This window comes from Nelumbo nucifera, chromosome 1 (genome assembly GCF_055504915.1).
Source record: "Nelumbo nucifera cultivar China Antique chromosome 1, China Antique-T2T, whole genome shotgun sequence".
Taxonomy (NCBI): domain Eukaryota; kingdom Viridiplantae; phylum Streptophyta; class Magnoliopsida; order Proteales; family Nelumbonaceae; genus Nelumbo; species Nelumbo nucifera.
This window is the reverse complement of record NC_142649.1, coordinates 204746289-204807236: the sequence shown is the minus strand read 5'-3', so window position 1 is coordinate 204807236 and position 60948 is coordinate 204746289. Positions and strand designations below refer to the sequence as shown.

At 37.1% G+C, this 60948-nt stretch overlaps 3 protein-coding genes across 9 annotated transcripts; 2 read left to right on the top strand and 1 right to left on the bottom strand.

Annotated features, from left to right (window-relative positions):
• The first annotated feature begins 2087 nt into the window (after window positions 1-2087).
• On the top strand, window positions 2088-4512 carry LOC104609858 (putative 6-phosphogluconolactonase 4, chloroplastic). 3 transcript variants are annotated; one of them, XM_010276259.3, is made up of 5 exons: window positions 2088-2205; window positions 2344-2634; window positions 3230-3608; window positions 3726-3861; window positions 4041-4512. In XM_010276259.3, the coding sequence occupies exons 3-5, from the start codon at window positions 3244-3246 to the stop codon at window positions 4503-4505; spliced, it is 966 nt and encodes a 321-aa protein (XP_010274561.1). In that variant the 5' UTR covers window positions 2088-2205; window positions 2344-2634; window positions 3230-3243; the 3' UTR covers window positions 4506-4512. The 3 variants fall into 3 exon arrangements, with proteins under 3 accessions (XP_010274561.1, XP_088752041.1, XP_010274562.1); XM_088895915.1 differs by having other exon boundaries at window positions 2091-2205; window positions 3334-3608; XM_010276260.2 differs by having other exon boundaries at window positions 2104-2634; window positions 3334-3608.
• A 6065-nt stretch (window positions 4513-10577) lies between these two features.
• LOC104609857 (ATPase, F1 complex, delta/epsilon subunit) lies at window positions 10578-15728 on the top strand. 2 transcript variants are annotated; one of them, XM_010276257.3, is made up of 3 exons: window positions 10578-11003; window positions 11499-11552; window positions 15184-15728. In XM_010276257.3, the coding sequence occupies exons 1-3, from the start codon at window positions 10746-10748 to the stop codon at window positions 15526-15528; spliced, it is 657 nt and encodes a 218-aa protein (XP_010274559.1). In that variant the 5' UTR covers window positions 10578-10745; the 3' UTR covers window positions 15529-15728. The 2 variants fall into 2 exon arrangements, with proteins under 2 accessions (XP_010274559.1, XP_010274560.1); XM_010276258.3 differs by lacking the exon at window positions 11499-11552 and having other exon boundaries at window positions 10587-11003.
• A 5557-nt stretch (window positions 15729-21285) lies between these two features.
• On the bottom strand, window positions 21286-49315 carry LON2 (lon protease 2). Of its 4 annotated transcripts, none has more exons than XR_737335.3 (18): window positions 49055-49315; window positions 48379-48491; window positions 48121-48229; window positions 47841-48010; window positions 45037-45128; window positions 42816-42995; window positions 42643-42726; window positions 42286-42413; window positions 38831-39032; window positions 38523-38729; window positions 37396-37526; window positions 36925-37138; window positions 33869-34171; window positions 33242-33436; window positions 23051-23296; window positions 22445-22546; window positions 21937-22246; window positions 21286-21797 (listed from the first exon to the last, which is right to left on the bottom strand). XR_737335.3 is itself a non-coding variant. In XM_010276256.3 (17 exons), exons 1-17 carry the CDS (start codon window positions 49159-49161, stop codon window positions 22163-22165), a joined length of 2667 nt encoding a protein of 888 aa, XP_010274558.2. In that variant the 5' UTR covers window positions 49162-49315; the 3' UTR covers window positions 21809-22162. The 4 variants fall into 4 exon arrangements, 2 of the variants coding, with proteins under 2 accessions (XP_010274558.2, XP_088752040.1); XR_016080967.1 differs by having other exon boundaries at window positions 48379-48508; window positions 49055-49252; XM_010276256.3 differs by lacking the exon at window positions 21286-21797 and having other exon boundaries at window positions 21809-22246.
• Between the last annotated feature and the right edge of the window lie 11633 nt (window positions 49316-60948).

Here is a 60948-nt window from a genome sequence, read left to right as displayed (position 1 = left end):
CACCTATAGTCCAAGAACTCCCCAGTAGAGTCTCCAATCTGTGAGCGTTGGAAAACCGGTTCACTTGCCACTTGGGCTGTAAATGGAGTTGCCACCCATCAGTTTAAGAAATGGAGTTGATGGGATCTCCGAAAAAGATTTTTAAAATGATTTATTTTAATAGTGACTCCAAAACCTACGACACCGGTCCAACCTGTTCAAGTAAAACTCAGATGGGATAGGAAAGGGATTAGGCACCCCTCTTCTGAATCCAACAGGTAGGGTTACAGACAAGCAAAACACAAAACACTTAATTGAAAGACATTAATCATAAAGAAATTAAACTGTGAAAAAGGTGAGCCGAAGGGAGAATCTTCTCTACTCCTGTTTATTCATTTAATTTTTTTTTCAATCTTATTTTTAGTTATTTTCTCATGACACACTATTCGTGAATTTATTCATTAATTACTCATTAACATCTTCCCGACCTCTTCTCATTTCCTAACTCCTAATCTAACCAATCGGACTTAACAACCATTATTTAAAACTGCACTACTCACAATCCTAGGAAATCGAACCGAAGCACTCTTCCTAACTCTGACCATCCTACTCGGCTAAGCGAAAACAATAAGGAAGCACCATAATGAAACAAGCTGATAGCTAGCAAGAAAAATAACAAACTTCACATATAGAAACATGACTTAATAAGCTTCAGGTTTAACATATCCAATGATTAAAAAAAGAGCAAATTCTTGTCTAATTTTAAAGCAGTAAATGCAATAGAAGTGGATGAACAAGCTATTCAACAATCAACTCGAACCTCTAAACATGGAACATTGATTTAAATGAGAATAAACGATAATAATGTAAATAAACACGCGCAACAACTCTTCTCAATGTTCTCACCACCACATTCATCATCAATATGGGATTTTACAGAGGGTGGCTCTACTAGATTTCATTGTCGCCCGTCAGTACCCGATTTTTACTTGGTTCCTCGCTTAAACCTCCAATTTACCCCAAACACCCGATCAGACCCATCTAACCTCTCCGAAACACCTAAAAACCCAAAGAACATAACTTTCAGCCCCAAAACCTTAAGATCCACCATTAAACCTGCCTGATGCCCATCCGATGGCCCCGATCGACCTCACTTACACCTCAACCATTAGATCAAACACAACCACCAGACCTAGGACACACCAAAACACCTGCCTATAAAATATCAATCCAAAATTCCCCTATTTACCCCTTCATTGAGCAAAGATTCCATTCTGATACCTCTCGATAACCTAAACACCCGCAACTTAGATCCCCTTGATATTGTCGCATCCAAACCAACTAGACCACACCATTAAACTTCGAATACATCAAAATACCTGCTCATAAAGTTTCAATCACAGATTCCCCCATTCGCCCTTTCATCAAACCAAAACTCCATTCTGGATCATCCCATTGACCCAAATTCCTACAACCTTGACCCCCAAGACTAATCAGACCTCACCATCATATCATGGACACCTCCAAATACCCACCTGTAAAATTCCATTCCAAAACACCTTTGCTTACCCTTCCATCGCACCAAGATTCTATTTCGAGGTCTCAGATTGACTGAATTCTAAGTCTGCCCAATTCGGGCCCAGTTGGCTCAATGTAACCTCTACTACCCAAAAACCCTACTTTATGAATTTTCATCCAAAACATACATTGTTTGTCCATCGATCACATAGATTTCATTTTAAGGCTCCAGATTAACCGAATCAAACTCTTTCCATATCTGCCTAATCCAGGCTCAGTTGGGACAATCTAACTGCACCAATCAACCCAGAATGTCCGAAAACCCCACCTTACCAAATTTTAGCCAAACATATCCTCATTTACCCTTTCATCTAAAAAGATTCTATCTCGGCAAATCTCGCTGGTCCGCACTTGGAAACCCCCTCTGTGGTCATCTTAACCCTCCATTTTTTACCCAAAATCTCACCCCTCTTCCAGAACCCCGGTTTGACCACCATTTGATCCGATTTGACTAAACTTTTTCGAAATTATAAAAATGTCCCCTCGAATTCCCCAAAAGTACGAAATTATCCCTGCCTCACATATAAATTCGCCCTAATCGGGAGAATCGGAAGTAACGCACTATTCACCCTCTTCCTAGCTCGAAGGCAGAACCAGAGCAGTAGCGGCCGATCTTCCTCTTTCTTTACTCTTATCTCCGTTGCAGCGGTACGCTGTATCGCAATCCCTCTTTCAGAACTCTTTTCCCCCGCTTTCTTCCTTCTACATCTCTCTTTCTCATTCCCCTTCTTCTCAGTTTTTTCTTCTTCGGTCACTGATTCATCTCTTCAATCTTGACGAGAACAGAAAGACGAAAGTGCCTCTTTTCTTCTTTGCAGAGGATCATCACCGATTAGGAGCAAACCGCAGCCATCACCGGAGGAAAAAGGTTCAGGCGTGAGATTTTTCGGATCTTCTCTGGTTACGGCATACAATCACAGGTCGAACTCATCCAAGAAATTTTCACCGGGGAAAATATCCCCCCTCTCATCAGTTTCCCGGGTCCTTCCTCAAGCAACGACTCTTTCCAAAACAAACCAGTCGAAAGAAGAAGCTATCCCCTGTTAATCTATCGTCTCAGGCCGACATATAGTTCAGGTAAATCTCGTCATTCCCCTTCGATAGTAGTTTGAGTGAGGTTGCGGAGCTGGTAATCGGCTCCGTTGAAACTGTGGTATATTACAGTGGATCGATCAGGCTATCTGCGTGGGGCAGGGAGTACTCTCCTCGTCCCTGCACCGTCCCTGATAACAGGGATGAAACTTTCCTATCTCCATCAAAATGATCCTATCTTCGCCACATTTAATGCAAATCCCGAAAGAAATCGAGGAAATGAAGAAAATTATCATCACTAAGTTTGATAAATAATTTTATCTAAAATTAATTATTAAAAAATTATTATAAATAATATATAAAATATAAATAATTTATAATTATTATATAAAATAATTATATTATCGTTAAAAAATCCCGTGTACAAGCCCCTTTCAACGCTTTTATATATATATATATATATATATATATTTCATCTTTCTTTTGAAATGTTCCCTGACCAATAACAAACCCTCGACCCTCGATAGTAGGATTCGATCCCAAGCCTCTGCTACAACACATATTGCCAAATGGCTTTTCGACCGGTGACCAAAGTATGAAAAAGACTAAAAAGATTTTCGGTTACTGATTGCCATTTAAGGGTGTGGAATACGAATGGGTTCTTTCTCAATTTCTGTTTCTTCGCGTGCATCATCTGTTGGACTCACACCCGTGCATCGTTCTTCCTACATTCCGGTCGTCCAGTCGCTGGTTCTCGCCAAAAGGCCCAAAACCCCTATTTGCTGGCTAAGAACGAAAGCAGTTTCCTCATCAGCCAGAGATCCGATCAGATTCAGGTCTGCCATGGCAGGAACGGCGGCCTCCGAGAAAGGGAAAGGGGACTTACAGGTGTTTGAAAGTGAGGAAGATTTGTCAGTTTCGCTAGCTAAATATACCGCTGATTTATCAGAAAAGTTCATCCAAGAAAGAGGGGCTTTTACTGTGGTTTTATCCGGAGGTTCCTTGATTCATTCTCTCAGGTGAATGCGCATATACGTCTTCCGTCTGTTTGGTGTCTCTTGCTTGGTAAAGCCTGATTATTGTACTTTTTCTTTTCCTTTTTCTAATGCTGTAATTACATGAAATTGAAACATTAGGAAATTGCTGGAATCCCCTTATCTTGAGTCTGTCGATTGGACGAAGTGGCATGTTTCTTGGGTGGATGAGAGGGTCGTGCCGAAGAATCATGAAGACAGTAACTATAAGCTCGCCTATGACGGTTTTATCTCAAAGGTAAATAAAAAAAGGAAAAAGAGAATGCAAGAGTTTCTGCTTTGCACTGCATTAATCTTCAAGTTGTAGTCATTTATTGTATATTTTGTGCAAGAGTTAAGTTCTTCATTCATTTATGCAATTTTGTGCACCTAGTTGTAATTATTAGAAATTACATTTTTTGTACTTCTATATCGTAGGTCCCCATTCCTCCCGGTAATATCTATGCTATCAATGATGCACTCACTGCTGAGGGTGCTGCCGATGATTATGAGGCCTGTCTTAAGCAGCTAGTCAATAACAAGGTAGTTGATCTGTCAGCAGCTAGTGGCTTTCCTAAATTTGATCTCATGCTTTTGGGCATGGGTCCGGATGGTCATGTGGCGTCTCTATTCCCCGGGCATCCTCTCGTCAATGAGAATAAACGATGGGTAACCTTCATCAAGGACTCTCCAAAGCCACCTCCAGAGAGAATAACTTATACTTTTCCGGTAATCAATTCGTCTGCAAGCATCGCCCTTGTTATATGTGGATCTGGTAAAGCTGATGCTGTGCATAGAGCGCTTGGGAATCAGGAAAATTCTGATTTGTTGCCTGTCCAAATTGTTTCACCTGAAGGGAAGCTAACCTGGTTCCTGGACAAGCCTGCAGCTTCTAAACTGTAGGAACATCCATGCTAATAGTAGTGCGGGTTTGGTAAGATATTCAATAAATTATCTCTCATATGCCATATCCATCTTCCACTGGATGGATTTGTATAGAGAATATGTTGTAATATGTTGTTAAAAGAATATGAAATGGATTCAGTTTTTTTCACCAAAAAAAAATGTTGTAATAAGATGTTTTCTTTGTAACTTATGAATATTAAGGCCTTAATTTAGCCATGATTGTAGTGAAGAAGGTTTTGGTTTACTTGATTCGTTATGTGCATAGGGTGTAGCTAACTAACTGTTCATTTTTAATGTTAATTTTTTATTATTTGAATAACATTTAGATTGAATAATTCAGAGAATCATAATTTATCTTAAATAAAGAAAATTTAAGGCTAGGTCGGGCCATGAACCGGGCTAACCCATATTTTTTAAAAATAAAAAAAAAATTAATATAAAGTATAAAAATAGACAAAAAATAAATAAAAAGAACTTAAAATAAAATAAAATAAAATACAAAAACCAGCCCTAAACTTTTTAACAATCATAAAAACCTCGCCTATAATTTCACTTTAGCAAAAACCTCCCTTCTATTTTTAAAAAATTTGACGAAAACCTTTCTTCCATCAATGATCATGACAGACAATGTCAAACAAATGAACAAATCTTTCCAAATACTTATTTTACCTTTTGCAAATTAATTTACATTTGTTTTTACGAAAATACACCTGTCAACATATTGTCATCTTTCCCTTTCCCATCGTACCGAAGCACACAGTGCAAAGGGCTGTCACGAACTAGAGTATCTCTGCTCCGTCCAGTTACCTGGCGTGCGCCAAACCCAGTGGCTTTATGTACCAATCCACTAGAGACACCATATTGGGCTTTGGTCAAATGGACTGACTGGGATATATGGAATATGTGGATTATCTTCTTGGACTAAGAGTTCACCTGAGGATCCAGGGGTTAACAATGAAGCAGGACATAAGACGGTATGGAACATATTCCACATGGTTGCCACCTTCGTGGACCATGGTTTCAGAACCATCATTCCCAGTAGCTGATACTGGAGCATAGGATGGAGAGTAAGGAGAATGTTCAGTAAGTTCATTCATGTCCTGCTCTACAGGTTCCGGGCGCGCTTCCACAGTCGGAATGACAGAATCATAAGATGGGGAGTAAGGACTATACTCAGGATACCAGCGGTTCAACAATCAACATCAGATTGCGTCGCTTGTGGAACAGACGGATAAGAAGGGAGAGACGAGTAGTCGGGACAGGCAAAGGAGGAATTTTCATGAGAATCTAGAGGTTCCACAGCTTGCGGATTTGGGGAGAATGAAGCGTGAGATAAGGAATAGGGAGCATGAGAATCTGAGCCCTCTGCATAATGAGATATCTCTGTACATCCACGAATTTCTGCCTCGTCTGATGCGGATAGGGAGCCAAGAGAAAGATCAGACCCAAGATCCAATTCCCTACGACGTGCTAAATGAGGAAGATCGAGATACAAATAGATCCACTCTCCTATTTTGACCTTCATTTCCCTCATCTGCCATCCCCAAACCAACCCCAAAAACTTTCTGGTGGTTTCAATCAGGAAAAAGAAAAGCCTAAAAAATCATATATCAAAAATCCGTAAAATTTTTAGAATTCAAGAACATAAAGTCTATGATTTCCAAGAAAAGAGCAAAAAAGAAACAAAAAGCCCTAAATAAACCGCAAAAACTATGAAGATATTCGGCCTCAAGAAAAACTAAACAAATCCCTAATTGTCCCTCGATGAAGACACCCGAACGCACACCACCTCTCTTTAAAATTTCGAACTCCGTACAAAGAATTGATCTGAAGTTGTCGGGTTGAATAAGAAAAGACGGTAAAGAGGTCGATGGGAAAGGGAAAGATGACAATATGTCGACAGGCGTATTTGGAAAGATTTGATCATCGGATTGACGGAAGGGAAGTTTTTGTCAAAATTTTTAAAAATAACAGGAAGGTTTTTGCTAAAGTGAAACTATAAGGCAGTTTTTTATGATTGTTAGAAATTTCAGGAGATTCTTGTATTTTATCTAATTTTATTTTTTATGAATTTTGATGTATATAATTATTAATATATGTAATAATAAAATTGAAATAAATTTATATATATTAATACTATATATGGGTCGTGTTGGGCTATGCCAACACACGGGCTGCGAGCAACATGACCTGCTCAATTGTATCGTGTTGTGCTAGCCCATGGACTTGAAACCCGAGGCCCGACATAACCCGCAGTCCGTCGTACTGGACTATAGGTGTTACCCGATTTACACCTCTACCCATGACCCAAAGGCAAAAACAGTTTGGCATACGGTTCGGTTTTTAAAACATTGGCTTGGACCAGTTCCAATAAAGTTGGACTTGGTGTTTTGGGCCCAAGTCTAAGCCCGATGGCCTAAATTCTTATCCAAGCCCAACCAACAAAGAGTCGGGTAGCCTGATCTTTGGAACTAGAATGTGTAGACAATGGTCGAGTATGTGAGGGGGAGGGGTCCAAGCTGCCTTGTCACGGGTTGCACACTAAATATGTATGCAAACTTCAAGTTTTTAATATTTTTTATTAATAAAATTTTAAAACTGAACTAAATAAATATTTAGGATTGCCAATAGGTCGGGTTTGGTACAATTGGTTAAACCACTTGAACCATCACTTGGTCAAGATTTCAGGTACAGTTTGAGTAAAACCTAGGGAGAGGTTAAAAATTGTTGACTTGGTCAAAAACCATTTGATCCGGACAATTGGAGCGTTGCCTCATTCGACCCAATGACAAGTGCAAACTTTGGGAGGCCATAACGTTGCACTTCGATATCTGATTGTGGTGTTTTTTTATTTTGGGTAACTATTTTTGCCAAAACCCCTTTTTTGCCCTTAAATTGTAATTTTTCATATTTTGAAATAGAAGAGGTTAGGATTTGGGATTGTTCAGTTTTTTTTTAACATTTGGATGCTTGATAAAGAGAATTAGATGGCATTTTTGACTTTTCAAATGTCACTTAATGACTGATTAACAGACTGATTAACGACAGGTAGTAAATTGTCATATTTTGAAAATTCAAATACTGGATTATCGCATTTTAAAATTCATGGACCAAATTATCTCTCAAACCAAAGTACAAGGTACTAATCAGAATTTTCCTAAAATATATGATGCCCATGGTATTTGTATGGGCCCGTGTATTTTTATTTCTAGCTTAGAGGGTTATCATTAGCTTGATTTGATAGCCCGCCGAAACAGCTATTGTGTTCGATTAATCCTTAATCTTCAATCAGTTATAATGTATTTATGCACCAGGAAAGCTTTTATAACCAGTAAAGCATCTCCCTCAACAATGATTGACACACCCAATTCTAATAGGAATACCTATGCTTTTAAGAGAGTCGTAATGGATTGATAATGAATTGCTTTTTGGCTTGAAAAAAAAGGATAAATTACAAAGACCACCTTACATTATGGGGTAAGTGACAAATACTCCTTAAACTTTCATTTGCGACCAAGATTTCGTTGGCTGGTAAGTCAATTAATGGAATGGATTAAATTATTAAAATACCCACTTGAATAATTTAACCTTTTTTTATTTTTTTTCCTTTCCCATTTATCTTAAGCTTAGGGATGGTAATTTTCCCCATCCTCAAAGGGACGGGGATTAATGAATCCTCGGTCGGGGTCAGGGGATGGGGATTAATGAATCCCCCTTTTAACTAGTGATACACATTTTCATTCTTCTTAATATAAAAGATTTTATTAAAAAATAAAGAAAAATGAGATCCTCTTTCATCTTCTCCCTCCTTCTTCCTCTTCATTCTTAAGTAGGCTTACGCTTCTTACGTTCTGAATTACGCCTCATGCCTTTAAGTAGTGGAACACCTCACATCACGCCTCCGCGTTTTAAAATATAACTTGATATATTTTATGTTATGTTTTATCAATTTATAAGCTTTAATTAATTTTGTTATTAAGCTTTGAGGCTTATTCTTTACAGTGCCTTGAGTCTTACACCTTTAGCCTTTTATTCTAATTTTATTGTAATTTGTTTTCAATTTCATTCTACCATTTCATATATAAACAATTGTATACATCAAAATCCATATAGAATAAAATTTCAAGATTTTTTTTTTCAATTTCTTATCTATCTAATTATCTCGTTGTGGGAAAATTCCCGATTAATACCCTGTACTTTGGGCCTAGTGGCACTTTGGTCCCCAAACTTTAAAATGTGACAATTCAGTACCCAAACTTTCAAAATGTGTCAATCTAGTACCTATCATTAAACAACCGTTAAGTGACATTTGAAAAGACAAATACCCTTTGAGTTTCATCTAATTTTCTTTATCAACCATCCATATGTTGATAAAAAATGAACAATCTCAAATCCTTGCTTCTTCTATTCAAGAAAGTCGGGGTTCCTCTCAATGGGCATTCCGGTGACTCAAATTTTATTGAACACTGTTTATTTTTTATTAATGTTTGGATGGTTGATAAAGAGAATTAGATGACACTTGGACGGTATGTGTCTTTTCAAATGGCACTTAATAGATGGCTAATGGGCTGGTTAATGGTAGATACTAAATTGGCATGTTTTGAAAGCTTGAGTACTAAATTATAGTATTTTAAAGTTCAAGGTCCAAAGTGGCACTTAACCGAAAGTACAGGGTACTAATATGAAAATTTTCCTCAATTATTTTGACCTTTTTCATTAATTATTTTTTTCAAAGTTTCTAAAAAAAAATCATGTTACCCTAACCCATCCAGTCTGAACCCGCTTAGACTCATGCCGTGGGCGGTGACGTTAACGGACCTTTACCGTTAGCTTAAGGCATCCGGTTGAACCGGACACAAAAGGACAAAAATCAAAAGTTTTCTCTAAGTCATTTGAACTCTCCCCATTTCTTGTCATCCTCTCCTCTGAGCCCAAACCCAAGCATCTCGCCGGCCACTTACCACAGACCGGTCTCAGTGACTGGAACGGCGGCTAGAACTCCAGCATTCCGGCAGGAACTCTCCAATCTCTCCAAAGATTCCATTATCCCTTATTCTTCTTCTTCATGTTATTTTTGCTCTTCTCTTCTCAAACAGATCGAAGATCCTTAGTAGCTCACACCGGCAGTCAGTAGTCACAGGATCTTCAACCTTAGCAACTCATATTACCCTGTTTTGGGTTTCATTTTGTTGAGCTGTAAGCTGTAATGCTTACCTGAATGTAAGCATTTGATTTGTTTACCCTGAAATTGTGGGCTTAAGGCTTCCGAGTCCAAAACCTCCTAGTTCGACTGGTTTCTATTTGATTTGAGCCATGTGATTATCGAATCTACTTTCGACTTCGGCGGCAAAATCAACCTCTTCTCCACCTCTTGGTCCACTTGACAGTTTCGGGTTTCGCTTTCTAACGTCTATTGCCCGTACGCCGCATAGATTTGGACGTTCTTTGTTCTCCGTCGCTGTCATCATCTTTGTAATCGTTTCTGTGAGAAGACAAACGGAGGTATCAGATGTTTCTCCAAGACAGTTACTCTAACGGAAGTTACAGTATTTCCTTCCCTTCGTCTCATAGATGTGAATTACAAGTTAGATTGGCAGAACTGCCAAGTTACTCTAACGGAAGTTACAGTATTTCACTATTTCTCGATTATCTGCCCAGTTCTTGGCAGACCTGCAAACCCAGATGAACGGGCAATTCAGCTTGGAAGATACAACTATCTCTTCTATAAACAAAGATCTAAGAAATCAAGGTCCCTCAGCTTTCTAAGATCAAGTAACCTACGCTTCAGTGTCCAAAACAACACTCCACACACACCTGCAGCAATAAACACGAAGAAGAAGAAGAAGCCGACGTGGTCACCTCTGATTGGCGGGTTCACGAGTCCAGTGCACCCATGGGTGCACAGAACGCGGACTCAAAAAGGAACTCAAAACATAACCCGTGCAAGGATTTGATCGGTTTAATATGTATGGGTATTTACACGTGTAAGAGGATACTTGTCACATACTGATTGGAAGTTCACGACAATTGCAGCGCAAAAAAGTGCAGCTAATTCGATCCCAAATTCCTAAAGCCAAAGGTTTCGTCAAGGCTTTCCCTTTTCGCTTAATCGCTTTCCTTTATTTTTGAGTCATTTTGAAGACAAGGAACGAAGGAGAAACACAGAGGAGTGAGTGACAACACCCTTCTCTCTCTCTCTCGTCAGCGAGTCCGACCGAGCGACCAAACTGCCCGACCATGTTTCGACAAGCGCCTCGTCTGTTGGCCAGAGCCACCTCCATCATGAGGGCTAGGTCCTTCTCCACCGATCTTCCCGCGGCTCCCACTTCCGATTCGTCGTTCGTGGAGGCTTGGAAGAAAGTGATCCCCAACATCGACGCACCCAAGACTCCCCTCTCTTTCATGCAGCCTCGACCGCCGACGCCTCCTTCGATTCCCGGGAAGCTCACTGTCAACTTCGTTCTTCCTTATCAATCTGAGCTCGCAGCCAAGGAGGTGAGTGTCAGTTGGTAGCGTCTTTCTTTATTTCGATTTTTGGAATTTTAGCACTTCTTTTCATGAGGGTTTGTTTCATTTAGGTTCGTTGTTATTGGTTGTAGTGATGATGATAACGAGGTTGGGTTTATTTCTGTGGGTACTTATTTTTCAAAACTTACTTAAATGCCAAATCTTCTTGTTTTGCTATGCGATAATTGATGTAGGAAGTTGGTTTTTTCTTCCTTTTTTTTTTCGATTCTGAATATTTGGGGGAGTATGAATTCGGTGAGGTTTTGTTTCTAGGGTTTTAAATTTCTCGAAAGAGCCTTGTTTACGTGTTTTGATTATTAATTTTATGGAATAGTCGTTTAGTTTGTTTCTCTTTTGACATTTGGTCAATGCAGAATGTTTTGGTGAATTGATTTTCCAATGAAGTAACTCCACCTTTACGTGTGGTGATTATTTTTCTGGACTTTGTCCTCTTGCCCTTTAATTTCAAGGTTTATGATGCAGGGACGGCTGGTTCAAATTCTAGGATTACCTAATTGGAGAAGTTTGGTTCATTGGGTAATGGTGACACCAGTTAATGCTGTTTGAAGTTTGAACAATTAATTGCATATCCTATGAGTGTGCCTTCCTGACATTTCTTGCGTAACCCTTGGTTTCTCCCGAACTTCCTGATTGGATGTTTCGTTTAAGTGGATGGTTTTGCATCAACTCCCGCTTACGAGAGGGCTTTATCGTTTCATACTTAAAAGAACTGGTTTTCTCTAAACCGGTTTGATACTTTCTTGGTAGACTTCAAGTATTTTTGCTTCATTGATTGGAATCTCCGATTAACTTCCATTGGAAATGCTTGGCTAGTTTGTGCTGGATGTTGTATTTTAAACTATTGGATGTGAGATGTGATGCTGCACTATTCAAGAACTTGGGCACCTATGGATGCAACTTCGATTAGTTTGAGTTGGGGAATTTGTTATTTTCAATGGGCCCGAACCTCAACCCAAGCCTGATGTAGTTGAAATTCTTCATATCAGGAAACTTGACTTGCAGTCCTATGGGCACCAGAGCATGAGGTAAAAGAGAGGGGGGGGGGGGAGGGAGAGGGAGAGAATTGGAGTTCCAAATGATAAAAAATGAAGGAAAGCATTTGCGGGATATTAAGGCTGTATGTCATCACTAATGAACAATAGGAACTAAATACAAAAGAATCTATTCTTCAACTCCCCATGTTCTAAGTAGGCAGAGTATATTGGAGTGGGTTCATGGCTGAGACAATTAGAGAACTAATTCTGAAAAATCTTGAAAGATTTGGGGCATTTCTGGAGTGTGTTTATAGATATAAGATATCTAGGTTAAGGCCCTTAAGACTGCATGCTTCGAAGGTGCAAATAAATAAATAAAAAAGAATTGAAGGAAATGGCTATTGTGTAACCTCTCACAAAAGAAATGTAATATTCTTCACTTCCTCAAGCTCATGCAGGTCTCTTCATTTATTTTTGTATAAAGGGAGGATAGTTCTGTCATGGTTGCTGGTGCCACTTTATGAGGTTATATGACATGGCATATTGCACCACCTACTTAAGACACCATATCTGTTACCTGTGTTTGATAACCAGCTGCATCAGATGCTACAAGACATCCCAGTCACCTAACTGTTGTCTTTTGCATAAGCAATTGGGTCATAGATTACTGTTCAATATTTTCATGAGGTTGGCATTTGCCCCCTCCCCTGATCCTACTTTTATTTCCTTGTTACAAAGTACCCCAATACAGCTCTTCCCTATTCACACCTTGTCTGAGCAAAGCTTCAGTCAGCATATTTGCTGATCTGTGGATCCATGTAAAACCTGCTTCCAGCTCTGTTGTAATAACTCTCATCCCTCTCAAGTAGTTCCAATACTATATTCTTATGTCCTTGCTATCATTTGTTGTAGAAACACTGTATCATCTTTCTCATTTCTTTGTATTCCATCAACCTGGAATGCTTATATCACTTTCCTTGATTTTTTTTTTTAATTTCGTTTTCCTAGTAAGCTTAGATCTCTTGTCTTACAATGAGTCAACTTCAGAACCATAATATTGAAATTTTAGTTCTTACTTTAATGGCTATTAAATCATGATAAAATCATAAAAAAAATGGTATTGAATATGGTTCTCCATCTGCCTGATTGCTCAGCTTCCATATTATTCTGTTTCAATATTTAACTGAGGTTCAAGAAAATGATCATATACCATCTATGTTGTTTTTCTAACAAAATATGATCCTTAGGCTTTGCATGGGGCAAATTATGTATGAGCTTGTGACATAAGTTTACTAATATCACAAGGTTTCTTGTGCTGCCGATCAAGTAGTGTGCAACAGAGGTCAAGTAGTGTTTCATGGACACGGGCACGGGGTCAGAATCCTATGTATGTCTAAGAGTCTGACTCAGAAAGACAAGAAAACATGGATTCACGTACACATCCATGGAAAAATAAACACTATTAAAGTAGTTGATATATATGTATGTATATTGGAATTCTTACATTATATTACCTGCAAAAAGGGGTATTACCTAATTGTCTTCATTACTAAATGAGATCTGATAAAAAATGACATTCATCTTGTGCATTAGCTGTTCATTTATGTAAAATAATCTAGGAGATAAAAAAGAAATGTTATTATCTTCTGTAAAAGTATCCAACATTCATCTGACATAGACATGCCATCTATTTAGAAGAGTCCATGCAACACTAAGGTCAGGACAAGGCCAATTAAGAGTTTTTCAGACTGGTTTTTGTGTGGCAGCCTGCTTGGATTGTTATCCTCCTCCCTGGTGTATTCTGATGTTGAAAATCTTGTTATTTCATTGAAAACATTTGCAGAACAGAAAAACCATTTGAACAAGCCAAGATATTAGGTATATTTGTTTGAATTCTTGCTATGGAGTTCAATATTTTAAATGCCTTACTGCATTGCTCAATGGAATTGATTATACTGTAGTTGAAATTTATGATTAAAGTGATATTCTCTTATGAAATTAATGATGCAATGTTTTTTGATATATGCAAAATTCGTCATTATTGAAATACATGGATCGTATCCAATAAATTATGGGTCATATTTGTTAAAAACCATCATGTGCCTGCCTACCTAGTCTTGCTTTGTTGTCCTGATGACTATGATCCTAATTGTTGACAGCATAGCTGTTTAGTAGTCCACAGCAAAAAATAAACATTAAAGAACATTGTGTGCCGCTCCCTCTTTGAATTCCTTGCTCGTCACTTGGAGGTCAATATGCCTTGATTCACTTGCTGAAGTTAGAATCCTGGAGGATGATTATGTTGTTTAATCAATTATAGTAGAGGGTAGATAATATGCAGAAAGTTGATATTTTGTTTATTATTGTAAGTTAAAAGGTTAAAAGAATAAAATAGTCTGGGGGACTAATAAATGGAGCTCCCTATGTAATCACACCACTTAATACGATTGAGTTGTCACATACACAGCCACTAACTGCAGTTACTGCACGGTGCCATGGTCTGCTCTAAGTTTGGAATTGGGTAGTTTGAACTTAGGCTATATTAAACTTCAGTCAAATATTGGATTGAACGTTGCTGCTTTTAGAATGACATCTGAAAGTTGGTTACATTTTATTAAATATACAACTACAGAAGACTATCAATTATAGATGAAGTATTATTCACTTACTGTTAAGTAACTGATTAAAACATATTAATATAGTTGAATAAAATGAGAATTATACATTTACATTTGTCTACTTGGCTGCGTCAATTTTTCATGTCTGTCAAGCCAAGTTAGGTGTTCGGGGAACTTGCTCTGGATTTATACTTTATTAGGATGAGGTCATGAAACTAAAGCAAACTGAAGTCATGCTATGAAGTATGTAGTACTATAGTACAAATGTACTTTCGACCAGGTTGAATCCACATTGGCCTGATCAGATGATTGTAATAATCCAAGCTATAGACTTTCATTTGAGTGGTCAGAGGTGGTTGGCACTTGGTAGTTAGTTGCTACGAGCTTGTGGCATAGGAGATCATCGAGTTAGGTCCTGAAGCATCTAAATGTACAAAATCTTGTCAACAAAGCTGGCTTTAGAGTCTGCGAGATGGGCACTGAAAAATTCTAAATAGTGAGCAATAATTAGATAAAGGATTAACATCCTAACATTCAAATACTTCTGTGTTTCAGGTAGACATGGTCATAATCCCAGCCACAACTGGGCAGATGGGTGTTCTGCCTGGTCATGTAGCCACCATTGCAGAGTTGAAGCCTGGGATCTTATCTGTGCATGAAGGAAATGATGTGACCAAGTACTTCGTTAGCAGTGGATTTGCATTTATCCATGCAAACTCTATTGCAGACGTAGTTGCCGTTGAAGCAGTACCGATTGACCGAATTGATCCAGCCTTGGTTCAAAAGGGCCTCGCAGACTTCACCCAAAAGCTTAGCACAGCCTCGACCGACTTAGAGAAAGCCGAGGCCCAAATTGGGGTGGATGTCCACAGTGCTCTCAACTCTGCACTCACGGGCTAGTGGTAGTTCTTTTACTGTTGCTTCAGTCTTTTAGTTGTATTTCTCAGCTTCACTGTCATTTCGTCTTGAGCAAGAAATTTTCAAGTGTTATCTCTTTCAGCTTTTCTTGAATGCAAGATAATGAATTCTCCTTGTTTAGGTTTTGTCATACTTATTTCTAGCAAGTTAAAATAAAATTCTGGACATTCGTTGGTCCGTCACTTGACCTCATCTTCTTATACTTCATTCTATTTTAAATTTTTTTATACTGCCATTTAGAAGGAACAGAGAGACACCTAGTGAAGAGAGAGGTCTGGCAATGTCTAGCCATAACATGGCGTCTTCAGCTTCTAGGTTTGTCTCGATGTCTAACTTCTCTACAAGGTCTTCATGGCTAGATGCGTGGGCGTTGGAAGGATCAGCAGGTGGGGCCACTCTGCAAGTCTGCAACTTCCCTTAGGCTCGGTTTGGAAGGAATAGAGTGTAAAACCTTGTATTTTGTATTTATTTCTACTGTATGTATGTGTATTTGTACTCTTTCCAAACTGAGCTTAAATGCTTAATAAAGGTGGAGCTTGTGTCCGACCCAACAGAGGTGAAGATTCTCGTAGAAGGGTGTCTTAAACGTCTGTTATAAATGGCATTGGCTACTTAATGTCGTTTAATGGGATTTTGATTTTTCATTAAAGAAAATACCCATATTTTTTTTTAGATTTATGTAGTTGCCAAGGGACAGAATTATCCTTTTTAATAATAGCTTTTTATGGTTAAAATAGTCATTCTCTTATTTATTTGAGAAATAAAAAAGTAATAAATATATGTATCCGGATAAATGCATTTGGGTAAGTAACCTCAATGTTTATTTTTGAGGGTAATCATATACTGCAGCTGGAATAATGTAGTTAAATTTGTCATGTGCATAGATAAGATGGTACAGATAAGATAGTACTCACAGATCAGGAGGGATCAATGCCCATCCCCATCAAGGGTTAAAAACACAATCCTTACTAGTTAGTTACCAGACAAAAAGTGAGCAATCCTGGTGTTCATCCTAGGAATATATGGTGTGATTTGACATCAATCGATCTTGTTAATTTACAATTAGCATCCTTAAATACTGCTTGGACTTCCAAGTTCCAACTCTCGCCTCTATCCATCTTTGCATCTGGTCAACCAAAAGTCCAAAACCCTGCTATTTGAGAATACAACTAATCAATATTTAGGTCCGTTTGGTTCATAGGAATAGGGTCTGAACTTGGAATCCAATTTATATTCTTGGTGGAATGGCATTCTCCATTCCCTCCCCCTCCCTTGGGAATAAGAATCCATTCCAATTGATTACGATTGCAGTCTGAACCAAATAGGTGGAGGAATAAACCACTCTAATTCTGATTTCAATGAATTTAGATTTCGATTATATTCCAATTTCAAGTTTCAACTGTGAACCAAAAGGGACCCTTGGTTATTTCATCAGTTGAATGCCTTTTAACCTGCAAATGCTTCAGCCAACAAGCCAGATCTGGGCATGCCACTAAGGCCCCGTTCGCTTTTCGATAAGTTATTTATCCTGGTAAATGCAGGCATGCAGTTATTTGAATAAGTTTTTCCTGGGAAACACTTACCTGGGTAAGTGTATTTATCCATGTTCTTGTATTTCTCATATAGATAAGGTAATGACCATTTTAGCCATAAAAATGCATTATTAAAAGGGGCATTTTTGTCTCATTCAAGTGTTAGCAACTTTCCCTCTATGTGGGAAAGTTATTTACCCACCTAGGAGATGGGTATCACTTACCAGGAAAATAAACTTTCCCTGATCCCCACATAAATTTGGAAGAACATGGGATTCTTGGTCAATGGGAACCAAAATCCCATTGACCAACTTTCTTCCCTTTCAAAATCCGAAAAAGAAAGCCCCCTAAAAGCTACCACTGCCAATAGCGCACCATATGGATCAAGGATTGCCACACCATGGCCTGGTCTCTTATAATTAGAGCTGTCAATGGGTCAGCGATTATAACAGTTCTAGTTTCATGATTTTGTTCTGATTAAAAATTCGGTTGGTTCCAGTTTTTACCTTCCCGAACCAATGCAGGCTCAGTATCAATTATTTTATTAAATATATAATATTTTCTAATTTTCATATAATTTTTACCATTTTTTTTATCATTTTATGATTTGATAGATAATAAATAAGATAATATTAATTAAAAATGTTTAACTTATTAACATATAAACAATTTAATATTTTCTGTCATTTTCATTAAGGCTATATTATTAAAATTAAAATTTTAAGTTACTATTTAAATAAATAATATTATTTTCAGTATAATCGGGTTCATTGGACTTGAATCTAATAGACCCAACTATTAACTGGGACTATTTAGGGTCTGTGATTTTATCCTGATTAATAATCAGTTTGAAACTGGTTTTACCTAAACCCCACCCGTTGACAGCCCTACTTATAATACAGAAGGCACCGTGAATCCAAAACGTCCGACACTTGGGTTCTTTCGATATAATCTTGTAAGCTGTCTGATATCACAATTATGCACCTTATAGTGTTTCTACTTTAAAGATGTGACATAAATGGATTAGGTTTTTTTCTTTTCACATAACTGCCTTTCAGTTTCAGTATCAGATAATTTCGGTTCTGTAAATTGTTTCTTATTTTTTCTTTCTTGGTGTTATAGCTTGCTACAAATTTTAATAGATTTAACTAACTATGGAAAACTTTTTTAATAATTCCCAACCTCCATTCTGATTTTAAAATTGGATTTTAGAAACAAAACCTCCTCTATGAAGGTTGACGTATTGCTTCAACTGAGGAAGACGGAGAAAGAAGGGTCAAGATTAAGGGGTAGAAATCAATGAAGGAGAGGATAAAACACTCATAAAATATACAAAAAAAAAGGTAGTTTTGAGATTTTCAAATATTTAATGACAAACATAATAACATCAGGTACTCCAAATAAGTGATAGAATGTTAATGGCTGGACTTGAGTGTCAATGTTCCGAAGTTTAGGCCAAGTGTCATTACTACCCAAGTATTGGTAATTATTTAGAATCTAGATTTGCTTCTCACATAGCAGACGTTGAAAATATTTCTTCTACTTGACGTTGTCATTTATGAGATGTTCTCGATATATGGTTGCGATCTGCTGTGAGGTTGGTATGAAGTGTGAGGCGCTGGTGCACTCTGTGAGGACCAAATCTGAGTGCAACTATTTATAGGGGTAGTCCTCTCCAAACGCCCACCTTCAGCGACTTTACCAGCATCCTAACTGTAGCTGGCACCCTCCCCTAAAATTATAGTATTATACTATATTCTAAGAATGCAATTGTCCATGTCAGGTTTTTAATATTGCTTCCCAACGTCTTTAGAATTTTGTGATTTTTTATTTAAAAAAATAAAAAATGGGATTTTTTAAGCTCATCAACAACTAACTAAACTCACCCAAACCAATTTGGTTAAGAAATTGAATATAACATGAGAAATCTTTTAGGGTTCATTATTTATATATACCTTTACGTTTGAGGAAACTACTTATATATACCTTGACGTTTGAGACTTTGGTCCAACCTCCTGTTTCCTCTGGGTTATCCTTTCCTGTTAATGAGATTTGGAGTAAATCCATTCCTCCTCGGGTTGGTAGTTTTTGTTGGAAAGCTTTCTTAGAAAAAATAAACACAAATGACTTGCTTCAAAGAAAGAGACATAATTCCTGTTTATTTTCCAATAGATGTATTCTTTGCAAAGCTAATAGAGAAACGGCTTACTACCTTAGGGTTACTTGTCCGGTTACTAAAACTGTTTGGGAATGGGCTTCCTCCCTATTTGGATGTACTTGGAATCTCCCTGTAAATTTGCAAAGCTTGTTCTCTCCATCGTTCTCAAGATGGCTTAAGAAAAGAGGGAAGATCATGTGGAGAAGCATTAGGGCGACTGTGTGTTGGTTCGTATGGGAAGAGAGGAACTCTAGACTTTTTTCAGACAAGGAAAGATCTATGGAGAATTTAACTGAATTGATACACTTTAAGGGTTGGTCACCGGCTGAAATCTTTGGAGTTTTTTTCATATTATTCCATGGCTGACCTTTTGAGAAAATGGAAAGAAATAGCTACCTCGGCCCAGTGCAAAAGGACCTCTAGACCTTCTTCGTCCCCCCTTCCTTCAGGATTCATAAAACTGAATTTTGATGGCTATAGCTTAAGGAATCCTGGGCCTACTAGGATTGGGGGAGTTTTCAAGAATGAGGCTAGGATTACTAATGCCATGTTCTCTGGCCCTATTGGAGAGGGCGACTCTCTTAGGGCTGAGATTTTAGTAGTTCTGGAAGGAATCAAAAGAACAAGAAAATTAAACATTCGATGCTTGGTCATTGAAGGGGACTCGGAGGTGGTGATTAGGTGGTTGAAGGAAAGCAATGGCTTGTGGAGCTACAGAAATGAAAATAAAAAATTTAAATGGCTGAGTAGGGATATTGAGGTGAACTATAATTGGGTGAAGAGAAGTGCTAATTCCATGGCTGATGGGTCAGCCAAGCAAGGGGTGCTTAAGGACTCTTTGTTTTGGGCTATTTTTTAGCATTCTTTCTTGTTCTTAGTTGTGAGGGAGTTAAGATATTTTACCTCCTCTTTCTTGTATTTAAAGTTTCACAATTTTTATAATCTAATAAATCATTTTGTTATTGATAAAAAAAAAATTGTAGTTTTAAAACTATTTACATATACATTGTTGAACTTTTAAAGGAATCTAATATATACAAATACGTATCTTATCAATAAATAATGTATAATTATATTTTAGACATGATATATGTATTATTTTATATTTGATTTAAATTTTTTATTTTTTTATGTATTAAGAATTGCAATTTAGGGGAAAGAGGGGGTTCTCACAAAAATAGTAGGACAAGGTGCCTTTGGCATCTTGGAGTGCATAGATCTTGAAAAGTTTTCCTTAATCGAACACCAGAGTGCAAAGTTATAGCCTCCTAAAAGTTTGCATACACAGTTAATATGTAACCCGTGACTCGGTGACCGGGTTGCCAATTCGACGATTTTGTTGACTTTTCGACAGTTTTTGAGGCAACGATGGGTTTTATAAGAACCGGACCAAAAAGTCAACTAGGTGACTATTCAAACAATTTGACCATCCAAATCAACGATGAATTAAAAAAATTGGATTAAACACAGACAAAAAACACCCTTTAATTGTTCATTAAATTGTCAAAACATGTTAGTCTCTCTCCTTATTCTTTTTCCCTTTCTTTGTTGCTAATAAAAATATACCATCGAACGAGGTGATCGGATCCCGTTCTTGTCATGGGAGGAGTCAGGATCTCCTGCCCACAAAAACTCTACCCACATATCATCGCAGCCACACATGAAGAACATCTCATCCTCCTAGATAGCATTATGAAGGGGGAGATGTTTCCAATTCATGGGGGTAGTGTGTTGTAGATAGACGTGGGCAGAGTTCTCGTGGGCAGAAGATCCGGATTCTCATGGGAGATGCTCCCAATGCATAGATGGGATGGGCTGTGAGGCACACTCCGTGGGCAGCTGATCCCGTCCCTCTAAAGAGAGCCTATTTTCCCCCCTCTTCCTCTCTCCATTCCTCTTCTCCTTTCTTCCTTTTACTCTCTCTCTCTTCTTCCACAATGGCAATGTCGGTGAAGCAACAACAAACAAACCTGCCTTTTGAAATGGTGTGCCCTTTTGTTTTTATAAAAATAGTAAAAAATTCTTCTCTTAGCTTAGGTACGCCCTTGGTAAAAATTAATCAAAATTGATTATTCCCCATTTTGTTTCTCAAGAAGAGAAAGAAAGAGATTGAAGACATGATGGAGAGAAGAGGGTAAAAATGACCAAGACCAAAGAACACGACCAAGGCCAACTAAACAACCAAACCACAGAACCAGACACTGAGTAAACAACAAACTACAACCTACAACAGAGACTCAAACACCAAGAAAAGAACCACCAAAAAAATCAGCCAGATAGGTCAGAGTCCATATTCTTCCAAGTTCCAAGGACAACTTCCAAATTGGACCTATTCTCCAGATGGAATGGACTCTTCCACCAGCCCCCCACCCCCCGGCGCCAAAATGGACCGGATCATAAGGGAGAAAAAGGAATAGGGGGTCCTTCATTGTGAAATGGCAGATACCAGCCTTGTAATCCATCTAATCCATCCAAGGTAGTACAACCAGCTAATCCATCCACCCACGTGATTATCGCCATAATCCATTATGCAAGAAGAGTTGAAGAAGGTAAACGTACCACTGATCAAGTGTTGAATGAAACAAATAATTAGCATTCTGTTGTTTATATTATTATTTCAATGTTATTTTATACACAAGAAGGGTAATCAATTTTGTAACTGTACCAGGGAAGCCTTCTTTGCCCTGTCTAAAAGTATACCTTGAATGCTACATTGGCTGCGCTCTCTTATAAATATCGACGATACATTGAAAATTGGGTTGACATGAATGACTAGCTCCTTCCCGACCAGGTTGAGTCTTCTCAAATAATGGTTTGTTCATCTGTGATCAACGGATTTTCTAAATCAACCCAGTCTGCAAGCCAGTCCAGCTGTTGCTGAGTAAATGACTCAATAATGGCAATGTTAGCAAGCATTCATAAATTATCATAATTTTGCATTTTGTCTCCACGGGCATCCACCTTCAAATGCCTGTTCCAATACATCTTCCATCCGCTTTGCAAACAATATCTGTAAAAACCAGAAGATGGAGCAGATAAGAATCTATGGCATTGCATAGGACTGGTCTGGTTTCACCTTTATGTGCAGCCTGTAATTTGTGATCATTCATGAGAGATTCCAGTGAAAGGTATACATGTCATGCTTTACACGAATGAGGTTAATTTGCTTCTAAGTAATACAATAATATTTCAATAGAAATAAAAGTACCTCCAAGCTAGAAAGAACAGCTGATGGTACTTCAGCCAAGTCTTTCAAGTTCCTCTCCGGAAGAATAACCCTTTTGATACCATAACGGTGTGCAGCCAATACCTGCAGTTTAAGTAGAAAATCCTATTAACTTCTTATGCATGGATATTCTGATGTGCGTTAAGATTCAGAAACATAATATGTAAATTTTTCCCACTAGTCTGATTATAGAAACTTGGGACTTGTCTCTTTCAGATAAAAATGTATATGGTGCCTCAGGAATAATGTCATTGTAGCCATTATATAAATACTCCAGTCTTCCAGGATTCAAGATACAGACTGCCTCTGTTGGGGTAGGCCCAAGTCATGTAGAGGCTTCCTATCAAAAAGATTCTAGCTATTCAATCAGCAATCTTCATTTCCCCCCACAGAAAAAGTATTGATCATTCAGAAGTAGACAACACTTTTGATGGTCAGAGCCTATAAGAATCATGTGACCAAGAGGCAATCCATCATTCAATTCTTTGGTGTAATATGTGAATCACATGCATCAAAGCAGCCATTGCTATCAGAATGTTTTGACCGGTAGTACAACAAGTTTACATAAATGTGTATAATAACACCCACCTTATCTTTGATGCCACCAACTGGTAATACCAGACCCCGCAGTGTCATCTCTCCTGTCATTGCTGTGTCTGCTCTTACTCTTTTTTGACTGAAGAGTGACACCAGTGCTGTTACCAGGGTCACACCAGCTGAGGGTCCATCCTTTGGTACAGCACCAGCAGGAAAATGTATATGAATATCTCGTCCCTCCATCAAATTGATTTCCCCACCAGCTGCCAACTTAAGATCTGCTGCCCTTGCTCTTACCTATTCAAATGAAAAAAAAAAAAAAAAAAACTTTTCAGTAAGAAATGCATAGGATAATAGCTGAACCAGCCCTTTTGTCCCCCTTGCTCTCACCTACCAAGCATGAGGTGGGGTGATCATAAGCTGAAATTTTCATGTTTTTGATAAGGGGGTATTAATATCAACTTTATGTAGATGCTTTGAATGTTAATGGGTACATTTGGTATATATATATATATATGTAAGTGTGAATGCAATGTGAAACTTTTTTTGACTAAAATTACCCTCTATTTCTTTGTTTGAGAAAGGGTATAAAATTCATTTTATTATAAGTTTAATTCCAACTTTAAACCTTTAATGGCTACTAAAATGCCTATATCTGTGTATTTAATCCATCTCTAATTGTAAGGGTTGAAAATGTCACTTCAATTATTACATTCCACCTCATTTAATCCCCTCCCATTAAGTCTTATACTTAAGGTATTAAATCCCATTTTCTCTTATTAAATCCTGTATATTTAAGTTAATTTTCACTAATAAATGCTACTAATTAGATCTATGTCAATATTTTTAACAATATAAACTCATATATTCTAAAATTGATTCAAAAACAACCATTTTTATCAAAGTGATGGCTAAGTAATTCAACTATCAAAATCAAATTGATCAACCTATGAAGTCATAAGGTAATAAAATTTTTAAAGTAGAAATAGATATATAAATTTACAAAAAATGTGGAAAAAATAGACACATTTAAGATATTTTTATTAATCAAATTAAAAAAAATAAGTGTAATAAACAAGAATTACTTTTACTGATAATGAAAATAAAATACATAATTTAGAACTAACCAAAAATTAATAATAAATAGTTAAGCTTTTGGGTTAAATGTGTTAACCTTTAATGTCATAAATAAATAATAAAAATTAATAAAATATAAAAAAAAAACAATAAAAAATACATAAATTTTGCAAAAAAGCATGCATGCACATGTATAATATCATATGTTTATCATATTAAATAAAATGTAAGTGTGATATATTAGAATTATTTTTACACACAAAAATACAAAAAAAATGTAGAAAACTTTGAACACATCTATAATTCTATATTTACACTACTATTAAAAATATGAACAAGATTGTAGAACTTTCCTTTAACTAAAATACTCGTTTTTGAATTTAGTCTCTATTTAATTGTAAGGTTTAAATTGTAAATTGAACTACTACTTTTCATCTCATTCAATTTCCTATATTTAATCTTACATTATTTTGATAAATGAACAAAAGAAAAAAAAAATACACCAAAAAGATAGACACTACAAAAAGAATAGTCTAACCAAGTAGGTAGGCCTCTCAATGATACTTGAAACTTCACAACTCGATCCGATTATCATATATTTGGATGAGGTGTTTGTGTAATCAGATTTGGATTTGATTGCATCCGATTAATAATAAAAAACAAAAAAATAAAAGTTCATAAAATTTATAGAAAATTTTGGATATATTATTACTATCATTATCATCATCTAGAATTTACACGTGCAAAGAATGTGCACGCTTATTAGAATGTCTATATTTGTGTATTTAATCCATCTCTAACTGTAAGGGTTGAAAATGTAACTTTGATTATTACTTGCCACCTCGTTTAATCCCCTCTCATTAAGTCTTATACATAAGGTATTAAATCCTATTTTCTCTTATTAATCCTATATTGTTAAGTTATTTTCCACTAATAAATGCTACTAATTAGATCTATTTAAAAATTTTTAACAATAGAAACCCAGATATATTAAAACTAACTCAAAAATAAAATCATTTTTATCTAAGTGGTGGCTAAGCAATTCAACCATCCAAATCAAATTGATCAACCTATGAAGTCATAGTTAGGTAATAGAATTTTTAAAATAGACATAAATATCGAAAATTACAAAAAATGTAGAAAGAACTAGACACGTGATATTTTTATTAATCAAATTAAAAAAATAAGTGTAATAAACAATAAGTATTTTTATTGATAATGAAAATGAAATACATAATTTAGAACTAACCAAAACTGAAATATAAAAATTATTAATAAACAATAATTATTTTTATTGATAATGAAAATGAAATACATAATTTAGAACTAACCAAAAATGAAATATAAAAATTATTAATAAACAATAATTATTTTTATTGATAATACTTATTTTATTGATAATGAAAATAAAATACATAATTTAGAACTAACCAAAAATGAAATAAAAAAAATAATAATAATAAATAGTTCAACTTTAGGGTTAAATGTTTTAACTTTTAATGTCAAATAAATAATAAAAATTAATAAATATAAAAATACATAATTTTTTTTAAAAGAAGCAATCAAGCCCATGTGTAATATTATATATTTATCATATTAAATAAAAATAAGCATGATATATCCAAATTATTTTTACACACAAAAATACAAAAATATTGTAGAAAAATTGAACACATCTATAATTCTATATTTACATTACTATTAAAAATATGAATAAGATTGTGGAACTTTCTTTTGACTAAAATACTCGTTTTTGAATTTAGTGATTTAGTCCCTATTTAATTGTAAGGTTTAAATTGTAAATTGAACTACTACTTTTCACCTCATTCAATTCACTCTATTTAAATCTTAGATTTTTTTTATAAATGAACAAAATAAAAAAGATACACGAAAAAGACAAAACACTATAAAAAGAAGAGTCTAGTCAAGCAAGTAAGCCTCTCAATGATACTTGAAACTTCACAACTCGACCCAATTGGATGAGGTGTTTGTGCAATCAGATTTGGAATTTGCAATCTGCATCCGATTAATAATAAAAAAACAAAAAAAATAAATAAAAACAGATAAAAATTCATAAAATTTATAGAAAATTTTGGATACATTATTACTATCATTAAAAAATAAATAAAAACAGATAAAAATTCATAAAATTTATAGAAAATTTTGGATACATTATTACTATCATTATCATCATCTAAAATTGCCATGTGCAAAGCACGTGCACGCTTACTAGTATATTAAAATGTCTGAAAGCATTTCGTGCTCAACTGTGGTATATGTAGTTATATCCCTGTCAATAACAACTATTGTGTAACATATCTAGCAGTGTATACCACATGAATCCTACTTCTGATGATAAGATTTATATTATTCTGTTAACATAATCTACAAAAAGTCTGCAGGTGTCTTGTGTGAATTGACATTTGATGGCATTTAGGCAGATATGAATACATGTGACCACCATCCAGAAGCTGAAAATTTTACTTCAGTTTTGATCAGCCTCTTCAATTCCCTATTCAGTTTTGATCATCAGAGATTAAGATGAAAATCCTGAGCTGGAATATAAGGGGGTTAGGTGGAGAAATAAAGAGAAGCTTAGTAAAAGATACTTTCCGAAGAGAGAATCCTGGCATTATTCTAATTCAAGAAACCAAAAAGGAAGAGGTGGACAGAAAGTTAATCAGAGCAATCTGGGGTTTAAGAGGAAGAAAATGGGCTACACTCCCAGCCATAGGCACTTCAGGAGGAATCCTTGTCATGTGGAGAGAAGATGTGGTTTCAGGAGTGAAAGTTGATAGAGGCGAATTCTCTCTTTCGCTGCTTTTCACAAACAAGTCAAATGATTTTACCTTGATCCTAACAGCAGTTTATGGCCCTAATGATCCATCAAATAGGAGTAGATTTTGGGAAGAGCTGGATTCACTGCATGAACATGATGAGATTCCATGGGTTGTGGAAGGAGATTTCAATGTCACGAGATTCAGTCAAGAACATTCGAATAGGAAGAGGGTAAATAGAAGCATGAGGGAGTTCTCAACTTTATATCTAGACACAGGCTGCATGACCTCGCCCTAAGGAACGGTAACTTTACCTGGTCGAACATGCAGGAGAATGCCATAAGTTGTAAGCTTGACTGATTCTTAATTACTTCAGATTGGGAAGCCCATTACCCCCTGACCTTTCAAGAGATCCGCTCCCGATGTACTTCGGACCACCTATCACCTTAAGTACAGATTTGGTGATCAGAGGAAAAACCCCTTTTAGGCTGGAAAAGTTCTGGACGGATCACAAAGATTTCTGCAAAAAGGTTGCCTCATGGTGGGAGGAATGCAAGACAGAAGGTTGGCCAGGGTACAGATTTCTGGAAAAATTAAAATATGTAAAAAGGAAGCTAATGGGATGGGCCAAAGAGGAATTTAAAGCCTTCAAAGAAGAGAAATCAGCAATCCTATCCGAATTGGATGAGTTAGACCAAAAGGAGCAGAGTGGGCACCTAAATGAGAACGAAAGAATGAGAAGATTTGAGCTAAGAAAAGAATGGGAAAAGGTAGTAAGAAGAGAAGAAGTTTACTGGAGACAGTGATCTAGGGTCATATGGTTAAAGGAGGGGGACAATAACTCCAGGTTCTTCCACATTTTTGCATCTGGGAAGCAGAAAAGAAATCTTATAACAAAATTAAAAATCGGACAACGAGAAGTGGAGGACCCTAAGGAAATTTCTGAAGCTTTCTTATACTTCTTTAAAGATCTTTACTCAAAGAAAGAAAACAGAAAACTCTCCATAAGCTTTTGGGAAGGGTTTAAATTTCGGAGGAGAATAGTCAGTGGTTAGAAAGAGAGTTTCAAGATCAAGAAGTGAAGGAAGCTGTCTTTAGCATGGATGGAGATAGAGCCCCGGGCCCTGATGATTTCCCAATTCTATTTTATCAGATTTGTTGGAGCATAATTAGTTCAGATTTGATGCAGGTGTTTAATGATTTCTATCATTCAGCCATTGTCAACAAAGGAAACAATTCTAATTTCATATGCTTGATTCCCAAGAGAAAGGGTACTCTAAAAGCAAAAGATTTCAGACCTATCAGCTTGACTGGGAGAGTATACAAAATTTTAGCAAAGGTTCTAGTCGAAAGACTAAAAAAAGTCCAAGGGGAAATCATTTCCCCTAGAAAAAATCAAGTGGGAGCCGGGACAAGAAAAAAAGGATCACTTAGTTAATTGGGAAATTGTGTGCAAAAGTAAAGAAGAGGGGGATTTGGGACTTGGGAGGGTAACTAGAAAAAATCAAGCTCTGTTAGGGAAATGGTTGTGGCGATAGCCATCGGAAAGAGAGAGATTGTGGCATGAGGTGGTGGGAAGCATTCATGGGATGCTGGTGTATCAAGGCAAGCTAACCTAGCAGTACCTTGGAAGGCCATTCACAACACCCTTCCTCAATTCCTCAATTTTATCAAACCTTTGGGCTTGGCTACTTTAGTTGTTTGGGAGTAGTTGGAGTCTACCAGCAGAAGTTCACATGCTCTTCAACCATTCTACCTTTTATTGGCCTACAACAATAAGGAGAATTATGTGGAGATGTGCTCGTGTTGCCTTGATTTGGACTCTTTGGGAAGAAAGGAATATTAGAATTTTTCAAGAAAAGGAAAGGAGCAGTCAGGAATTGAAAGACTGTGTTAAATAGGGCAATACCTTGGCTGAAGACCTTGGAAATCTTTCATCAATTCTCCTTTAATGACCTTTGGAGAAATTGGTCAGCAATAGCGAGGTGTTTATCTCTAAAGGACAAATCAATTACAAGCTGGTCTCCTCCACCCGAAAGCTCACTAAAGTTAAACTTGGATGGAAGTAGCATGGGTAATCCAGGAGTATCCGGAGTGGGGGGTGCTTTGAGAAATGAGAAGAGAGAGATTTTGTTGTTCTACTCAGGTCCCTTGGGAATTGGAGACTCCATCAGAGCAGAACTTTTAAAACCTGTACAAGGGGTGCAATTTGCAAACCAGCTGGGGGTACAACACCTAACAATCGAGGGGGATTCCAAAGTGGTGATGGGTTGGTTGAAAAATCCTGAAGAGGCTATGTGGCGTTACAAGAATGAAATGAAGAAATTTAGTTGGTTGACAAGGAATATGTTGGTCATTGTATAGTGGGTGGGGAGATCAGCAAATACTTTGTCAGATGTGTTAGCTAAGCAAGGGGTAAATAGGGAAGAATTGTTTTGGGCTCAGTTGTGATTCTTGCTTTTCTTTCCTAGTTTACTTGTAAGATTCAAGAGGGGCTGCAGCTCGCGCCTCTCCCTGGGATGTTGTATGAACTCACTCTAAATCTGCTTCAGAATTAATAAATTTATTATCATTCATAAAAAAAAATCATTTCCCCAAATCAGTTTGCATTTGTCGAAGGGCGACAAACCATTGACAGCATCCTAATAGCAAACGAATGCGTTGAAGAGAGGAAGATGAATGGAAAACCAGGGGTGATTGTGAAACTCGATTTGGAAAAAGCATACGACAAAGTAGATTGGGAGTGTCTCACAGAAATAATGAGATTAATGGGATTTGGAAACAAGTGGATTCAGTGGGTTGAGGGATGTATAAGCTCCACCTGGTTCTCAGTTCTAATAAACGGGCAACCAAAAGGATATTTTAATGCTAGCAGAGGATTAAGACAAGGCTGCCCCCTTTCCTCATTGCTCTTTACTCTAGTCACAGAAATCTTTAGCCAACAGGTGAACAAGGCTATCTCTCTTGGTCTTTTGAGAGGTTTTGAAGTCGGACGGGAAGCCACCCAGATATCTCATCTCCAGTTTGTCGACGATACCATCCTTTTCCTAGAGGCAGATGAAGAATTTGTATCAAATCTGAAATGGGTCATCACCTGTTTTGAAAGGATTTCTGGACTGCAAGTAAACTTTGCAAAGAGCAGTATTGCTGACCTAAATCTATCTGGTACTCGCTCCTTGGACACTTTCACAGAGATCTTGGGATGTAAGGCAGAAAACCTCCCCTTCCTCTATCTGGGGATGCCCCTTGGAGGAAACCCGAGAAATCAAAACTTTTGGGAACCAATTCTAGAAAAATGTGAGAAGAAGTTAGCCACATGGAAAAGGAACTACTTGTCAAAAGGGGGGAGGCTCACTCTAGTTAGAGCAGCATTGGCAAACCTTCCCACCTACTACCTCTCTATCTTGCGCATGCCCAACAAGATAGCAGTTCAGGTAGAAAAACTTCAGAGAAACTTCATTTGGGAAGGAGGTGGGGAAAGGGGCTCTCACCTTGTGAAGTGGTCTCAGGTTAGCAAACCAAAGGAGGGAGGTGGATTGGGAGTAGGCCACTTGAAAGAAAGAAACTCAGCTCTTCTCAGTAAATGGTTGTGGTGATTCCCTCTTGAACCAAATGCGCTTTGGACTGCTGTAATTACTAGCAAATACGGAAAGCACGCCAACGGTTGGGATAGCAAGCTCCACTTGAATCGGGTCAAAGACACCCACCCTTGGAAAGGTATAATCTCAAACTACACTTTTTTCATATCCTTTATCAGATATAAGGTGGGAAAGGGCAATAGAATTAAGTTTTGGACTGATCTATGGTGGGGGTAATTCTACCTTAGCCAACTCCTTCCCTCGCCTATTCAGCCTTACCATAAACCAAGAAGCTTCCATATCCCAGGTTTTACCCCCCTCCCCCCCTTACTTCAACTGGAATCTAAATCTCAGGAAACCTTTAAGGGTCGTGGAACTTAGTGAAATCACTAGCTTCTTGCATACCCTGAGAGAGGTATACCTCTCCCAAATTTCCCCAGATCTCCGTGTTTGGACCCTTCACCCATCAGGTAAGTTTTCAACCAAGTCTTGCTTCAAGGCTTTAGTTAGGGAAGATCAAGCTACTGATCAGTACCCCTACAAGAGAATTCAGTGTGCTCATATCCCTTCCAGTGTATGCTTTTTTGTGTGGGAAGCCAGCTTAAAGAAAATCAATACTTACGACCTCCTTCAGAAAAAGAATCATGGAAGGTATTATCTATCTCCCCATGTGTGCTGTTTCTGCCTTAAAGCTGGGGAATCTACCAACCACATCCTGAATCACTGTGAGGAAACTAGAAAATTTTGGAATTTCTGTCTATCACTCTTGAATACAGCTGGGTATTCCCAGAAAATGTGGTTGATTGCTGGGTATTCCCGGAAGAGGTTTAAGCAAAAGAGAAAAAACTTTATGGCTGTCTGCTGCTCATGCTATCTTCTGGAGCATTTGGGAAGAGAGAAACAACCAGGTGTTTACCAACAGAACAAAAAACTTTGAGGAGCTGATTTCTATAATCTGTTATAGATGTTTCTTGTGGACCTCCAACTCAATTTACTTCAGAGGAGTTACTTCAGACCTGAAGTGGAAGGGGAGACGATCTTGTACTTTGACGGGAGTGCTTTTGGAAACCCAGGTGCTGCGGGTATTAGAGGGGTAATTCAAAACAGAAACGGCAATATCAGATGGGCTTTTAGTGGGCCGATTGGGATAGCCTCTTCAACAAAGGCCGAAGTCATGGCAGCTCTAAGGATTGCAAAAGACATGGGCTTACTAAACCTTATCATTAAAGGAGATTCAGCCAACACCATTAACTGGCTTTCTAACCCTGACAGTGGGCCTTGGGCTTTAGCCCACTACCTGGCTGAAGCGAGAGACATCCTCTCTTCTCTAAATGCTCATGTAGTCTGGATTCCGAGGGAGCTAAATTCTAAAGCCAACAGTCTAGCTAAATCTGGCGCTCACAGGGATTCCCTTTTTAGTGATAGTTTTTTGCCTATGTAACTTTCTGAGTGCTTAATTGCTGTGTACATCTCCTCATGTACCTTTCTTTTCTTCAAATAAAGTAAACTTTTTCTTCCAAAAAAAAAAATTACTTCAGTTAGGAAGTCAACAAAATTAGATCAGTTAAAAAGATTTACTTTCCTGAAGATATAAAAAAAAATCAAAGAAATTTTAGAGAAATAATTAAAAGACACACCGAAGAGGGATAAGAAGTTGACCCCATATGGTCGGACAAGGCTTTGCTGAATTATTGAGTTGATTTCAAAATGAACAAGAAAACAAAATCAACACGACCATGCCATTAGAGTAATTCAACAATGTCGTTTTATGATGCATGTAGACATTGTGGGTTTTATATGCTTGAAAATGTTTTTATATGTTTGATTTCATTTTTAAATTCTCATTTGAATATGCTTTACATATTATGTTTATGTACTTTAATTTTAGATAATAGGTTTTTTAAAACATTTATTTTAAAACTTAAGTTTATATTTTCATTAATAGTACGTTTTATAATTTTTTTGAATTTTTTTTATTTTTTTGAATTTTTAGCTTTTTCTTTAATTGTGCGCCTCGCCTTGTGCCTTGCGCTTTTAAAACACTGGTCTATATATGCCATATTTCAGCATAAATATCACACATTTTAGAATGAGTCTTTGTCTTGATCATATAGGTTTTGAAAAAGAACTTCAATGCTTGAATTTTGTTAAATGCAAAAAATAACTTTAAGTCTTTGTCTTGATCATATTTTCTTTCTTTTCCCCTGTTATTGTGGTTCTGACAAGCAAAGGTGCATCAGTTATTTTAAGCAATATAAAGAACTACAACTGCAATCTCCCTGAAAATGTTGGGAAATATGCATTTGGATAGAACTAGTTGTATATGGATGACAACTAGGAAGATTTCCTCTCAAAAAGAAAGACCAAACAAACAATCAAGTAGAATAGAAGGAATAGTCATCCCCTTATGCAGAAGGGATACTCAAAAGAGCAGAGGAAATGGCTTCAATGGTAAATAAATCATAAAATTTATTTGGAAAATTTAGTTCAACTCTTAAAGGGTATTATAAATTCCAAACTCTTAGTTTTGAGTATCCCTTATGCAGAAGGGATACTCAAAAGAGCAGAGGAAATGGCTTCAATGGTAAATAAATCATAAAATTTATTTGGAAAATTTAGTTCAACTCTTAAAGGATATTATAAATTCCAAACTCTTAGTTTTGTTCTTTAAGTTATGGATGCACTAACAGGTATTTTGTTCTTTTTATTGTTAACAGGCATTTTATTCTCCTTACAGGAATAAACATAATTCATGGTGTAAGCATGCCAGAAGAAATCAAAACAAGTTAAAAAAATATGGAGAAACCTACCCATGTTAGTGCTATCTGTGCTGATTCTTTGATAACATCACCAAGTTGCCCAGTAAGATGCAAATCACCCTTTCCTGCCATAGTTGTGGCTTCAACAAACTGAACCTCCCCACCAAAGGAGGTCCAAACAAGCCCAACTGATACTCCAGGAGTTGCAACTCGTTCTGCAGTCTCTCTGTCATCAAACCTTGGAGGCTGCAGCATAGTACCACCACAATATATGATCAGCTATACCAAGTACAGTGAAAAACTAAATCTGAAAAATGAATATAGGAGGAAACCTGGGTATTCAAGCAGAACTCAGTCTGGATTCATTTCAAGAAAGCATAGAATCATAGCATATGTGCCCCACTAATTCAGATCAGCAAACCTTGGGACATCCTATGGATAGCCATAACCCCAAACCAATGGAAGTGGACACTCCCAGCACATGAAATTTTCAAACAATTGTCCATGTGTCATTCAGCCATTCCATTTTCAGGATTCACCCAATAGAGAAATGGCTTTAATCAGCCTAACATTTGGACAGACCTGATTGCTAAGAATGTGCTTAATAATTACACCAGATTTCATGAAGGCACATTGCTTTCAATTGACTCCATATTAAGAAAGATAAGGATGAATTACCCCAAGAACTTTTTCCAGCATAGCTTCATCCACCACCATAGTAAAAGTATTCTGGAAAGTATTTGATATCTCATGATTGTTAACACCCATTGGCATAACTTCCATTTCTACTTCAGCTCCCTCTACAAGCCTAGCATCCAGCATTGGTGCAGCTATCTGTTGTACATCTTTGCTAAGTGGTACTGCATGTTCTTGCTCAGCAACTCTAACCACAGCTGCACGAGCCAATGCAGCTAAGTTCCTCTCTAGATTTCGCACACCAGCTTCTCTAGTGTATCTCTGAATTACAAGTTTCACCATAGACTGCCACATTCACAGCAATCAATCAAATAAGTTCAAAAATCGTGTGCAACGTGGACTCCAAAGAACAAAAATAAATATCATACACTACATCCTATTCACCAAGATGTACAGTGAGAAAAAGATCATGCTATGTCGTGCAGGACTAAGAAAAAACCATGAAAGACACTTTCCAGGATATGAGCACATCACTGCATGATGTACCAAGTAGATTGGCATATGAATTTAAAAATCCATCAATGGTGCATCCTAAGTTAAAGGAAACCAAAAGAACACAGCACACATGCAGGGAACTAGAATCTACCATTTAGCATGTTAATGATATCTAATATACTAAAATATAAAATTGCAAGTACATCACCCTGTGTAATGTTCCTCTTGAAATGCACAAGTGGCATCCCTGTCACTCAAAAAGAAAAGTATGTGGATCAAATAAAAAAAAGAACGTATATAGATTAGACAACCAAAGCGATCCAACCAGAATGAACATATCACCTAATAGGGATCCATAGAATGATTGATTATCCTCTATTCATGTGGGAATGATTGATCTATCTTCCATTCATGTGGGCCACGTGGAACATTAGACCAGTTAAAAATCGACCCTTTCAGTCCATTCAATGCGAATTGCAAATTCTTTAACGAAAAGATTTAGCATTTTCCCTAGTGATTGTGAATCGAAAGTTTAATTTCAAAGATATAAAGGGATCTGTCTTAATTCATTGTCTCTAGTGTTTCTGTTAGCATCAAGCTCCCAACCTAGAGGTGGCACTTTCATTATTAAAACTTTAAGGACTAAGGAGAGTATCATTGTAGTTGGTTTCTTCGCTGCCAGCATAAGGGCTGTGTGCCTGTGTCTTGCATTAGGGAGCATGACTTGCTTTATGCCTGCCTCAGGAAAGAATGCAATTGCGGATCAGGATTTTTTTCAATCAATAATTGCAGAACAGGATTCATGTATCTGACCACAGAATTTGGGACAAAACTTCGTTGAATTAAGTTGTGGTTTGTCACTTTACCTTTTTCTATAGACTTGGCTATTTGGTTTAGCACCTTTGAAGCTACCATATAAAAAATGATAAAAAATAATACAAAAACATCTCTTTTCCTTTTTGAAGGATTCAAAGGTCCAATCCCTTATACTAGGGCTTCTGACCCCTCAGCAAGTTTACTATTACAACTCAGCCCTGAATAATTCTCCCCTGTTTGTCCCTTTTTGGCTAGAGAATCAGCCAAACCATTTGCTGACCTTCTAACCCATCTAAACACTCCAAACTCTCTTGAAAGGCTTGTAATCTCCTTCAAGCTCTGCCTGTGAGTTGATGTCCCCATAGTACCTGTTTGCAGCCACCCTGTCACCAACTTTAAGTCCTTTTCCACCTCAATCTGTTGAAAACCCAACTGTTTCACCAATCTCAGCCCTAGACAGAGAGCTAGTGTTTCAGCACATAGCGAGTCACCCACTCCTATTGGCCCAGAAAACAAAGCCACAACTCTTCCTTCATCTCTTATGACACCACCTATGCCCGAAGGACCCAGGTTGCCAGAGGAGCTTCCATCAAGGTTTAGTTTAAATCTTTGGATTACTGGAGGAGCCCAATTTTCCTAAATCAAAGACCTTAACGATGAGGAATGCACCACTGCAAACCAATTCCTTATAATATCATCAAGGAAAAGTCCTTGAAAAAGTCCAGAGTCTTTAACCAGTGTGCAACCTTGAAAATAATGTTCTCAATTAAATCCGCATGCTCTTGGAAGATTCCATTGTTCCTTTCCTCCCAAAGCACCTAAACTATTGCTATTCTTGTAGCTCTTCACGTTATTATTATTTTTTTGTTGGCATGATGAAAGAAATCTTCCTGATGGTTGGGCAAAAAGTTAAGAGGAAAAGCCCCAACATTTGAAAACCTCAAAATCTCAGAAGATGATTCAGAGATTCACCTACAACGCAATACTTAAATATCCATAGTATGAATTTATACCAGATTAAAAGGCCCCCAATATGGCTTTAGTTTTTCCACCTTGTTTCTTGTGAAGCCACCTGCCATAGAGTGTTGAGATCTAGACGAGCTATTCAACATGGATGGAAATGATCTCACTCCTCTATGAAACATAAAGGGTGAAAGAATCCAGCCCACACAATATGTGCGTCAGATTGCACCATAATCCTTTGAAGACAAAGAGAGAAGCCAAGCTTCAAGCCTTGCGCTAGGGAGAGGATTTCTATTCTTAAAAGGTATTTATTTTTACAACAATTTAGAGATCATTCTCAAAAGGCCCTAGATGATCGTAACAACTTAAACATCTGCCGAAAATTTTCTCTTTAACCAAAACCATTGATAAATAATACCTATTACTAATTATGTTGAAAAGAATATGCTACATGCACAAAGAAACCCCATTCATTGTACCTTATTGTTAATCATGTCTAATTTCAAATAAAAAATAAGAAAGCAGATAAGGAATTAAACTGCACCATGAGACTTTTAAGTGAACAAATCCTGGTCTGGATGGTTTACTCATCAGGGGAAAAAAGATGAAAGATAAGAAAAATGGTCAAGGGGAAACAATAAGAGAAGTTGAAACTTAAGAGAAAAAAAATAATGTAAGAATTCCAAGAATACTTGTGGTTTAATACCATGGTGGCATGACATATGATCAAGAGACTGAGATCATGCTAATATTTGGTTGTTCAGATAAGTAGGCTATGACATTTTTTTTTTGGAAGATACAGCAAGACAAGCACTTTTCATTACCTCAGGAATTTGGAGGTACTGAGAACTCAATCCATGCTGATCAAGCACTCTTGGAATTAAATACCGCATGGCTATCCTTAGCTTTTCTTCAGGTGTATATCCAGGCAGCTCAATGACCTCCATTCGATCTAAGAGTGGTGGAGGGATGGGCTGGATCCTGTTTGCAGTTGCAACAAATATCACCTTTGAAAGGTCAAATGGAACATTTAAATAGCTGATTATTTTCAATTAAGGAATAAATTTGTATATCCAAGTCCATTGATGAGAATCCTATTTAGATACACAACTAGATTAAAGTGAAGTTAAAACTTCTTCCTACTGATATTTTCTCTTGGTTTTTACTATTAAAAAACTCATAAAAAAGCCAATAATCATTGAGTAAAAACTTCACCAGGGTATAGAGCAAATATAACTGCAAACAATGAACTACATAAAGATAATATGCAATGAAATATAAAGAAATCTGGATACTGATCATTGAAGGTTTTGTTCTGCTCTGGATCAAGAACTTCCAGCAGTGCAGAAGCTGGATCTCCACGGACATCAGAACCAGTTTTGTCAATCTCATCTAGCAGCATAACAGGATTGCTTACACCTACCCTCTACAATTTAACAATCAAAACACGTGTCAATCTATGTCAGGAGTCAGGAAGTTGCAAAGTTATAAGGACATAGAAAATATATACAAATGCAAGCAATGCAATGTAACTACCGGGTAGAGATCAAATATGTCTGACCTGACAGATGTGTATCTCTAGACACTACAACATTTTTCTTTAGGGAAGGGGGGGGGGGGGGGGGGGGGGGGGGGGGGGGTTGGATCTGTTTAACTGGATCTATTATACTAAGGCATCTATAGTTTCTGTTTTCTTTCTTTTTTGAATGCATTAAAAACACAAATGAATGTACTATTGGGAAACCATTAAGAGAACTAAATTAAGACTACTACTAAAACAGTTGGTTTTCAGGAGCACAGTCTAGTAATGGAATGATAGTAACCATGGATATGACTCCAAAGCTGACAACTGAGCCAAGGGCAACAACAGTAACAGGGAAAGATTGTTTCCAGATTTCAAGGATTAGTTGAGTGACACATGCAAATGCACATGTAAGAGGAGAGAGAAAGGAAGACAGAGATGAGTGTGGAGGGAGGAAAATAAATGAAGAGAAAGTGTCGGGGAGAAGATGAAGGCTGAAACCAAGGTAAGTATCATCATCATATAGTAAAGTTCAATACCATAAAGTCTAGAACATGGTAGAAGACCATAAATGATGAATACTTGCATACAAGTCAACCCAATCTGATTTTCCCATGTTCCAATGAATTTCATTAGTATGAGTTAGCTTTTTCTGAAGCAGCTTTTATTTTCTAAACTGCACATTGACTTTGATTGCTAAGACCATTCAGTATAATTGGTGCCAACATATAGGATCTCTTAGTAGGACCCACCAAATACTAGACCCAACACTCTGCAACTGACCATGTGAAACCACTGCGGATGCCCTAACCACAAATATATTCCATGAAAAAAACAAAATTATATATAACCACCACAAAAGTCTCTTGTAGCAATAAGCAAGGAAAATCCACTTTCAACCTTTAGTCCCTCAATAAGACGCCCTGGCATGCTTCCTATATATGTCCTTCGATGCCCTCTAATATCAGCTTCATCCTTGACACCGCCAAGAGATATCCGCACAAATTTTCTGTCTAGAGCTGCAGCAATAGATAAGGCCAAAGATGTCTTGCCAACACCAGGGGGGCCCACAAAACACAAAACTGGGCCTCTGGCATCTGGTTTAAGCTGCAATGCAGTTCATTAAAATTAGCAGCACCATGTTAGTTCTCATATTAACAATTAGTGAACAGAAGATAATTGAAGGCCAACATGAACAGAGAGCCAACCTTGCGAACAGCTAGATATTCAATAATTCGTTGCTTCACTTTGACTAAACCATAATGGTCGCTGTCAAGGCGCTCTTTTGCAGCTCTTAAGTCTAGTTCACGTCCTTCACTGATTTTCTGCCAAGGCAGATCAGCAAGAAGCTCAAGGTAAACACGTGAACTACTATATCCGGGTTGCTGAGGTTGCATTTTCCTCAAACGCCTGATAATAATAAATGGTTTAGAAATATAAGAAACTTCAACAATCTGATTACAGAATTAAAGCATAAAATTCTCGCATTTCACCATAAAGGTATTGAAATATCAAGATTTAAATTCAATGTACACCAGCGAATCAAAGGCATTCCCAAAAGAAAAGTTTTATTGGTTTTTTTAACACTAATAAAACTTTCAGACATTTCTTGTCCTCTGCATTACCTTTTTCTCCTTAAAAAGATTACCAAGATTTATTTACTTGCAAGAAATAAGTACGTTTCCCTTCAAGGTAGGGGAGAGAACCACAGTCCCTTAGTTTTTATGGTAATTGGAAAAAGAAAATTTTAATTAAACCATTGATGTGCGCAAGTGGTATACATACTTGGTAAGTTGGTAGGTTGACCAAGAAAACCAAAACATCAAACAATCATTATTACCCCAAGTTAGAACTTAGAGGGACCTTGAAGGAGGGTTTACCATTTACCCCTGGCTTGCTAGACTATCCACTAAGGCTAAGGCATTAACCATTCCCAATGGAACTCCTCACCGAAACAAGCTTATAAGGGTTATCCAGGGAATCTACCATAATAAATTCATGGCTTGAGGCAGAATGCCAATAATCGCTTGTTTCTGCAGTGAAAGATAAATCTTGATCTAGAAGAACAAATTGTTAAGCATAGCATCTTAGACACAACCCATTGATATATCCAGGATGCAATGGTTAACCGCCTTTCCAGGTAAGAAGGGCCATGTTCTTCTCATTAGCTCCTTCAGAGAGGGAAAAGAGATATTGGAAGGGTTATAACAATGGATCCAATCTCCCTGAAGTGAGGTCATCTTCAGTAGTCACAACTGTTTGCTTGATATATCTGGTTGGATTAAAAGACTTTCCCTTAACTCCTCAACACAGCAGCAGTTTCACTTTTGTAATCCTGATCTCTGCTGAATCTGAATCAGTTTCTCTGCTGAATCTGAATCAGAAAAAGGACAATATTTTTTTCTTTAATCAGCAAGAAGAAGAATTTTACTCAGTAGGTGGTAAGAACTCTCTCCATTGGATTTACACATAATACACTATTGGGGTTAAAACCCTTTGTTAATAGTGTGCAAATCAGCAATGTAAATAGCAAAGGAGAAATAATAAGCAATATCCGATGAGACAAATAATCAAAAACCACTAGCAATGACGCACCAGAATTTTTAACGTGGAAAACCTCTCAAATATAAAGAGGAAAGATCATGGGGCACTAACCCAAAAATCTTTCACTATTAACAAAAATAATGGGGTTATAACTTCTCTAGTTCCAAGTAGAGTATAGCAATTTCAAGAGACAAGAACCTCTCTTGGATACACAAAACAACAGTCATCAAACAAGATGTATATCAATCAATAAAACATGAGAAAGACCTCACCAAACAAGCCTGCCAAAGCCCTCTCCAAAACCACTGTTGAAGAGCCAAGAAAACCCAACAAATGCTTGATGGAATAAGCACAAAACAGAAGCCAAAATAGTTACATTAAAAGATACCCTTATTCACGTAGCAAGAAGGTTGAATCTATTCTTCTTCTCTTGTAAAAAAAGATTAGCTTATCCAACTCTTTTCTTCTCCACTTTTCCCAAAAGAGGATACCAACATAAGTGCCTAGAATGTCCACGAGACTCTTCACACCAAGACAAATGAGGTTTGTAGAGAAAGACAAAAAAGATAATGGAAAGTGGGTGCCACTATCTACTAACATGTAACCAAGACAAGACAATTTGTGTCTTTCTCACTAATGAGAGAATACCAAGAGTCTCAAACTTTATTTTGTGTTTCATTTTGACTTTCTCAAGTTACGTGTTGGGCAAGAGACCCCAACATAATGAGTGGGTCCCACCTCCACATGAGGAGGGAAACCCAACATGCACCAATTTGAGGATGCACACAAAAAGGATCTTCCCTTTTGTAAGGTATCCATAGTATTAACCTTCCCATGAAACACTTCCCAACAAAAGCCACATAATCCAAGAAAATATTGTCTAGATTCTCTAGAACTTGCAACAAACCAGTCAAAAAGACCAACTAGACATCGCTCAACTATCTTTTAAGACCAAAGTCCCAATTATGACTCACTAGAAGTAAAGGAGGGTGATGATCTTCGAAATGCAATCCTTTTATTCAAGGAAATGAAGTACAAAGAGAAAGAGAACCTAAGAGAAGACTAACCAACCTAAACATCCAACCAGATGAAAACCTCTGAGCACACATCATATTATTTATTCCACATCATGTACCATATATATGTTAATATCTTGTATTTAATTAATAAAAATTCGTTTACCTATCAAAAAATCATCTTGTATTTAATTAATAAAATTTCTTTTAGTTATTAAAAAAATATCGTATATTTAATTATAACTCCTATATTGCATGCTATCATAATCTGAACGAACTTTTACTTCTTCTAGACCTTTAAATCCTTATGAACAATTATTTGTAAATTTACGTTTTTCAATTTTAATTAATCTCATCCACATTTTAGCCCCAGATAAGCTGAAATTGCATCTAAATTAAAAATCAAGCAGAGCAGTTGACCTGGCTGGTTGGACCAGTGATGATGTCATTTATTCTATTCAACTGACATGCTAGTATCATGGGAAATTATTTGTATGCTTTTATTTTTTTATTCTTGTCTTTGCATTTCTATCCATACTACCTGTAATCACTATTCAGTGTTTTCGACCCATTGTTGACCCTGGCTAGTTGGACCAATGACTCAATCATAATTCTAGTTCGAAACCTCTGGTCCACCATATTACTAAAAAAGAAAACCACTGACTTGGTGAACAAATGGTCAACTCAAATGGTCGAACAACCTGTCTGGTCCATTGACACTGAGGGGAAATTGATTCAGTCTCCATGCCAGGTTTTTAAACAATTCTTGTAATCTTGTTAGACAGTAAAGGACATTGATGCATATTCATTATGTTTTGTACCATTTGTTTTTGGTTTGGTGTCAAATAGGATCCTTTATGATGGACCTAAACCATAATTATCTTTTATAAAAGGCCATCATCAACTAATGTTGGTCCCAACTATCTAGGGAGTGGAGACTTGGGAGGGGTAGATTGGGAATGGTCCTAACCTTTGGCATTTTTCTTCACACAAAGCGGCCACCCTCAACCTCGAATTCACATTCTCATATTTCTTATAATATGTTAAGGTTACAATTATAGAGGATCTTTGTGATTAATTACTTCATTTATACCGTAGAATACCTCAATTCTCTTTGAGCTTGTTTCCAGACACTTGGAGGCATTCCTGCACTCTGCATTTTTCTTTCCAGGGAAGCAATATCATCCTCGTCATCATCATTGTCACCAAGCTCCTCTTTTATTGCCCTCATCTGGAAAGTATCATCAAAAGGAGTTGGCAAATAAGAGACTTTCATGTAAATTACTAAGCACAATTGCTACCCATTCTCTCACCCAAAGCAACAACAAAGACAAACACAAGATTAGAAGAAGGCTCCCACTGGAAGAAATAGACCCTGATTGTTGTTCAGACTCATTTTTGTTATCCACGTGCTTGAAGGAAAAGAGAAAGTTTCTAGCATTTTAAGCGAGAAAGCAAACCTGCTGGCGCAGAAGAAACTCTTTCTGTGATTTTGACAACTGTCCTTCGACCTTTTGTGTTATCTTCTCTGCTACACGAATTGACTGTTACAGTGGAAATGTTAAAATTTACCAGAGTATACACAAAGATAACCAAGTGTAATTCATAATCAATGTCTGTCCAGTTTAATTACCTGTAAATGCCTGTCAACCAACTCCATTGCTTTTGAAAGCCTTACTTTCAAATCAACTGAATCCAACATAGATAGCTGTTCCTCAAAGCTTATTTCAAAACTGGCAACAAATATATCAGCAAGCCTGTGAACTGGAAGTGTCTCCAGAAGAGCCTTTGTCCTTCCAACAGTTTTTTGCTTCTGACGAGACAATATGAAAGGTTAAAGTTAATACTGAGAATGAGAGGTACATGATCAAATTAAATCATGTAATAAAATGTCAAATACTTTAAGCAATTAAAGCAGCTACAAAAACATGAGCAACATAATTTTTTAGTTACCTAGTCAATCAAAAGCTAACAACAGTCAGTGCCTTTGTGAAGAGAATCTTAAACAACAACAGTTGCATTTTATTTATCAACAAAACACAGAACAAAGAAAAGCAGAAATGAGGTAGGGAAAAAAATCATACTATGGTTCAAAAAGATCTTTGGGAAAAGCAAAAAAATGTGTAATATGAGAGGAAGGAGGAGGGAATTTCATGACCAGGCAAGTATAGGGTAACAATCAAGTAGACACCAGCCAAGATAATTAAATAAATAAACTTTTTCTAAATAATTAAAAAAAAAAGCAGTAGGAAGCCAACTCAAGCCAAGTCCACAAAGACTCCCAGCTATATGGGATGAGCAAAAAAATCTCAGTAGAACAAGCAAAAATATCCTGGTAGGATAAAGAGGGGAGAAATACTTTGCAGATATGTGAGAGCACCAATTATCTAGCTAGTTTGAGAAAATAATTAAATACTAGAATTGTTCCAAACAGAAATGAACTCCAGAAGCCTTAATTGAACTGATTCAGTGAGAATAGCTCCTTGGATCAAAACCATGTAATTGTTCAAGCATTTCAGCATTGATGACAACACCAAATTGAACTTTGATGGTTGCAGCTTAGGGAAGCTTAGAAGTTTGGGACTTCGAGTGTTGGAGGAGATTTCAGAAACCATCAAGACAAGTCCTCATAGTTTACTCAGGGCCAATAGGTACAAAAGATTCTAAACAGGCAGAACCTTTTTATGCTTCAGGGATTATGTTTAACAATTCCTATGGACTATTACAATTGTGGCAGGAGTCTAGGTCCTTGGGTAATCATAAACTGAATGAGGAGTCTAGGTCCTTAGCAGCCCGTAGTACTCCATTCAGGAAGCTGAAATTGTGTGCAAACAGTTGAACTTGTTCAGTTTAAGAAAGATACACAGTAGAAGCTTCCCACAGAGAGGCGCAAGGTGCAGCCTCAGAAAATGATAAGACAAATTACAATTGAGCCCAAAATAGGTAATTCTTATGCACCCCTTGCTTCAGTTGAGATCACATAACTGCTAATTCTTTAGCAGACTAACTTGCCAGGGAAAGACCAGCTATAAATTCAACTCTTTCTACTTCTCTCCTAACTAAATCATCAGCCAGAGACAGTAACTCCGAGTCCATCTGAACAAGCTGGTCACCCTAGATGCCAAAGCTCTGGCCACTCTAATACCATGTCCCAATGATCATGTTCACTAAAAGAAGGTGGAGGATATTTTTTATATTACCTGAGGGTTATCTTCACTCCTACAATAACTAAAAGAAGAGCATCCATAAGCACTAGAAGAAGGCCAACATCTCTGCAGAATTGGAGTCACCATGACCAATTGGACCAGAGTAACCATAATGATTCTGAGCTCACCATACCAACACTACCTCAGTTTTTTGTGCATATCTATATAGTTGTAAGGGTAATCATTGTCTGTCTTAAACATGACCTAATTCAACTACTGTGGTTAAGAAACCTGATCTATTAAATTTCAGCAGTTACATCCAAAAGGAAAAATAATTTTAAAGAAATTAAAAAAAAAATCAAACCAGTAGCATATAAAATTACATTGGATAGATGACACGATGGCAAAAAAACAACAATGTGTCAGATCTGAAGCTGTGAAGTGGAAAAAGATCACAAAAGAAGTAAGATCTGATATGCATATGCACTCACAAGGCCTATAGAATACATTAATTTCATCATCTCTATATAAGCGAGTTTGAAAATTTCATTATGCATCGGACCAATACACTTATTTTAAGAATTTTTGAAAAATGTTTGTTAATATGTTAAATAACTTTATTTCCCAACCAACCCCCCCCCCCTTGAAATTTTGAAACAAAAAACTAAGGGACTAGTAACTGCAGTACATTCTAAACCAAGTTTTTACCTGCTCAAGAACAGATATCAGTTCCATCGCAGTGGCTTTGAATTGACGAGAGAGTGCTATAAGATCAGGATCTTGCTCTGCTTGCTCCATTTCTATTAAGATAAAAATGAGATAATCTCAGCATTCCAACAGATAAGATCATCAATCCAGATTTCAACAACCACCACATCAATGAAAATTTTTAGCACAAGCTTAAAGAAGATGGATCAGAATATCTTTGGGGATTATATATATAGTGGCCACCAATGGATTTTATAATGATTACATATATATTTTATCGCCCTTGCTTGTTTCTATATTAAAGGTGACGGGTCACCACTCTACTGTAATTTGTTTTTTATATATTAATATAATTAACCTTTTTCTTGCTGATAAAAAAAGATGTTGATAGGAAATTCTTTTTCTAATACAGGGTGGAGTTATCTCTATTTAATAGCAGGTCAAGTAGCTGTCAATTTGTCATAGTTTGTTCTGCTGTACATAACTACATAGAAAGTCAAAATTCAATTGCTTCCACTGTCTGAATCAATTACTAAATTAATAATCAAGAAGATAAGTTCACAACAGCTAAACCTGTAGCAGCAGGATATGATCACCCAATGACTGATTAGATGGTATCAGCATTCTCTCCATTCCTATAGTGGACACAATCCAGACAATTTTCCTCTTGCTCAATTTCTTAAAAAAAAAAAAAAAAAAACACTTTGTGGTACACATAAGCACTATATTCTGAAAACTGGTGATGGCCAGCACCCATTGGGACCTGAGATCAGGAGATTGCCTTCAAAAATATACCAGAATCTTAATATCATTTCCAATTCATATCTAGATCTTGCTAGAAAGTATATTCTGCTAACTGTCATGTAATTAATTCGTCATTCTTAGATCTTGGAGATTGTTAGAACATATAATTACAGTTCAGTCATCTTCTCCAGCAGAACAAATAAGTGTTCCTTCATTGAAGAGATATGTAAAATAATACTATTTTGGTCAAACTAGATCCATATCTTTCTTATTATTAGGAAAAAAAGGCATGTATTAGTCTTTTAGACCAATACATGGATTAATCTGTATTTCGGCCAAACTAAAAACATGAAAACAGGAAATGCTTAATCTGGACAACTATTTTATGGTTATATTCGATTACATCCTTCAAAATTGCACAGTAGATCTCCTTGGAATAACTCTTAGGGGCCATTTGATAACGGCTGAAGTGGCTCAATGGAATGACTTATTCCAGTGTAACCAATTCCACTTCAGCTTCAGCCATTAAGGACCTCAAAACATCCTTAGAAAATTACTCACTCAAAGTCAAAGAAATATGTCATTCAGCTCAGCCCCTTAGGCTTCATTTGCTTACCCAGGAGACCAGGAAGGAGACAAAGGAATGAAAACAGAAAAGAAAAGAAAAACCTTTTCCTGGTTTTTTTAATTAGTATTAGGTCGGAAAATTAATGGTCACTTACATGGAATTGAGAAAATGTTAACTCTCTGAAGACAAAACACCTTAGTGAATCTTCTATAGAAAATAACTCCTGATTTTATACTTATTTTCATTTTCTGGATGCACTTCTTTGGTTTTTGTTGACTTTTTCAGGATTCCATATAATTCTATTTAAACAAAAAAACCATGTGCATAAGGTCTTACAAGACAGGTGAATACCAGTGTAGAACAGTGAGTTGAAGAAAAGTCTCATTTTAAATGAGGCAGAGGGAACTAAAAAGAATTTTTACATGGCCAACAAGTTTGAAAATGTACAATCTTGGGTGAAATTTCAGGAGGGGATCAAGTCTTGTCTTGATAAGATCATCCAGAGGTGGTTCTGCAGGATGAAGAGTCCCAAAGTCTTGTTCTTCTTTGAGCAAAGTCAAGCATTGGGCACAGATCAGGCCAATCCAGTTGAAGCAGCAAGCTACTCCAAGTTTCCCAAGTAATACCAGCCAATGTAATATTTCCCTCTCACTCTAAAAGTTCCAAATACCAATCCTCCTCCATCTCCTTTTTTATCAACACTAATGGTGGTCCATTTTGCTCCACAGGATTTACGAAAGTATTTAGGCATAAGATTCACATTGTTCGTCCACCGTTCCAGCAGCTCTCTCCTCAAGACCTTCTTTTTTATAATAGTAAATAAAAAGAAATTTTCGTTAATAATAAAATAAATTACAATCTAGAATTTTCCAGGTATAGCAAGGCAGGACTAACTAGTCTTTTAGAAACATAAGGTTGGGAGAAGTTGGTCATTGTGCTTGTCAAAAGGCGTCCGTACTTCATTGACTTCATTCCCTTGTGTCAGCTCCATTTTTTATGAATATTCTAATTTCAACAAAAACATGAGAGAACAGGAACAATTTTGCCTTCCTTTTTCCAGCATCCCTTGGGAATTGGAATGTGTTTGCAATGCAAAAGAAAGGACTTGTGCCTTGTGTTAGCTCAATTTATTGCTAAAGGTGAACCAAATAGTGCAATAGCCTAGGCTGCATGCAAGTTGGAAACCCATGGAGCTTGGAAAATGACAACAAGCACATCGGAGAGCAAGTGCAAGCACAGGTAAATAGAAGCCTGTAAAATTACACTGGTTGGTTGGTTGGTTGGACAAATAGGGAAGTACATTTACCTTATGTGCAGAAGAGTTTAGAAGGAAATACAGGGCATAATGAGGGAGATGCAGAAATAGTTAAATATCTAGGTAGCAAAGTTTTCGAAGTCATGACAAAATATCCCAGAATATGTTGCCATGGAACAGAATGAGTTCCTTATAAACAACTTTCATGGCTATAGAACGCAAAATGTAAAGCCTTACCAGCCTTCGTGATATCAAGACGAGATATCCTGGCAGTGTAGTATGTTCCTCTTGCACTAAGTTCTTGTACACTGAACCTGCACAAACCTTCAAGGACAACTACATATGTGACCCTCCCACTTGGTTTCTCCACTCCTCTTGAGAGATGTAGAGCCCTAGCAGCAACTCCTCTGAAATAGAAAAATCAAATGCACAGCGTTACTAATTCAACAAAATGAAAAATGTTACTACAAAGATAATGACAAATCACTCTAAGAAGGCTAAATTAAATAAAACATACCTTGTATGCCAGTGAATTAGTTCCTGCTGATTTTTGCTATCCTGCTTATGAGAATCTGAAGTGGAAACTGGCTCTTTCACACCTTGATCCCCGGATTCGGTTCCAACACCTTTAGATATAAAAGATTTCTTCCTTTCAGTAGCAGAAAAGTATTCAACAGAAACATCATCTTTTATTTGTTTCCTTTTTTTCTTTTCGGGGGAGGGAGAGAGAGAGAGAGAGAGAGAGAAGAAATGGAGAGGGAAAGGTCAGCGTGACCTGGAGATAAAATAGAACCCACTGACGTAGTCTCAGCAGCATCTCGAACAGGAAGAACCCCAATTAACCCCTTCTCTTCTCTCTGCCACAGCTCCTGCTCCACCAATTTAACACTGCACAAGTCAAAAGACTGTATCACTGATTTGAGAAGTTCGAAGTAAATAAACAAGTAATTGCCCAACAAAACTGTTCTACGGGAAATAACAATAATATTAGATTTCAACAACTAATGCCATTGAACAAGACCTTCAAAGATAACATAATTTCCTAAAACCAACTGCAGAAAAATTAAAAAGAAAAAAAAACCACGTCTTTAGGAGTTAACGTAACAACAATACCACAAGTTGGAAAATAATCGTGCTTAAACCAACTAAAGCAAGAAATAAAAATGAATTGGTGAACAAGGGGAAGAACAAATTGTAACACATTTACTTTGCCATAAATAAACCAAACTCTAGGGTTTATAGCTATTCAACTCATCCCGACAAACCAAAACCATCCAATACCAAAAGATCGAGGCAAAAAAATAAAATCCAAATGATATGTTGAATAAATTCAGTACTATGCTCAGAAACATTGAATTTTTACGGCTCGGGATAAACATAAAGGTTTAAACACCCGCAATATCCAACAAACCAACCCAGAATGCCAGAGAGAGAGAGAGAGAGCGCTTTACCTGCTAGGTGAAGTACATCGAATTCGAATAATAGCACCAGGCAACAACACCTTATTCCTGAAAGGAAGAATCGCCAGACGACTCGGTAATTCAACCGGTTCCACCATGTCTGCGACTCGGGAGAAAACTAAAACCAGAGAATCAGAGAGAAGAGGGCAAATGCAAGAAGAGACTTCTGTCTTCCGGACGACACTCTAATAAATCGGTCAGAAAATATAGCACGAGTAGCGACGGCTCGTCTACCGTTTTCGACCCATCAGACATTCTCGGTTTTTATTTTTATACCATTTTTCCATTCCAATTAAAAAAAATGAAACCTCCATTCTCAGCCGTCCGATATTCGGATAAGGTGACAATACGCGTCGGAAGAAGGTGGAAGATATTTTTGATAGGTCCGAGATAGTGAAGGGTGGTAATGTTTACGTGACGTGTCTCAACAGACAACATTGGCTGCTTGATTTGATGATGGCTCCGCCAAATAGGAAGGAGGGGAGATGCGCTGTGGAAGAGCCACGTGGACGATTGTGACAAGGAGAGAATGTCCACGGGTGTACCCCGTAGAGACGTAATGCTCCTTCCCGCGTTCCGCCTCTATTTTTACCTTTTATTTTTTAGTCGGTCGCGTAAAGACAACACACAAGTCCTGACTCCCAACTCGTGAAGTTGACGAAAATCGCGGGAGAACCCGGCTAGCTTGTAAAAATATTACGTGAATATGGATACTCACTGTTGTCATTTTTGTAACAGTTATCATTCCGTAACGGTCGTTTTCTTTTTTTCTTTTTTTTTTTTTGAATTTTCACAATTTTTGAGTAATAATGTTTGATGAACGAATATTATTATTACTAAAAATGTGAATAATGATATTATTATTAAAATGTAATAATAATAATTACATTTTTAAGCCATGTTGATTTTATGTTAAAAATGGGTCAAAATTTGTAGGCTCAAAGTAGTGTCGGGTAGGTGTCAGCTCGGAATTGATGTCAATTCACGGGCGGATGTTGATGCATAGAATGTGGGTTGTGGTCCTTTTGAATGTTTAGAGCTTTACGGTGTAAAATTATGGTTTTCAAAAATAGACCGGACCAGATAATCGGACTGAAAAAATCGAGAACCAGTCACTTGATCGGTTCTGTTTTCCCCCAAAACTGCATTTTTTCCTAAAAATGGTAAACGTAGACCTTAACCTATGGGGTCCCTCTGGGTCTTTATATTCCGTAATACAATACATACTCCATCCAAATAAGCCCGTACGTACAAAAGTTATGTTTGGTAAAAGTGTTGTTTTTATTTCACCTTAAACCTTAAATGTCGTGGGTTAATTAATACAAATTGGGATAATTATGTGTTGTTATGAAATCACATGCAAATGTTAACATGAAACGTTTTAGGTAGGAAAACAAAGCGGAAATCTATGATACCAAAAAGGCATGGTACCCAAAGAACTTTGCCCAATCAAAGCAACCCATGAATCTTGATGAATACCATTTGATTGGTCATATTTTTATCTTTTATGGTATCAGTTGATTTGCTGTATTTTTTTTCTGGTATCATATCTTTTCCTTATTATAGTCAAAAACATTAAAAAAAAAGTCCTTCCTCACAAATTTATATTGACCAATTCAAAACTTTTTAGGTGAAAATAATGATGATACCAAACAAATTAAAACCTAAGGTTGTGTTTGGTTGCAATCCAAATGAATTTACATTGATGCAAAACTATGGTAATGCAAATGATTTGATTGTAAATTCTGACATATTTTTGTTTTAATTTTTAACTTATTTTGTTTGATTGCAGTACAAATGAAGTAAAATAAGACATAAAGTAGAATAAAGTAAAATCAAAAACAAAATTAAACAAGAATTTGTATTTTTTTTAGTTTTGCACTCTCATTCGTTTATACTAGTGCAAATAAATTTACACTGCAATCAAATACAGCCTAATGCTCCATTTGGAAAGAGTATAAATACAAATATGTAGAACCAAAACCTTATATTTTATATTATTTTGTATGTATTTGTATAGATACATATTTGTATTTATACTTAGTGCTCATTTGAGAGGACTGAAATGCAACTACTCAGGACTAAGTAAGGTGGGCCCACATTGACGGCCTGTTAAGTATATTTGGTGAAAGTTTCTTCAAAGCATGTAAATTAAAGCTTCAAACCCTTACACGAGTTTTCAGCTCTCCTACCCAGAACAACCCTACCCCTATCTACGCGTGGAACATCACAGCCACACATCAATAATATCTAGAACATCTCCCTTGTATGTGATCGTTCACGGAGAGATGTTCCCTCTGTGGTGTCGTGTATGTAGGGTGGGTAGGAGATACCCAAGCAGACCCTAATTAAACCATTAAAGCACACAAGAAGTTCGGTTACATAAGCAAAATGAGTAACGGTGTGCTCCTTTTAGTACAACTAAACGTTGTCCCTTTTAGACCAAAAATTGTTGACTCTAAACTCTTTAGATCGACCACACACATCAAATTTCTTTTTTTTTTTTTTAATGAGACATACAGCACATTCCTGATAAGATGAAAATTGAAGATAACAAAAGAATGGTGTCTATTCTCGAAGTTGACATTGAAGGCCATTGTTTTACCAATCATAGTCAATAAAATAATTAAATAAAAATTATTTTTGAGAATGGTAATCAACTTAACTTCAGCCATTAAGACTTCATAATTCCACTTAATAACCTTCTTAAAGCAATAAGTTGTTCAGCTTAATCACTTCAGTCGCTATATATGAAGCAGCCCTCCCTAGGATATTTCTAAAAATGCTTGAAATTACTGTTCCCAAAAAAAACCGGGATTTGCTACTCACAAAGCGCACCTCACAGCATATCCCACTATGTATCGGGAACATCTCCCATGAATAACAACACATGAATATGAGAGATGTTCCCAATGTGCAGTTGGGATGTGTTGTGAGGGGTAAATCAGGACGGGTATCAAGGGAACCAGCCCAGCATTTTATAAATTCAATAAAGTGTTTATCCCACTCAATGTTTTAAAAAATAACATGGAGTCGGAATTGTTCTGGCCACTAGTTTTTGTGTCGATGGTTCGACCATCCAATTTGAATAGACGGTTCATTCTGGCAAAAAAATATGTAAATAAAATAAAAAAACAGTAAAAAACTGTTAAACGGATCATTGGTTCGACCACCCAATTCAATATGTCATTGACCAATTCAACGGTTTTTGGCTATGAACTAAATTTAGGGTAAAATGGATCCAGTTGCCTGGAAGATTCCCGAACCAAATGATCCGACCATCCGGATCAACAACGGTTTAAAAATCATGATCCCAGCTATTAGTATTAGAGGTCTTGTATTCCATGAATCTTGTTATGCCATTCAACTCCATTAAATATTTAAGGGTCATGTATTCTCTCATGTTTCTATTGCTTTATAAGTGCATGTATTCTTTCATGTTTCTTTGGTTCATGTATTGAGTGAGGCTTTTTGTTTGTTTGCCTTACAACGTCAACCATGTCATTTATTCAGCCTAATTTTTATCAATGCAATAGATAGTCTGCATCAACCATCAAGTTCAAACCTTATCTTTATTTACCTCATTTTCCTTGTTTTTATCATCCATTGTGGTATAAATCTAATTAAGTTCACACAAGCATAACCATTCTATATTTAATACACAGTGGAATTCTATCATTGTGCCCCATGATACTGACCCTGTCATTAATGTTCACACAAGCTTGGTGTTGATTCAGTGAAGCCACGATGACCATTTCCAGCAATGAATGGACTACAGAACTGGTGACTTTTTTTGTTACCATATTTATCTTGAAAATTCCGTGCACGCATATAGCGGTGTTAATGGACGGGTTTTGAGTTGGATCCGTCCAAATCAATATCAATTTGGACAGATTGGATTGGATCTTGTTCATCTGTAAGACTGGGTTTGGAAGGAGTACAAATGCAAATATATGGAGTGTAAAACCTTATATTTTGTATTATTTTGGAGATGTTCCTAATACACAGAGAAGGAATGTGCTGTGAGACGTTGTGGGGGCTGATTTGATCTCACTTTCGGGGTACACCATATACACTGAACCTCCCAAATGACGACCCATCCTAAATTTTTAGAGTCTACCTTTAGTATATGGTGAACTGACTTCATAAAAGACCCTCATGTGCCTGTTAGGTGCGTATTCAAACAATTCTAAAAGCCCAAACTGCCATTATATCATTTTATTACGTAAAAAACATAAAATACAAAAACTGAAAAATAAAAGAGGAGTATGAAATTGTAGAAAAATACATGAAACACAACAACGGATGATGGGAAAAATGGAAATAAAAAAAGGTACAGGAAAGGAAACTGTACGTATGTACGTCTTCAAACAATTCTAAAAGCCCAAACTGCTTGATTAAAATTCATTGTAGGAATGCAAATTAATCCGATTGGATTTAAATCAGAGTATATTTGATTCCGATTTGACATTGTTTATGTCGGATCCGATCCAACCAGATGTGATAGGATTCGATTTGAATTTGAATTATATTGGTAACTTAGATCTTTGGATTTGATCAAATCCAACTTGTTTTCTTTAAAAATTAATAAATTATTAAAAGAAAAATAAAATAAAAACAAAAAAATGAAGTATTTTTTAATTATTTTCATTTATATATACATGTTTTCTATAAAAAAAATAAATAATATAACAAATTTATAAAGATATTGATGATGCACAATTCGGCCGATCTTAGCTGTCAACGATCTTGCCTCTGAACTGAGTGGCAGGGACCTGAAACAGAGGGAGTGAAGAAGTTCCGGGGAGAACCCGGCGTAAGGGCTCCGAAGCTCAAGTTAGAGTCTTTCAAAGGCAAGATAAACCAGATAGCGCAAAAGTTAGCATACCTTGTTCTTGGGGGGTAGGAGCCTTTTATAACCACCTCGCGCACTCACTTCCAGGCTTCTGTCAGATCGGGCATGATTATCTCTGAGCTATTGCCAGTTCGGATGTCATTTCCTCTGGCCGGACAGAACCGCCACTGCTCCTTTTGTCGGAGCCGTCTCTGCGGCTGGTAACGACGGTGACAGGTGGCGGTAGCAGGAGGCCGTTTGAAGTGTGGCTGTCAGGCGTCAGATCCCAAATCAGTCAGGTGCGCCGCCCTTGGATACGGACGTCCTTGGTGTCAGGTACGTTTGGCCAGTCTGGTGTGACGGAAGCGAAGTGCTGGAGTGGCGAGCGAGATGTCTTGAGTTCGGTTTGGGGAGTGTTCCGAGCTACCATGGGCTAGCTCGGGTCATAGCTTTGTGAGGCTTAGGACCCGAGATAGTTCGGGCTCCTTGCAGGGAGCTCGGGTTCTTAGTAGGGATCTCGGGTTCTTAATAGGGAGCTCGGACTCCCAATAGGGAGCTCGGACTCCCAGTGGGGAGCTCGGGTTCTTGGTAGGGAGCTCGGGCTCCTAGTAGAGAATCCGGTCTGGTGGAGTTCGGGCTCAGTAGTGAGCTTGGACTTTGTTACTTTCGGTGCTCACTTTGGGCGCTCTACTGCCCCGAGTTGCTTGCTTTTGCCACGTGTCAGGTGATTGCGAGGTCGGGCCAAATTTCCCTTCATCAGATATATTTATAAATAAATAAATAACATATTATATATATATATATAAATATATAATATATATTGGATTAGATCTTTTCAAATTGGATAGGGGTGATCCAAATCCAACCTGATTTCTGATCAGATCCTTTTATCCGATCCAATCCAAAGATTCGATCTAGAGTGATCCAAACTCGACCAAATATGATTAGATCTCGAATCGGAGTGGATCGTGGTCTGACCCATTTGCACCCCTAATTCATTGCCTATTGCGGAGAAGAACTCCCCTCTTAAAAGTTCAACAAGATTTATGTCTTTGATATTACAAAGCGTTGTTTGGTTGTTAAAATTAAATTCTTATCTTATATAAGATACCGTTTTTTTTGTTGGTTTGGATATCATGTAGAACACAATCAACACATTATTAATTAGGGAAATTCCTGATCAATACCTTGTACTTTGGCTCGAGCAACAACTTGGTCCCCAAACTTTAAAATGCGATAATCTGGTACATTTGTTTCTGGTTGGTGATTCCTTCTTTCGTAACATGTCTCTCTGGTACTACGCATTCTTTCCTTTCTGGCTCCACTACTCTACTCTCTAGGCTGAACCTGTCCTCTCCTTCCCCTCCACTCCCCGAGCGAAGCGACCCTCCCCGTGAAAGCGGGGTAAGCTATCTGTCAAATAAAAATCTTTCTCGACTCATAGCTTTAGGCAACTGTTGCTTTTGGCACTAGCCATTCGTTCTGGCACTCGACTCTTTCTTCCTGGCCCACGTATGGTCAATATCATTCTTTATCTTTCAGGCACTTGTCATTTGACTACTTCTTTCTAGTTTTATGAGTATTTCTACTTCCTTCCTTCTTCCCCACTCCTCTCTTTTTCCAGTCCTCTCCTTCCCCTCCACTCCCCCGCTAGCAGCTTGCTCTACTTTCAAAATGTGACAACCCAATACCTATAGATCAGGAATTTTCAAATGACCTTAATCCAGTACCCGAACTTTCAAATTGTCACTCAAACCAAATTGATCATAAATTTTCCCTATTAATTATAAAGAGCCTATAGATCTATAGAGTATGGCTATTCATAAGAAGGCCCAACCCGACCAAACCAACCAACCCAGACCGACCCAACCCAAGTCGGCCGGGTTTTCATTAGCACATGTCGGTTTCGGGTTGTGCAAATTCCTAAACCGATTATTCGGGTCGGTTTCGGTTTTCACATAATAAACCGAATTCGACCCGAACCGAACTGACTTAGTTCAAAGTTCAAACATGAAGTTCCAAAGCCCATTAGGCCACCTAGTTTTTGAATGGTTGCAAGAAACTTTGGATTAGTGAATAGTGATTAATGAACAACTTTTGTGATTAACTTTTCATTTAAATTTTATCATAGGAGATGGCTGAAATGATGTTCAATTTATGACTGTTTTTAAAATTAACAAGATTTTATCACAGGGATGAACTTAGAACCGAAACCTACTGAAACCGACCCAACCCGACTCAAACCAACCAGGTCGGTTTTACTTAACACTGGATCAATTTCGATTTCTATGTCAAGTAACCCAACCAGATCGGATTGATTAGAAAACCGCAATAAACTGATCCAACCCGACCCGTGAATAACCCTACTATAGAGGTTTGATCTCGCATCTCCATTTTGCCATTTTTGAAGGGACACCAAGCGACCACATTAAGGTCATCCATTAATTTAATTTTAATAGTTATCAATTATCTCTTTGCAAAGTCCAATTATGATTGTGGATGAAAGTTACATTATAAAGCATGACGTTGTTATATTAATAATTGACTATTTTATATACGTTCAAGTCATGCAAATTAAATTATAATAGTATAATATTTGAATGGTATCATATAATGCCAATATCTGTAAATTGTGATTGACTACATATTTTAATTTTTATATATGATCGTTGAATCAAGACATTTAAAAAATCTAATAAAAAGTTAATGTATCTTTCATAATTACTTGCACAAATACATGCCTCATGCATGTCACTTGCTCTTACTAAGACTTGTAAAAATGTTTGGGTCCATGCTAGTAGATTGTGAAGATCCTATCTTTTTCTTTGTATTTTTTTTGGAAAAAAGTGAAAAAAAAACTTAAAAAAGACTATAACTACATTGGTATTAACGATATGTTTGGTTTGCAGAAAGTCTTGGTTTGCCGAAAGTCTTGAACGGAATAGGAATGGTCCATTCTGACTTTTTTATTTTAAGTGTTTGGTTGGGCAGAATCAGAAACCCATTTTCATTCTTAGTGGAATGGCATTTTCCCGTTTTGAGGGAATGACCATTCCCTCCCCTCGATTGGGAATAATAATCCATTCCAATTAATCATTCTGATTCCCATTTGAATCAAATAGGGAAAGGAATAGGCCATTCCAATTCCAATTCTAACTGCAAGCCAGACGGATCCCATTTATTTAATTAATTTTATTGGAATGTTGATGTTGGGTGGCCTTTAAAATATATTCAACTTTTAAACTCTTAAGTCCTCCTCAGGTATTTGTGCACTTTAGTTAAGATGTATTTTTATTGAATTAATTTGGAAAGAGTATAAATACAAATATATACAGTATAAATACATACAAAATAATACAAAATACAATATTTTGCACTCTACATATTTACATTTGTACTCCTTCCAAACTGAGCCTTAATTTCATATATATGGATCAATGATTCCATTAATTATTAAATATAATACATTTTAGGGTAAAAGACTTAAACCTCCATCGACAATTCTCTTAAATACTAAAACCTTCCTCAATTTTCAAAATGGACTAAGATTTCCCTGTCAGGTCATGTCATTGGACAAAAATCAGAAGCCTCCCCTTGGCTAGCAAACACTGAAGGTAAGTTTGTATATATATACTAAATAAAAGAGCGAATAGCCTCCGTTTTTTGGAATTTTCATTGACAAGTTCTACCCCGACATGTATAAGCATACAGAGGGTATATATGTAATTTAGTCCATTGTAATAGAAATCGAAAAGCAACAGTTTGCGACTTCTATCTCCACCAACTATTCCCTATCTCCCACAAACCTTTATTATTTACGATCGTGCTTCTATTCTTCTTCCTTTGAACGGTGCTTTGGGTTTTAGTTTTAACAAAGGGTTTCAGTGGTAATTTCTTAACGAAACAGTGAATATTTGGGTTTCAATTGAGGTGGTGGTGATCTATGGGTTGTGAGTTTGTGACAAACGATTTCTGATTTGTGCGTTTGAGGCAGTGGTAGTTTCTTAACGAAACAATCAGTAATTATCGAGATTTTATTTTTTTTTCTCGATCATCTCCTGTTTTCTATATCAGTTTCGATGGCAAGGTTGCGGGGTTAAACCATTAGATGATCGATGAGTACGATAAGATGGAGTCAGACGGAAAGATTGCGAGGCTCTAGGTCTTTGTCTGCATTGATAATGGGTACATGGGTTTGAAAAATGATTCTTCTTTCTTCTTTTAGTTTTTCTTGAGCCGAATCTGGTAGAATGAACGTGGAGAATGATGACTAGTTTTAGCTCCAACCATATAGCCTTGTTAAAAAGCTTATGAACCCAAGGTTTCGGTGAACGTCACTGCTGAAACTGGGAATGATGACGATTCACTTACAAAAAGATTGTTGGCAATCCATAAAACTCAATTTCAAAACTACTTTCAATTTTTTGCATTTAAAAGCCTTAGGAACCGAAGTCCTATATCCTATGGAACAGAAGGCGTTTACAAGGCACTTATGGAAATAGCCTATTATGAACCATATGTTTCAACACATTATACAACTACAGTTAATAGTGATGGAGGGAGATTTGACCCGACCCCTTAACCGCGCGACATGTGGAGGCAACCGGGTATGATCTGGCAGGAGCGTCAGGCCATAGCCCAAGAAGAGGCCCGAGCTCCCCAAGGAGAGGCCCCGAGCTCCCCAAAGAGAACCCGTGCTTCCCAGGAGGTAGAACCCAAGCTTTCCTTAGAAATCCCGAGCCCTACAAGGGCAAAGTCCGGACTGACCCACATCGGGTCAGTCCGGGCCACGCCCCTGTCCTCATGCACCACTCCGACACCTTGGCTCCAGGTCGCGTGACTGGACGACCGTACCTGACACCAAAGAAGTTCGTACTCTGAGGCGACACGCCTGACTGATCAAGAATCTGACACATGACAGCCGCGCCCCAACGGCCACTTGCTACTGCCATCCCAGTCGTTGCAGAGACAGCTCTGACAGAGAAGACAGTGGCAGTTATGTCTGCCCCTGTAGAGGCGGTTACACCTGATCTGACAGAGGATTGGGAGTGAGTGCACCAGGGCGGTTATAAAAAGCCCTATTCCCCCATAGTAAAGGTAAGTGATACTTTGCGCCTTCTAGTCTGAGAGAATTTCTCATCTTCCTTGTTTTCTCAAGAGTACTAACTTGAACGTCGGAGCATTCCCATCGGGTTCCTCCCCCGAAAATCTCTTGTTTCCTCCCTATTTAAGACATCTCCCGCTCCATCAGAAGCAAGGCTACCGACAATTAGGACCGATCGGATCGTACATCATCAAATAGTTTTGGTGATTCATGCAACATCAATATTCTAGCGACCCACGTATCAAGCTGTATGCAACAATTTACATGGCATATCTGGAAGCACCAATCACTCTGTAAATAGTAAAGCTGGTTATTATGAGTTAGACAAGAAGCCATTCTTCATGGCCCCACAGGAGGATGTTGAGATGTCAGAATATTCCACTGATGTCAATAGTTCAGAACTTGGATGTAGCAGTGGATTTCCTTCATTTAAACTCGAAGTCCATAGTTAAGTGTTAAAGCATTAGTCATTGAATGTAATGGTTTCAAAACTTTATCCGGTGATATTGCAACTTCAATGGATATTTCATTATGTAAACTTCGAAAGAAGCATAGAGCCCCTGCATTTCCATCTTCTCCAGTTAGAGATGATGTTTCAGAACCCCTAGCAAGCCCATCTGTTGCAATATCTTTTGGGTGTCATGGATGAGGAAAAGTTAAGTTCAAGCCCATTTGTTGAAGAATCAAATGGAATTGCATTTAATTCTTTCATTGCTGGAAGAAATGTTTCCAAATCCTTGCCAAGACATGAAATGGGTGCTTAGATAAGTTCATCCGATATCGATCATTGGCATTGGAAAATTGAACTCAAGTCCACTCACTAAAAAGTTCGACAGAATTGCATCTAATTCTTCCTTCAAGGATTCAGAACAATCAGGAAATCACATTTCCGACAGAGAAAAGAACCAACAACAAAATGCAACCAGCTTAAGCATAGATCATAAGGTATTTGTGTATTGACAAATAAATGATATTAATAGTTGACTTCTCTTGGTTTCGATTGACCAATTAGCTTGTTTTGGCAGGCTGAGATCAAGGGATCAATTAAATGTTCTAATGCCATTGGTGGAATGTATAGTGACCTGGCTATGTTTTATACTCATTTAGCTACCAAAGAGTTGCAAGTAGTTTATCATAGATAGTTTGATTTTATACCAAAAAAAAAGATAGTTTTGTTTAGGAAGGTCTTGTTGTTATTGTGGTTGCATGATTGGATTTTTTTATTTACAGTTAAAAATTCTGACCTTGAAGATATAAGAAAACTTGATTCTCACACATATGGAACAATTTTTCTATGGAAAATGGAAGGGTTTTGATGTTGCCGTCAACTGGATAAAGCTAAATTGTGGTTCCATATTGAAAACCTAAACTTTTTTTTTTTTTTACCAATTTCGGTTATATTTTGTTTTTGCCATTATTGTTTTATAAAACTACTTTGGCAAGGTATCTAAATGTTGTGTGTTCACTGTGATTAGATAGTATGTTACTATCTATAGTTCATTCAGCCTTCCTCAAAACTGGAAAAAGACATCTAAACTTAAAAAATATGACTGAATTTTAATCCTTGCTTCCATGTGGCTAGGGGTGTCAATTGGACTGGATTTGGTCCAATCCGGTCCAGTCTAATGTGAGTCCATTACAAATGGACCTGGTCTAATCCAGTCCAATGAATATTTTGGACTGGTCCAGAGACTGTTCAATCTGTTCAAATTCCTGTTAATTTGGATTGATTTTAACTCAAACCTCGTCCATTAACAACTATGTTCTTATCTTCTATCAATGGATCAAATATTGGATCAATCCAATATAAATTCATTATGGATGGACCAGGTCCAATCCAATATGTTATATTGGTCCGTCCAATTCATCCAAATTCAATATGTCTTATTGGTTCGTCCAATCCGTCCAAATGGATTTTGATTTGGACGGACTCCAACCCAAAATCGA

Bases quoted from the DNA above. Each gene is read 5' to 3' on its own strand.
- LOC104609858 (XM_010276259.3), top strand. From the start codon at position 3,244: ATGGGTTCTTTCTCAATTTCTGTTTCTTCGCGTGCATCATCTGTTGGA. The intron at 3,609-3,725 runs GTGAATGCGCAT...TTGAAACATTAG, and splicing joins TCCTTGATTCATTCTCTCAG to GAAATTGCTGGAATCCCCTT. The intron at 3,862-4,040 runs GTAAATAAAAAA...TCTATATCGTAG, and splicing joins ATGACGGTTTTATCTCAAAG to GTCCCCATTCCTCCCGGTAA.
- LOC104609857 (XM_010276257.3), top strand. From the start codon at position 10,746: ATGTTTCGACAAGCGCCTCGTCTGTTGGCCAGAGCCACCTCCATCATG. The intron at 11,004-11,498 runs GTGAGTGTCAGT...TTTATGATGCAG, and splicing joins CTGAGCTCGCAGCCAAGGAG to GGACGGCTGGTTCAAATTCT. The intron at 11,553-15,183 runs GTAATGGTGACA...TCTGTGTTTCAG, and splicing joins GGAGAAGTTTGGTTCATTGG to GTAGACATGGTCATAATCCC.
- LON2 (XM_010276256.3), bottom strand. From the start codon at position 49,161: ATGGTGGAACCGGTTGAATTACCGAGTCGTCTGGCGATTCTTCCTTTC. The intron at 48,011-48,120 runs GTATGTTTTATT...TTTCTATTTCAG, and splicing joins CTAATTCACTGGCATACAAG to AGGAGTTGCTGCTAGGGCTC. The intron at 42,414-42,642 runs GTTTGCTTTCTC...GATACTTTCCAG, and splicing joins AGTTTCTTCTGCGCCAGCAG to ATGAGGGCAATAAAAGAGGA.